Source organism: Bufo gargarizans, chromosome 1 (genome assembly GCF_014858855.1).
Source record: "Bufo gargarizans isolate SCDJY-AF-19 chromosome 1, ASM1485885v1, whole genome shotgun sequence".
Taxonomy (NCBI): domain Eukaryota; kingdom Metazoa; phylum Chordata; class Amphibia; order Anura; family Bufonidae; genus Bufo; species Bufo gargarizans.
The window spans coordinates 76,856,400-76,928,488 of NC_058080.1; positions in this window are offsets into that span (position 1 = coordinate 76,856,400).

The following is a 72,089-nucleotide window of genomic DNA, read 5'->3' on the forward strand; positions in this document are numbered from 1 at the left end:
GCCAGTAGCCATAGGGCCCCTCTATCATGTGCCAGTAGCCATAGGGCCCCCCTATCATGTGCCAGTAGCCATAGGGCCCCTCTATCATGTGCCAGTAGCCATAGGGCCCCCTATCATGTGCCAGTAGCCATAGGGCCCCCCTATCATGTGCCAGTAGCCATAGGGCCCCCCTATCATGTGCCAGTAGCCATAGGCGGCCCCCCCTATCATTTGCCACTAGCCATAGGGCCTCTCCTATCATGTGCCACTAGCCATCAGTATTGTACAGAAAAAAAAAAAAAAAACACTTACCTCTTTGGCAGCGATGCGATGCAGGCCTCTTCTGGCCTGTGTCCCACGCTGTGTACGGCTCAGGGCTTAGGCGGCGTGATGACGTCATCGCGCCGCCTGCGCCGGCCTCTGATAGCAGGGCTCCAGACTCCAAAAAAAAAATACCTAGTAGCCATTGGCTCCTGAACTGAAAAATTTAGGAGCCAAATTACATTTTTAGTCGCCAAATCAAAACCGAATGAAAATTTTGGTATCGTGACAACGCTACGCCGATCAGATCGGCGTAGGGTTGTTTCAATACCAAAATTTTGATTCGCTTTCATCACCATAAAAAAGTATTGCGATACTCAATACCAAGCAAAAAAGCCACGTGCATTTCGCATTTTATGAAATGTTCGGCCCATAGTAGAACAGTCCTATCCTATTTTTTGGGGTGGCAAGGTGACTAAAAAATGGCGAATGCTCACCGCATAGGAGATATTTTTTAATAATTTAATAGTTTGGACTTTTCGGACGCAGCGCTATGTAATATGTTTATTGTATATATTTTTTATATTGGGAAAGGGGGGATTTAAACTTAATATTTTAGAGTACTTTCACACTAGCGTTTTTCTTTTTCGGCATAGAGTTCCGTCACAGGGGCTCTATACCGGAAAAGAACTGATCCGTCATATCCCCATGCATTGTGAATGGAGTAATCCGTCCAGGATGCATCAGTATGTCTTCAGTTCAGTCATTTTGACTGATCAGGCAAAAGATAAAACCGCAGCATGCTACGGTTTTATCTCCGGCGAAAAAAACTGAAGACTTGCCTGAATGCCGGATCTGGCATTTTTTCCCATAGGAACGTATTAGTGCCAGATCCGGAATTCAAAATACCGGAATGCAGGATCCGTCCTTTCGGTCTGCGCATGCCGGTAAAAATGTGTAAAAAGATACAAGACGGATCCGTCTGTCCGCATGACAAGCGGAGAGATGGATTCATTCTTGCAATGCATTTGTGAGATGGATCTGCATCCGGATGCATCTCATAAATGCTTTCAGTCACATCCAGATCGGCGGATCTGGCACGCAGTTCTGACAACGGAACTGCTTGCCGCATCACACTACCGCAAGTGTGAAAGTAGCCTTAGTGTTTGTGTTTTATTTTCACTTACTATTAGCCCCCTTTGGGGCTGGAACCCTTGTCCTATTCACCCTTAGGCCCCTATCACATGGGTGAGATTTCTGCGCGGGTGCAATGCGTGAGGTGAACGCACTGCACCCGCACTGAATCCGGACCCATTCACTTCTATGGGGCTGTGCAGATGAGCGGTGATTTTCACGCATCACTTGTGCGCTGCATGAAAATCGCAACATGCTTTATGTTGTGCGTTTTCATGCAACGCAGACCCCATAGAAGTTAATGGGGCTGCGTGAAAATCGCATTGTATCCGCAAGCAAGTGCGGATGCAGTGCAATTTTCACGCTTGGTTGCTAAGATGAAAGTCTATTCACTGTGTTATTTTCCCTTATAACATGGTTATAAGGGAAAATAATAGCATTCTGAATACAGAATGCTTAGTAGAAGGTCAAAATAATAAACATTGAGTGCCCCCCCAGTATAATAAACATTGAGTGCACCCCCCCAGTATAATAAACATTGAGAGCGCCCCCCCAGTATAATAAACATTGAGTGCACCCCCCCAGTATAATAAACATTGAGAGCGCCCCCCCAGTATAATAAACATTGAGAGCGCCCCCCCAGTATAATAAACATTGAGAGCGCCCCCCCAGTATAATAAACATTGAGAGCGCCCCCCAGTATAATAAACATTGAGAGCGCCCCCCCAGTATAATAAACATTGAGAGCGCCCCCCCAGTATAATAAACATTAAGTGTGCCCCCCCAGTATAATAAACATTAAGTGCGCCCCCCAGTATAATAAACATTGAGAGCGCCCCCCCAGTATAATAAACATTGAGAGCGCCCCCCCCCCAGTATAATAAACATTGAGTGCGCCCCCCCCAGTATAATATACATTGAGAGCGCCTCCCCCCAGTATAATATACATTGAGAGCGCCCCCCCCCCAGTATATCAAACAGTGAGAGCGCCCCCCCCCAGTATAATATACATTGAGAGCGCCCCCCCCCCAACAGTATAATAAACATTGAGTGCGGCCACCCCCCCAGTATAATATACATTGAGAGCGCCCCCCCCCCAGTATATCAAACAGTGAGAGCGCCCCCCCCAACAGTATAATAAACATTGAGTGTGGCCACCCCCCCAGTATAATATACATTGAGAGCGCCCCCCCCCCCAGTATATCAAACATTGAGAGCGCCCCCCCCAACAGTATAATAAACATTGAGTGCGGCCACCCCCCCAGTATAATATACATTGAGAGCGCCCCCCCAGTATATCAAACAGTGAGAGCGCCCGCCCCAACAGTATAATAAACATTGAGTGCAGCCACCCCCCCAGTATAATATACATTGAGAGCGCCCCCCCAGTATATCAAACATTGAGAGCGCCCCCCCCAACAGTATAATAAACATTGAGTGCGGCCACCCCCCCAGTATAATATACATTGAGAGCGCCCCCCCCAGTATATCAAACATTGAGAGCGCCCCCCCCAACAGTATAATAAACATTGAGTGCGGCCACCCCCCCCAGTATAATATACATTGAGTGCGGCCACCCCCCCCAGTATAATATACATTGAGTGCGGCCACCCCCCCCAGTATAATATACATTGAGTGCGGCCCCCTCCCAGTATAATATACATTGAGTGCGGCCCCCTCCCAGTATGATAAACATTGGTGGCGCAGTGGGAAGTGCCAATGAGGGTTAAAAAAATAAATAAAAATTAACTCACCTCCTCCAATTGATCGCGCAGCTGCCGGTCTCCTGTTCTATCTTCAGGACCTGTGAAAGGACCTGTGGTGACATCACTGTGGTCATCACATGGTACATCATATGATCCATCACCATGGTAATGGACCATGTGATTAGCTCAGTGACGTCACCACAGGTCCTGAAGATAGAACAGGAGACCGGCAGCTATGCGATCAACTGGAGGAGGTGAGTTCATTTTTTATTTATTTTTTTAACCCTCATTGGCACTTCCCACTGCGCCACCAATGTTTATTATGGGGGGGGGGGGTGTGCACAAAATGTTAATTATACTGGGGGGGGGGTGCACAAAATGTTTATTATACTGGGGGGGGGGGGCGCGCACTCAATGTTAATACAAATACAGGAGGCGGGTGCCGGAATGAAATAGCCGGCACCCGACCTCTATGATAGGGGGCTGCGATCAGTGACAGTTAACTCTTCAGGTGCCGCTCCCTGTCATAGAGGTCGGGTGCCGGCAATTTGATTCCGGCACCCGCCTCCTGTATTTGTATTACAGGTCAGTTTTCTTCATTGGTGGCGCAGTGGCCACAGCCCCTCCCCTCCTCCTCCAATCCCTCTTCTCATTGGCGGAGGCAGCGGCAGCAGCACAGGGGGAGGGAGAGAGCCCCCCCCCCCCGCCTCTATGGAAGCGCCGGCCCTGCCTAAAGTTAGTTAAGGAGAACTCCGGCGGCCAGCGGGTGACACCCCATCAGACTGGTGTCACCCGGTGCGGCCCGCACCCCCCGCACCCCCCTCGCAACGCCACTGCATCAAGGTTAAATTTTTTCTCATCAGAGAATAAAACTTTCTTCCACCTTTGAATGTCCCATGTTTGGTGCTCTCTTGCAAAGTCCAAACGAGCAGTTCTGTGGCGTTTTTTGTTTTTGAAGTCCTTTAGTCTCAGATGCCGTCTGATGGTTATGGGACTGCAGTCAGCACCAGTAAGGGCCTTAATTTGGGTCGAGGATCGTCCAGTGTCTTGACGGACAGCCAATTGGATCTTCCGGCTCAGTGCTGATGAACTTTTTTGTTCCATAACCCTCTGGATCATTTAAGAAATTCCAAATGACTGTCTTACTGCGTCCCACCTAAGCAGCGATGGCACGCTGTGAGAGACCCTGCTTATGCAGTTCAACAACCCGACCACGTTCAAAAAGGGAGAGTTTTTTTGCCTTTGCCATCACAACGTGTGACTACCAGACAGAAAATGACAATGAATCCACATCCTTGCACAGATTTGGCCTTTTAAAGGCATGTGGTCCTAAAATTTGGGTCAGCTGAAAAACAGCGTGTTTCAGTTTAATCGTTATTAAAATGTTTTGTCTCACTCTCATTTCTTCTTGTTGCATGTTGAAGCTCTACTTGGAACCTTGTTAAGATCCAACAATGTAAAATATGATTTTTTGCCATTTTTCAAGTGGTCTTAAACTTTTGATCAGGACTGTACTAAACGGTTCTCATATGAAGTTTCTAATCTTTGTTTACTTTATTTTTCAAATTATGTTTTTTTTGTACTTTTTGGCCTTCACCTCTATGCACCTTACAGCTTATTGGTACGAATAATGGGTATGACAGTTCTTATACGGAGTGAAGATATTCCACACTTATTTAGCCACCATGGTAGCGCCTATAGCCTCCCTAAATGTTAAAGGGTTTAACAGCCTTTATAAACACAGTATGGTTTGAAAAGAAGCTAGAAACCTTCAGTGTGAGATCCTGTTCGTGCCGGAAACTCACTTTCACAATGATTCTTTTTCTAATCAGACACTGGCACAGGATAGGAGTAGTACAGTGCATTGTAATAAAACCCGGTACACACTGAATAAATTGTTGTATTGGGTTTTTCAGCAGCAGGATCCAACAGGCTGAGGACAAACTGTGACTCTAGCCTGTACAGAGCCCCTTCACCGTGCCCTGAATATGGATTTTCCCTAGCAACAGCCAGCTTTTGTGTAGTTAGATAGCAGTGGAGGTGAGTGACACTAGCCAAAAATGTGGAAAATGTCAGTCCATTCATTAGAGTACCCTGAAAGCATGCTCCCTGGTCAGAATGTATCCTCCGTGGACACCCGAACACCTGTATGAAGTGTTTACAGACAGCTTCAGGGGCCGACTCTGCAGTTTGGTCTCTGGTGGGCACAGCCACCGCATACTTGGTAAAGTGATCTGTCATGACTAGACAGCACGAGTGTCCCGAGGTAGAGTATCCAATCTGTACATAATCGATCATCAGAAGTTCTAGGGGCGCTGAGGTGCAGATGGTCTGCACAGGAGCCCGCAGTTCAGTACTCTTACTCAACCCACAGGATCGGCACTTAAGACATGCCGTGGCCACCATGTATGCCAGATTTGGACAGTATATCAGCTGTTGCAGCCACTTGAAAGTTTTGTCGCTCCCAAAATGAGCTCCCTTTTCATGAGCTTCCCTGGAGGCCTCCTGCAACATGGGAATGACAATCCGTTGCCGATACTGCAGCTCTGACTGTAAGTATATGATCCGGCACAGGAGGCCCTGGGTAATTGTCAGCTTGTCCCACTGCCTTAACAACTTCTGACCCTCTGGGGTAAGACGGGCTCGTTCTTCTGGCCGAGGCCAGATCTTGCTCCAAACCCATTCTTTGACTTTCCACAATTCCCGACAGCTATTCTGGACTCTCTCCCAATCAGTCAACATTTTCCCCAGCACCAGCGTCATTCCAGATGCCACCCCACTTGAATGTGCCACATCCGGGAACAGGGGAAAGCGACCAAGGTCAGGAGTTTCAGTATCCTCTAACTCCTCATCGACTCTCTGAGTAGACTGTCCTACTAGAACTCGAGAGAGTGCATTGGCATTGCCGTTCTCCCTACCGGACTGGAACTTGATGCAATATTGGCACTTAGAAAGGCGGTCCAACCATCTTTGCTCGAGTGCACCGAGCTTGGCATTCTCCAGGTGTGCCAAAGGGTTGTTGTCTGTCATCATGGTCACTTCAGCACCAGTCAGGTATTCTACAAACCTTTTGGTCATGGCCCACACCAGTGCCAGTAGTTCCAGTTTAAAGGAGCTATAGTTATCAGGGTTGCGTTCTGACTCTCTTAGGGACCGGCTCGCATAGGCGATGACTCTCTTCCGTCCATCCTGGACTTGGGACAATACGGCCCCTAGACCATGTAGGCTTCCATCAGTATACAGCAGGAATGGGGTATTAAACCGTTCGTAAGCCAGGATCGGCACATTGGTCAGCGCCTCTTTCGCCGCTTCAAAAGCCTTTTGTTGCCGTGGCCCCCAGTCGATGGGGCATTTCTTCGGGCCCCTAGCCGTGTCTCTTAGCAACTCGTTTAACGAGCCCACCAGATGAGCGAATTTGGGTATAAATCGTAGTAGCTGGCCAGTCCCACGAACGTAGCGTACTTGGCCGGGCCACTTCTGAACGGCCTCCACCTTGCTGGGGGGCGGTTTTACCCCCTCCTGGGTGACCATATGTTCTAAGTACTCTATCTGCTGTCGGAACAACTGGCATTTTTTTGGCTTGATCATGAGCCCATGGTCTCGTAGCCGTCCCAAGACTTGTCGCAGCTTCTGGAGGTGATCTTCAAAGGAAGCCCCGAACACTACTATGTCATCAAGGTATATCAATACTGATTTGAAGTTGAGGTCCCCCAGACAGTGTTCCATCAATCGCTGGAATGTCCCCGGAGCTACTGGGGTAGCCATATTGTTGGGGGCAAGTGGACTTGCGCCTGTGCACCCGCCTGTGCACCACTGGCGCCAGGGGACAGTCTCCCGCCGTGTTCCTGTCCATAACGTTCGCTGTATCCTGCCGACTACGCCAAGTTTTAAGCCGTGTACCGGGGTGGGCTCCCCGGGATACAGCAAAGACAGAGTCAAGGAAAGCGATACTGACACCAGCTTAATATGCAAGAACAGAAACTTTACTTTGGCAAAAGTAATAACACAAGTATAATCGCAACAATACAAACATGCACAGAAAATGCTATACCCCGGGCCCACAGTCACTGTCCCTGCTGACTGGACAGGCCTAGCCGATTGCGGACACAGCAGAGCCTGCAAAGTCAATACTGTGCCGCAGAACAGGAGAAAGCTAGCCGATGATGGACATAGCAGAGCCTGCAAAGTCAATACTGCGCCACAGAGCAGTTCTGTACAACCTGGCAATCACATAACCCTAACTATCTATTTAGTTTCCGGCCTAGGCTTAGTCTCTGTTGCTTCAGGCGCCACTAGTATAGAGCAAGGAGTAAACGGGTGTACTGACCTGTGTCCTTTCTGGGCCCTAGGATACCGCTAAACCGGGATGGCCACCAAGCTCTCAGCAACCGTGCAGCCCTGCTTGACGATGAGGCTTTCTGTCCACACACTGGAACTGGTTTTCCTGGTACAACGTCTTTTTCAAAAGGCTGGATCCAGTAAGGTGACCACAGCTACTCTCTTTCCTTTGAGTGTCCATTCACTGCCGGACATCGGCAAGCCAGGATGGAATCAGATTCAGTCCCTCACAGCACAATCCTTCCACCATGTCAGATTAGCTCAGACTTCCTGGTTTTCAGAAGCAGCTTGCATGAGTCATCATCTGTTTTGCATATGCAGATCCCAGAGTGTGCTGACTGTAGCTGCAAAACAGTGGCCTCTAGTGCCCGGAATGCCAAATGACAGCTCCAATACAATCTAGACATAAACATTATGCAGGCAGAGCTTTTCCACAATCTCACACATCATGGAAGCAACCAAGTCCTGCATAATAGGCCTGTGACCAAGACCAGACAGCCTGCTGAGAGACTGTCTGCAATACTGTGAGTCATGAGTGCTGCAACTGATTGGGACTGTGCAAACTGTGAAGTACTGTGCCATGTGGAGGGATAGCTATGGTGAAAACTGCAGAATGCAACCATTTTCATCGCTGCTATTAAGGAAACCAAAGCCGGCATGTTGACAGCTAGAAATCTGGGTATAATGCAAGAGTGAGTTGTTTCTTCTTAAAGTGAGTTATAGTTGCCTGTTACCACTTAATTAACCTATTGTCTCTAATTAAGAAAGGGTTGTGTCACTTCAGCATTTATTACGTAGCGAAAGTAAGTACAAGCTACTTACTAATGTATTGTGATTGTCCATATTGCTTCCTTCCCTAGGCTGGATACCTCTTTCCATCACATTGTACACTGCTCATTTCCATTGTTATGATTAGTGTTTAGCGCGAATATTCGAATAGCGAATTTTAATCTCGAATATCGGCACTTCGAGAATTCACAAATATTTAGAATATAGTGCTATATATTCATTTTTAGAATATTCGTCATTTTTTTCCATCTGAAGTCATGATTCCTCCCTGCTTAAGTTGCTTGTGGGGCAATAACTCATTGGCCCACAAGCAAGAAGCAGGGAGGAATCATGTGTTCAGATGGAAAAAATGACAAATATTCTAAAAATGAATATATAGCACTATATTCTATAGTGCTATATATTCATTTTTGACCCATGCCTGTATTGAGCGCGTAATATTTGCATATTACGCGATCATTACCTTGCCGATTTTCGCGTAAAAGAATGTAGAATATAACGAATATATGAATTTGCAAATATATGATGAATATTTTACAAAATATTCACGAAATATCACAAATTCGAATATGACCCCTGCCACTCATCACTAGTTATGATCACCCTGCAATCCAGCAGTGGTGGTCATGCTTGTATACTACAGGAAAAAGCGCCAGCCTACGTGTGCTTCCACAGTCTTGGCCACCAGAGAGGTCGGCACTTTTTCCTATAGTATCCAAGCACAGCAACGGCTAATGGATCGCAGAGTAGTCATAACCATGGAAGCGAGCCGTGTATAATGTAATGGGAACATTAATCCAGACAAGGAAGGAAACTTTCTCTACATTATAAATGCCACTTGCTGAAGTGACACAGCTGTCAAAAGACCACTGTAACCATGAGCTTATTACCCCATGTAAGTCAAGTAAAGTCCACTTGGGTTTGGGTTACAACTGTGTCCACCTTAATCCTTTGGGAATCGTAGAGTAAGGAGCCATGTATACCAGGGCCAAAAAGATTCTGTCTGTAAGGGTCTGACCATCTTACAAATACAGTATATGTACTTGGTGGGTCTTTTTCATATAGCAGTGCAATGCAATATGCTATATAATGCTCACTGCTTGCATGAACTCTTCTTATGGACACTAGATAAATGTATGGTAACCGGTGTGCCACTCCATCCTCTCCTAGGGCTGCAGCCAGTGGCATATTGTTGTAGATGCATCAATGATGTTCCACTGTGTATGGCACGTGGCCTCTCAAGCCAGCGATTGGCTATAGTGGTGTATGTGATGTACTGTATTGGAGGGGCCTGGGAAGGTGAACATGTTTTTTTTTTTTTTTTTTTTTTTTATGCAGTTATGCAGTCCCATGTTTTGAAAACAAAAAACATAAAATGGGCAATCCTTTTAACCTTTGGGGGAATTTGGAAGCAATTGCTAGATTTCCATAGAACTTGGTCGCAGTTTACAATGTTTTCAAGTTAAAATTATTGTCAATGAGAATATTAATAATGTACAGGAGTGTCCACCATTATCTTTTTTCAAGTTTGGTTAAAGGGGTTGTGCCACAAAAATATCCTACTAGCACCTAGATCTGTATATGTAATTACAAATTTTGTATAGCGATTGAAATATTCAATAAAATGTATCTGCATAGCGCCACCTGCTGCTTGTTCTTCTTATTTTTCTGTCAACCTCACTAAGGTGGCCAAATGCGCTCAGTTTAAAACTAAACTTGTCACTAGCCTTCTGTTAGAAGTTGTGGCATTGACAGGGAAAGATCTACAGTACATACGGTATGACATATCCCCTGAGCTTTAATAGGTGAGAGAGCTACAACCTAAAAGGACATGGGCTCTGAGCTGTGGTAGAGAGCTGCAGCAGAAAGAACACACCACCTGAGCTGTGATTGGTAGAGAGCTGCAGCAGAAAAAACACACCCCTGAGCTGTGATTGATAGAGAGCTGCAGCAGAAAGAACACACCCCTGAGCTGTGATTGGTAGAGAGCTGCAGCAGAAAGAACACACCCCTGAGCTGCTAGCTTAAAATCTAGCAGAACATTTAGAGCAGTGAATGTGGAGATCTCTGGATCCATGTGAGGTACAGGGCTGGTTCTAGCTTCATTGTGTCTGATTTTCAATTTTTACATCAATCACGGCATAACACCTTTAAAGGGGTTATCCAAACCTATAACACCCCACTCCCAATGCCCATACCCCTCATAAAAAAAATACTTACCTGGTTCCCGACGCCTGTGTCCTTCTGGATCCCTTCACGGCCGTCACTCTATCTCACCGTTGGGCAGATCACAACATTCAGCGAAAGGGGGGGGATACAACCAATAGCAGGTCGTGACGTGACCTGCCCCCTTGTGTAATGAGACGTAAGGGGAGCAGGCAAGCGTTGCCAGATGTGATCTGCACAACGAAGAGATGCAGCGATGGCCATGGAGCGATTTGGAAGCACACAGGCGTCGGGGACCAGGTAAGTATTCTCCGTATGAGGGGCCCGGGCATTGTAGGTTTACAGGTTTGGATAACCCTTTTAAGGAACACAATTTCTTACAGAATAAATACAATACAATATTGGAACATGCTAGAAAACCCTAAACTGACTGCGATTTCCAATACATCCACTGGGAGGCCATCCATAGACACATATAGGCATCTTGTAATTGAGTATCCCAAAGGCATTTTTTTTTTACTCTGGTGATCTTACCCAACATTTTTTGTGATATGCTGAGACAAGAGGAAAAGTAAGATAGGACAAATCTGTAACTTGAAGACCACTGTACCGTGCAATAATTTCAGAATGCAATTACAACTCTGCTCACTCACAGCACTGCAGTTCTGTTATGTGGCTCTGAGGCTATTTGCCCCATCAGACCCCATGGTGAAAAAGAGAATTAGAACCTTAACGGCCCCTATAGTTATTCACAAAGGCAGATTTAACACTTCCGGGGGGGGTCCCAAGCAAAGTTATGTCTGGGGTCGCCATAGCACAGATAAGCTACTCCCTATTTTCCTGCTAAGCCCTGCCCCTGTCTGCCTACCAAGCGCTGCTCTCAGCTTAGCAGTGCAGCCTGGGCACCTTTTCTACTGCTCTACAACTGGGAAGGGCTCCACTGCCTGTAACCAGCAGAGGGCCCCCTTACCTCTGTGGTCCCAACAACAATTTGTTTGGTTTGGATGGGGGTAAAGTCCACCACAGTTATGCCATGCCATGGAATGGGTCAGTTTTACCCCAAAACAAAAGAGCCCCATTTTGCAGGTTTCCATAGACAGCAGAATGGATGTACATTGTCAATCAGAGGTTTTGCCCCCAAACTCCCCTAAAATGTTATAATCTCCCTTGTTTTATGGAATAACAGCAGCATCAAAATGACTTTCTCAAGTGTAATCCAGAATAGCAATAGTAAAATTCCTTAATAAATATCTTTAGTACAACACTAAAATACCTTTAACAGCCCCCTCAGCTGAGCAGTAAAATGACAAGCTGCATTCGGCAAGATATTAAGATTTAATCATATATTGATTGCCCAATATTTGGGGCTCTGTAAAAACCTATTCTCCATTGTTGTATTCATAAACAAACTTTTGCTGTTTTCTGAATGTAGCTCTTTTTTAATGATGAACCTTTTCCCCGACTTTTACGAGGCTGCTGATTAAAGTACTTCAAAACTCATTGCAGATTAAATGTCGCAACAAATTCCATCGTTCTGCCCATGAATATGTATAGGAAAGGAATAAAAGAGATATGCCTTAAATCTCCTGTGCCACGCGCAGCGGTTTTTATCTGACTCTTATTAGACTGTCCAGTGACATATTTACACTAGTGAGATAAATACTATATACAGCCACAAAGGGAATATCACCTACTGCGAACTATTCCGGGCTGCGATAAAGCATAAAAACTACTTTTCAAACAGATCTACTTCTTTACCCGCTATTCACTTAAAGCATTTCATTGTTTTATTGCTTCTCAGTAGAATATCTAATCTAGTTAATTAATTTTATTTGACAGCTATTACTATATCCTGATGTGTTAAGTGGGACTCTATGGAATTACTATTGTGCCGCTTACAGACACAATACAAGACTCATTCTGAATTTTGTACGTTTAGGGTGTCATAAAACCATTCTTGCAACAAGTTTATTATTGCACTGCCAGAACAGGCTTTTCTCTTATTTATATTCTAGGAATGGCTATAATGGCAAACCACAGGGACGTATGAATTTTGCCTTTCATTTCCAGTCTATCCGTACGAAGAAGCATCGGCCATAGTTACCATTATTTGACTGGTCTGAGGCTGTGTACTGTAAGTAGTGCACATAGTGGACACTAATTTAATACTTTACAGGTATTTTGTAGAGGTTACACATTTAAAGTCAATCTGTTGTTTAATTTTATTGATAATTTTATGCCATTATTAGCCCAAAAGCCTATACTAAAAAGAAACTGATACATGTCATGATATAGAAAAGCATGTTATAGAGCAGGAGGAGCTGAGCAGATTAATATATAGCTTATACTGCACGGTATCATACCGTGCAGGATGTTTTTATCTTAGTTTTTTCTGTGGTTTTTTTTGTCTATGTAGTATTTGCTTGAGGGAGTGGCACCTTCAAGTGTGAATGCGCACCTATTTTATCTTGGGAGTAGCATTCCTCTGCACTTTTGCCCTTCCTATCTCATAGAGCGCCTTGATTAGGTGGTACATATGGCTGTGCTTGCTCCTCCTCCCATTGGTTGCTTGATGCACATGGAGGTGACTAGGAGCAGCACACCATATGTGCGGCGTCTGCGCTCCTGAACATAGAAGCCCAATGGCTTAGGTAGGTTTTGCATAGGACCCGCCTGACCTGAGACCACTTTGGCGCTTGGTAGGTGGGCTCAGATGTGTTTTGATCAAAATATATTGGCTAAGTGTCTCAGATATTATCATATCAGATGAGGACTTTGTCCATATATAATGCTTGCATCTACTTTACTAAGTGCATTATTATCTTATTTCTGTGATTTTCTTCAGATTAATATATAGCTTTATAGGAACGTAAAATATTAATCTACTTTTAATCTATTTTTCTTTTTCTAAGATGTTTTATAAGATTAACTTTTTCACCACCAAAAGAGGGGTAAAAATGGCAGTGCGTCTTATAAAGCGAATATTGATGAGCTCTTCCATTATGGTCCTGTGCTGTGTCCTGAGAGCATGCAGCAAAGGACATAGTGTGCTTAAGCGTACACTATGCAAAATCAGGTCACAGTGAAGCAAAGTAGGAAGAGTGCACTGGATCTTACGAGTGGCAGCCCCGTCCCAAGCAGAAAAGGTAGGTTGTTTTATTTATTTTTTTGTCTGATATGAGGTCTGATGAAGATTGGAGGTTTGATTTGGTGGTCTGATGAAGATTGGGGGTATGATCTGAGATTGGATGAAGTTTGTGGGTCTGATCTGAGGTCTGATGAAGATTGGAGGTCTGATCTGAGGTCCTCTTCTAAAACCTATGTGCGTCTTATGGTCAGGTGCGTCTTATAGATCCAAAAATAAGGTAAACCCCTGCTCATTCTGAGCTAAGTCATGTGTGGGGTCCTATTAAGTGCAATGACAGATAACTCTGCATGACTCTGCATGCAAAAAAAGCTTTTCAATCCCTGTTTAGGACCACCCACATGAATGCTAAACTCAGAAGGAGCAGAGATTTTAATTGAATATGTTACAAGTTAGACTAAATCTTTGGCCATAAAAAATATCAATCTGTTCATTTTTTCCTGCTCCTTAACATAGTGCTTGAAAATTGAGCTGTATTTACAGATGTAGGTAAACTGACCGGTAATAACAGTTGTCACAATGTTATCTCGTGACGAAAAATATTGGAAAAGTCGATTAAAACTGTCTTGCCCCATTGTTTACTACCTTGCCAGCATGCCACTTATAAATTTAAGAGGAAAAGGTTTGTTAAAGAGGATATTGTATTGACAGATATTTGCATGTAAAATAAGGCAGCATGGTAGCTCAGGTTAGCATGAGTTTGAATCCAATCATATGGATCTGCATGGATTTTCTATGTTTTAGACACTGTCTTAAGAGACACCTAACAAAGAGGCCCAAGTAGCCTCGAAAGCTTGCAATTTTGTCATATTTTCAGTTATCCATTAAAAGGTATCAACCACTGAGGAATCTTTTGTTTCCTGTACCCGGCTGGACTGACAGGAACTTAGTGTGCACTTCCTTTCAGTCCAGCCTGGTACAGGAAACAAATGCTCCTGTACCGCGGACCGAACAGAGCTCAGCTACGCTACATTAGAGGTGGGGCCAGGGGGGAATGAGAGTGACAAGGGAGAGGTGGGAAATGAGAGTGACAAGGGAGGGGGGAGGAGATGAGAGTGACAAGGGAGGGGGGAGGAGGAAATGAGAGGGGGGAAATGAGAGTGACAAGGGAGGGGGGGAAGAAATGAGAGTGACAAGGGGGGTGAGAGTGACAAGGGAGGGGGAATGAGAGTGACAAGGGGCGGGGTGAGAAAGAGAGTGACAAAGGAGGGGGGATAAGAGTGACAAGGGAGGGAGGGGGAGAAGAGAGTGACAAGGGAGGGGGGAGAGAGTGACAAAGCAGGGGGGAGAAGAGAGTGACAAGGGAGGGGGGAGAAGAGAGTAACAAGGGAGGGAGAGGGGAGAAGAGAGTGACAAGGGAGGGAGGGGGAGAAGAGAGTGACAAGGGAGGGAGGGGGGAGAAGAGAGTGACAAGGGGGGAGAAGAGAGTGACAAGGGGGGGAGAAGAGAGTGACAAGGGGGGGAGAAGAGAGTGACAAGGGGGGGAGAAGAGAGTGAAAAGGGGGGGGAGAGAGTGACAAGGGGGGGAGAAGAGAGTGACAAGGGGGGAGAGGAGAAGAGAGTGACAAAGGGGGGGAGAAGAGAGTGACAAGGGAGGGAGGTGGGGGCGGAGAAGAGAGTGACAAGGGAGGGAGGGGGGAGAAGAGAGTGACAAAGGGGGGGAGAAGAGAGTGACAAGGGAGTCCCCAGAGCCAGACTGCAGCCAGAGACCAGATCATCTTATTGTCCTAGTGGTAAGTAGACAATGCTATATGTTTATTATTTAATTCTTTAGTTATTAATACTACATTGGGAACTAATTTACCTCACATTAAGACTCCATTCACACGTCCGCAACGTGTTTTGCGGATACACAGAGCCGCAAATCACGGAAAGCGGCAATGTGCGTTCCGCATTTTCCGGACCGCACATTGCCGGCACAAATAGAATATGCCTGTTTTTGTCCGCAATTGCGGACAAGAATAGGACATGTTCTATTTTTTTGCGGAATGGAAGTGCAGACCCGGAAGTGCGGGTCCGCAACTCCGTGTCCGGGCAGCACATCGTGCTGCCCCATAGGAGTGAATGGGTCCACAATTCCGTTCCGCAAAATGCAGAACTAAATTGCGGACGTGTGAATGGAGCCTAAAAGGACACTATAGTCCCAGAACCAGTACAGTTTAATGTAGTGGTACTGGTTTCTATAGCCTGTTCCTGCAGAGAAAAGACACTGTGCAGTACTGGTGTTAAAGGAGCACTATAGTGCCAGGAAAACAAACTCATTTTCCTGGCACTATATAGTTGTTAGGAGTGGGGCACCCTCGTGTCCCCCTCCCACTGGGCTGAAGGGGTTAAAACCCCTTCAGCCACTTACCTTTCTCCAGCGCCGACACTGTGAACTCTTCTCCCTGATCCTCCTCTCAGCTGCGCATGTGCACGGAAAACTATGTTCCGCGTCTTCCCACTGTAATTTTCACAGTGAGAATCGCGGAAGCACCTCTAGCGGCTGTCAGGGAGACAGTTACAAGAAGCTTGATTAACCCTAAGGGAAACATAGCAGTTCTTTTAATTTAAATGCTGAGAAAGGGGTGGAACATATGTGATGTCATAATATGGGCAGATCATCTGATAAGGGGGGGGGCGGCAATTTTTATCTTGCCTAGGGCGGCAAAAATCCTTGCACCGGCCCTGGCTCCTCTTTGTGCGTTTTCCACTCAAGGCAGGCCCCATAGAAATGAATAGGGCTGTGTGAAAATCGCAAGCATCCGCAAGCAAGTGCGGATGCGGTGCGATTTTCACACACGGTTGCTAGGAGACGATCGGGATGGGGACCCAATCATTATTATTTTCCCTTATAACATTGTTATAAGGGAAAATAATATCATTCTTAATACAGAATGCATAGTAGAATAGGGCTGGAGGGGTTTAAATAAAAAAAAAAAATAATTTAACCTGTTGTGACGTCGCTGCGCTCATCCCATGGTCCGTCACATGATCCATCACCATGGTAAAATATCATGTGATGGACCATGTAAGGAGCACAGTGGATGTCATCAAAGGTCCTATTCCTCAAAGAAGACAGAAGAGATGCCGTCTGCACGAACAAGTGGATTAAGGTGAGTTAAATTATTTATTTATTTTTAACCCCTCCAGTCCTATTGTACTATACATTCTGTATTAAGAATGCTATTATTTTCCCTTATAACCATGTTATAAGGGAAAATTATAAAATCTACACAACACCTAACCCAAACCCGAACTTCTGTGAAGATTTTTGTCATGCGCGTGCAAAACGCATTACAATGTTTTGCACTCGCGCAGAAAAATTGCGCATTTTCCCGCAACGCACCCGCATCTTATCCGGGCCAAAAACATGACACCCGTGTGAAAGAGGCCTAAGGCTATGTTCACACACCATTTTTGGGGGCAAGTTTCAGCACTGATTCAGTGCCGAAAACCATGTAAAATCAGTGCTGTAGCCGCCTTCCATTGTTTTCAGTGCTAGGCTGTGCTTCAGTTCATGCGGCTGAGGATTTTTGCCGCTCTGTTTTCCAAACTTTGCCAAGAACATACAGGTCAATTCCTAACCCCACACAAAGTGGAATTCTGCTTATGCTTTTGGAGCTAAATAAAAAGCAGGTCTGCTCAATTCAAAATGAAAAGCCACTGCAGAAACTGCAGTGTTTTTCTCTTCGTGGAACACATTTACGATTTTTTTTTTTGCGGGCAAAATCCATTGTGTGAACCTACCGTAAAATGACGCGGATGTGTTTGAGAATAGGGAAATTAATTTGTAAGCAACATTGTGAACAAGGACTGATGCCTTTCTACAGTGCTGCTGAATATGTTGATCCCATCTAAGCAGCAGGAACTAAATAATAAATGGCGCACCTAGCTCTTTTTGGATTTGGTTTTAAATTGGTATTACTGCTCTTTTTGACCCTTTTCTTCCCTCGTCTGAAATGCAAGGGGGTGATCTGTGTGACACATTGAAGGCGCACTTGGGCAGGCCAAATCTATTTGTTACACCACCTCTTCTCCATATATCTTCTGATCTGGGAGGGAAACAAAGGAAAATGTTATGCCATGCAAGTCATCCTCTTGCTTCCAGGAATTATGGTTACTTAAAGCAATGATACCACTACGGTTGAGGAAGTGCAAAAACTGGGGTCATTGGGGTACCCCAATACCTATGTACTGTAGTACAGTATAAATAGTCAAAGTGCACTGCTATGTCAATGGATTCTGAAAACACAATCTAATGCTTAAAGCTGTATAAACTAACACTGTCTCATTACTCATTGTAATAAAGGGAAGACACAGATTTCTGGATACATGCAGCAGCTGTAAGTGATCGGATAGAGTTTTGCCAATTAATAACATTTTGCAGATGATGGAAAGCATTTTCTTTCTCCAAATTTTGTCACAGAATTCAATATAGAAACCACAGTCTCTAAATTTAAATGTAGATGAGTCTAGAATTTCAAAAGCAGTTACTTTATGCTAGCGCGTTGTCACCTTCATTCTCAGGATCGGTAGGGAAACGCCAACCATCATAATGTAATGGCATTGGATGGGATTAACTATTTAATTTTTTTATTTTTTTTTATATTGACAATTTTTATTGTTTTTCATATTACATATATAAATGTATAACAATGGTCAATTAGATTGTACAGATAGTCAATAGTGATCTACATTGCTAGACCAGGTATCTAGACAGCACAATCTTCATAGAAATAGAAGCAGAACAACAAAATACACAAAGGAAAATAAAAATAAACATAAACTAAGAAGGGGACCAAATTGGTCTCAATAGGATAGGTAAAGCAACACTCAAGATACATATCTATGTATGTGTCACGATTTTATCTGAAGCATACCTGTTGGCGTGTGCCTCAGTGAAGTAGGGTATTGACCTGCACACCATTTTAAGCCAGACCACCTTAAATATATAGGTGTGTAATATTCTTACTTATTTGGAGTTTATAGAGCAGAGGTTAACTCAAGGTATCTAAGAGAATTTTCTATATTCCCTCCACGGGGTCCAAATCTGGAGAAAGATATGTCTGGTCCGTTGTTCCCAGTGGGAGATTTCTTCTAACCAATATATTTGGTCGAGCCTATTAATCCAGTGTTCCTGACTAGGGATAACCATTTCATTTGTTTAGTGGACTGATTGTCTGAGATGAAATGACATCAGTAGAGCACTCCCATAGGCAGTATAAGTGCAGAGGGAGCTGTCCCACCAGATTCCTGGTGTCTCAGGGGGTCCAATAGTTCCACTGCCATATGTGAGATCACCAATAATAAGTAGCAAATTGTGGTACCATAACCTACCGTATTTTTCGCCGTATAAGACGCACCGGCGTATAAGACGCACCTAGGTTTTTGGGGAGGAAAATAAGAAAAAAAATATTTTGAACTAATTGTGGTCTGTGGGTGATGCACTGTTATGGGGATCTGTGGATGACGCACTGTTATGGGGGATCTGTGGGTGACACTTATAGGGGATCCTCTCTGGATGGCGCTGTTATGAGGATCTGTGTATGACAGTTATGGTGGGGATCTGTGGATGACACATATATAGCATCTTATGCTATGTGTCATCCACAGATTCCCTCCATAAGTGTGGGGGTCGCATTTGCTTTTATAATGGGGGTGGGGGTCGCATCTGCATTTATAATGACAGCGGGGCCCGTGCAGTGACTGTATTCTACTACACGGGCCCCGCTTACTGTACAATCATATCCCTAATACCGTAGTTAATTGTTGTGTGCACTGCATGTAAAAGCATAATGAGCGATGATGAGCGCTATTACTTACAATTAGAAGCGCTTGCCGTTCGGAGCAGAGAGGAGGCAGGAGGCAGGAGGCAGGCCGGGAGGACGGGCGCTGGCAGTGTGAGTCATCCGTCATGCGCCCACGCCGCCTGCTTCATTCATGAAGCAGGCGGCGCAGGCGCGTGACGTATGACTCACACTGCCAGCGCCCGTCCTCCCGGCCTGCCTCCTGCCTCCTCCCTCCTCCCTGCTCCGAACGGCGAGCGCTTCTAATTGTAAGTAATAGCGCTCATCATCGCTCATTATGCTTTTACATGCAGTGCACACAACAATTAACTACGGTATTAGGGATATGATTGTACAGTAAGCGGGGCCCGTGTAGTAGAATACAGTCACTGCACGGGCCCCGCTGTCATTATAAATGCAGACGCCGGCCCCCAGCCCCTCCTCCCTCACAGCTGATATACCCGCCGCACGGCATCGCGGCGGGTGTATCATTGAAAACTAAGCAAAATCGGCTACATTCGCCGTATAAGACGCACTGCTATTTCCCCCCCACTTTTGGGGGGGAAAAAGTGCGTCTTATACGGCGAAAAATACGGTAATTTATAAGGCTGAAAATTAAACTGTTTATCCAGTTCAGCCTGTTATCTTATAAGTTGATCCAGATAGGAAAAAAAAAATGATATGAGGTAAAAGCCTATTTTTCTCATTTTAGGGGAAAAAATATATTCCTTCCCAACTCCAATCAAGCAATCAGAATAATGACCCTTCTACAGAAATCTAGTAACTTTATCCTGTAATATTATTACACTCCAGAAATACATCCAGGCCCCTCCTAAACTCTTTTAGTGAACTTAGCATCACCACCTCCGCAGTCAGAGAGTTCCATAGTCTGACTGCTCTTACCCTAAAGAATCGTCTTCTATGTTGGTGTAGAAACCGTCTTTCCTCTCGTTGTAGTGGATGTCCCCTTATTATAGTTACAGTTCTGAATACAAGTAGATCTATCCTTGTATTTGATTTCTACCTAGTTATTAGGTCACCCCTCCACCATCTGCCTTCTAAGCTAAAGAACCCTAATTTTAATAATCTTTCTGGGCACGGTAGTCCACCCATTCCATTTACTACTTTAGTTGCCTGCCTTTGAGCCTGCCAAAGCTTTACCATGTCTTTCTTGTGCACAGGAGCCCAGAATTGTAAATAATACTCCAAATGTGGTGTAATGATTCGTAAAGTGGCGGGACTATGGGGCTTATTTATTATTAGATATATGCCAATTTTTGGTTTTGTCTGTCACATATCTGGTCGCAAAGGGGATTTACGGCCGAATTGGCGACTTTTCCCCGCTCACGCTAGTTCTATAAAAAGGGGCAGGCCGGCCCTCTTATTTACCATTATCTATGCCTGTTTTAGGCGTAGAAAATTATCAAAATCTACTCCAGCAAGGTCTTAATAAATGACCCCATAAGTTCACATCACGTACAGCTATATTTCATATTAACTTTTCCGTGTCAGTTTTACCGAGTGTTTTACCATTTAGTATGTACGGGTGACTTGTTAAACCTCTTCTGCCACTTCATTGCCAATACTTTCAGTTTTAACCTTTTTACCATTTATATAATTGAAGAATATTTCAGGGTTAGTTTTACTCTCTTTGGCAGTGAGCCTCTCTGTCTTTGGATTCACTGCAGTTTTTTAGCGCTTCTTCACTGCCTACCTGTTTTAGTAACTTAAATGCTTTTTTTTTGTTGGTGTTTATTGCCCCCTTTACTTTTTGATTTAGGCTACTTTCACACTAGCGTTTTCAATTCCACTATTGAGATTCATCATAGGATCTCAATAGAGGATGAAAACGCTTCAGTTTTGTCCCCATTTAATGGGGACAAAACTGAACTGAACTAAACGGAATGCACCAAAATGCATTCCGTTCCATTTGGTTGCGCTCCCATCACAAACAGATTAACGCTGCAAGCAGTGTTTTTCTGTCTGTGATGTGGTGTGGAGCAAGACGGATACATCCTGACAAACAATGTAAGTCAATGGGGTCAGATTTGTTTTCTCTGACACACTAGAAAACGGATCCTTCTCCTATTGAATTTCAATGGTGTTCACGACGAATCCGTCATGGCTATATAAGACATAATACAACCGGATCCGATCCATGATGGATCCGCAAAAAACGCTAGTGTGAAAGTAGACTTATCCACATTTTTTATTTCCCGTTCTAAACCTTTTTTCCCAGATTATCACCAATGAGTTACAAATACTACAAATGGCTTGTGATAACTGGGGCTCACGCTACAGATTTTCCACCTGTAGTGTCACCTTATGGGGGTTATTTACAAACTGATATACACTACTTTTATATATATTTGGACAATGACACAAATTTAGTTTTTATTACCTGCTTACTAAAACGTATTCAAGTTATAGTTATATAATGGACATGGACATAAAGTCCAGACTTTTAGCTTTCATTTGAGGGTATCCACATTAAAATTAGATGAAGGGTTTAGGAGTTTCAGCAACGTTACATGTGGCACGCTGTTTTTAAAGGGACCAAAAGTAATTGGACAATTGACTCAAAGGCTGTTTCATAGGCAGGTGTGGGCAATTCCTTCATTATTTCATTCTCAATTAAGCACATAAAAGGCCTGGAGTTGATTTGAGATGTGGTGCTTGCGTTTTGAATATTTTGCTGAGAAGTAAACATGCGGTCAAAGGAGCGCTCCATGCAGGTGAAACAAGCGAAAGCAAAAATAACCGATCCGAGAAATGGCTACACTATTAGGAGTGGCAAAATCTACAGTTTGGTACATCCTGAGAAAGAAAGCACTGGTGACCTCAACAATGCAAAAAGACCTGGACGCCCACAGAAGACAACAGTGGTGGATGATCGCAGAATAATTACCATGGTGAAGAGAAACCCCTTCACAACAGCCAACCAAGTGAACAACACTCTCCAGGATATAGGCATATCAATATCCAAATCTACCATAAAGAGAAGACTGCATGAAAGTAAATACAGAGGGTTCACTGCACGGTGCAAGACACTCATAAGCCTCAAGAATAAGAAGGCTAGATTGGACTTTGCTAAAAAAAAAAAAAAACATCTTAAAAAACCAGCACACTTCTGTAGGAACATTCTTTGGACAAATGAAACCAAGATCAACTTCTATCAGAATGATGGAAAGAAAAAAGTATGGTGAAGGCATGGTATAGCTCATGATCCAAAGCATACCACATCATCTGTAAAACACGGCGGAGGCAGTGTGATGGCTTGGGCATGCATGGCTGCCAGGGGCACTGGGTGCCTGGTGTTTATTGATGATGTGACACAGGACAGAAACAGCCGGATGAATTCTGGGGTTGTCAGAGACATACTGTGTGCTGAAATCCAGCTAAATGTAGCCAAAATGATTGGTCAGTGTTTCTTAATACAGATGGACAATGACCCAAAACATAAAGCCAAAGCAACCCAGGAGTTTATTAAAGCAAAGAAGTGGAATATTCTTGAATGGCCGAGTCAGTCACCGGATCTGAACCCAATAGAGCATTTCACTTGTTCAAGACTAAAATTCCGACAGAAAGGCCCACAAGCAAATAGCAACTTAAAACCGCTGCAGTAAAGGCCTGGCCGAGCATTAAAAAGGAGGAAACGCAGCTTCTGGTGATGTCCATGAGCTTAAGACTTCAGGCAGTCATTGCCAACAAAGGGTTTTAGCAAATAACATTTTATTTACAAATATTTAATTTGTCCAATTACTTTTGAGCCCCTGAAATGAAGGGATTGAGTTTAAAAAATGCTTTAGTTCCTCACATTTTTATGCAATCATTTTGTTCCACCCACTGAATTGAAGCTGAAAGTCTGAATATCAACTGCATCTGAATTGTTTTGTTCACAATCCGTTGTGTTAATATACAGAACATTAAAAAAATGTTGTCTATGTCCAAATATATATGGACCTAACTGTATCTGTCATAGATTCTGTCAAACTCCATGTTGCGGCAGAATTTGCAACTTCTTCTCGCAGGTCTAAAAAAGAGGGTGTGGTGTGGGAGGCGAAGGGGAGGAGTCTTCAGGCCTGTCTCATTCACCATTCTGTATGCCTGCTTTAGGTTTTGAAAATGGTCTATATGTAAGCCAGTCATAATAAATGTGCCTCTATTTGGTTCAATTATCAAACTGGTGTAAAGTAGAACTGGCTTAGTTGCTCATAGCAACCAATAAGATTCTACCTTTCATTTTCCAAAGGAGCGGTCCAAAATGAAAGGTGGAATCTGACTGGTTGCTATGGGCAACTAAGCCAGTTCTACTTTACACCAATTTGTTAAATGACCCATATGTGTCTATCTTTAGGCCTCAGGTCATTTAGGTTACCTTTAATCTGATGGGGGTTGTGGCCTGACAATCCTTGATGCAAGTGATATCACAGTGGTACAGGTCAATTCTCAATAACCTAGATACTGCATCCCTTAAATCTATATAAACCTGATACAACTAGATGGCAGCTCCAAGTCATAGAAAAAAAGTTCAAAAGTTTGGCACAGAATGGAAAGAGGGATATTTGGCTTTTTCAGGAATTTCAGCGAGACAAGCTGACTCATCAGGAAATATTGCATTGCAGGTATCAAAATCCATAAGCAATATTTCAGATATAAAAAGTGTGGTTTATTGCCAGCTCCGTGAAAGTTTTGGGCGTCTGAGATGAATGATATTTTCTTGTACAGGTGATCTGTTTGAAGTGTTAAAGACCAAGGTTGCAATATTACCAGCATTAAGGCTAAACTGGGCATATATCTTATGGCAGTCAGAATATAGCATTGTAGGCAAAGAATGAAAAGTCAAAGGAAAGAGTGCAAGCTTTTGCTACTATTCAGGAGGTTCATATATCTTACTTCTTACACTGCTGACATAGCAGTTCACGTGTTTTAGTTAAAGGGGAAAATAAAAATAAATACTTACAACGTCTGAATAGTATTTAATATCAACATATAATTTTATACTACACTGCGTGCAGAATTATTAGGCAAATGAGTATTTTGACCACATCATCCTCTTTATGCATGTTGTCTTACTCCAAGCTGTATAGGCTTGAAAGCCTACTACCAATTAAGCATATTAGGTGATGTGCATCTCTGTAATGAGAAGGGGTGTGGTCTAATGACATCAACACCCTATATCAGGTGTGCATAATTATTAGGCAACTTCCTTTTCTTTGGCAAAATGGGTCAAAAGAAGGACTTGACAGGCTCAGAAAAGTCAAAAATAGTGAGATATCTTGCAGAGGGATGCAGCACTCTTAAAATTGCAAAGCTTCTGAAGCGTGATCATCGAACAATCAAGCGTTTCATTCAAAATAGTCAACAGGGTCGCAAGAAGCGTGTGGAAAAACCAAGGCGCAAAATAACTGCCCATGAACTGAGAAAAGTCAAGCGTGCAGCTGCCAAGATGTCACTTGCCACCAGTTTGGCCATATTTCAGAGCTGCAACATCACTGGAGTGCCCAAAAGCACAAGGTGTGCAATACTCAGAGACATGGCCAAGGTAAGAAAGGCTGAAAGACGACCACCACTGAACAAGACACACAAGCTGAACGTCAAGACTGGGCCAAGAAATATCTCAAGACTGATTTTTCTAAGGTTTTATGGACTGATGAAATGAGAGTGAGTCTTGATGTGCCCGTGACTGGATTGGTAAAGGGCAGAGAGCTCCAGTCCGACTCAGACGCCAGAAAGGTGGAGGTGGAGTACTGGTTTGGGCTGGTATCATCAAAGATGAGCTTGTGGGGCCTTTTCGGGTTGAGGATGGAGTCAAGCTCAACTCCCAGTCCTACTGACAGTTTCTGGAAGACACCTTCTTCAAACAGTGGTACAGGAAGAAGTCTGCATCCTTCAAGAAAAACATGATTTTCATGCAGGACAATGCTCCATCACACGCGTCCAAGTACTCCACAGCGTGGCTGGCAAGAAAAGGGTATAAAAGAAGAAAATCTAATGACATGGCCTCCTTGTTCACCTGATTTGAACCCCATTGAGAACCTGTGGTCCATCATCAAATGTGAGATTTACAAGGAGGGAAAACAGTACACCTCTCTGAACAGTGTCTGGGAGGCTGTGGTTGCTGCTGCACGCAATGTTGATGGTGAACAGATCAAAACACTGACAGAATCCATGGATGGCAGGCTTTTGAGTGTCCTTGCAAAGAAAGGTGGCTATATTGGTCACTGATTTGTTTTTGTTTTGTTTTTGAATGTCAGAAATGTATATTTGTGAATGTTGAGATGTTTTATTGGTTTCACTGGTAAAAATAAATAATTGAAATGGGTATATATTTGTTTTTTGTTAAGTTGCCTAATAATTATGCACAGTAATAGTCACCTGCACACAGATATCCCCCTAAAATAGCTAAAACTAAAAACAAACTAAAAACTACTTCCAAAAATATTCAGCTTTGATATTAATGAGTTTTTTGGGTTCATTGAGAACATGGTTGTTGTTCAATAATAAAATTAATCCTCAAAAATACAACTTGCCTAATAATTCTGCACTCCCTGTATATACTATCTAATGTGCATGTTAATGTGTATGAGATGGCTGTATGCAATCTAATATATAATGACAGATATTAACAATATACCATATTTTTCACTGTATAAGACGCACCTAGATTTTAGAGGAGGAAAATAAGAAATAATATTGTTCATTAGACCTCAGATCAGACCCCCAATCTTTGTCAGAACTCATATTAGACCTCCAATATTTGTCAGACCTCATATCAGACTGCCCATCCTGATCAGATCCTTAGTCTTTATCAGACAAAAAATAAATAAAACAACTTACCTCTCCAACTCCAATGGGGCCTCCACTTGGGAGATCCAGCGGACTCTCCCTACTGCTCTGTGATCTGACATCATGCATCAGCAGGTCATAGTCCAAGTTTACGTACAGTATGTCCTGACGTTGTATGCAGTCAGAACACAGAGCATCGCCGGAAGACTCATTAGTATTTGCTTCATAAGAAACACTGCTATCTTTCCCAACTTTTTGGGAAAAAAGTTGTGTCTTATGGAGCAAAAAATATTGTAAAACCTATGAGGACTGCTCTTTAGTATATAATGTGTATGAGGTTGGCTGGATACATTGTAATGTGTATGAGACCTACTGTATGGTATATAATGTATACAAGTATGGTTGTATACAATATAATTTGTATCAGGACTGCTATAGAATATATAATGTATGTGAGGATGGTTGTATACAATATAATGTGTATAAGGACTGCTGTACAGAATGTAATGTGTATAAGAACTGGTGAATGCAATCTAATGAGGGGGATACCATATACAGTATGATAAATGTTAAATGAGACCTATTGTACAACATATAATGTGTTTATAATATAGTGTGTACTTGGACTGCTGTTTCATATACAATATAGTTAGGGTGGCCAGAGGTCTGGTTTTAGGCCGGACAGTCCGGCTTTCAGACTCCCTGTCCTCCGTCTGGCGCAGAGCCTGGACGGACGCAGGGAATCAGGGATGTCCGTTTGAACAGCTCACTCTCAGACAGCAGCACTTTGCTGTCTGAGCGTGAGTAGCAGGTAGAAAGTCACCCTTCCTCCTGCTGATCAGCCATTGATTTTACCTTAATTTTTTAAATCCCAGATGGCTGTGGGGTGGGCATGGCTTAGCAGAGCCAGAGATGCTCTGAATGACAGCTTCTGGTTGGATGCTGCCGTTGACGCTCAGAGCAGGCGAGTACTTCACAAAGAAGCCCCATCCTGGGCACTTGAGAGAGCAGAATGAGGCAGAATAAAAATTTTAATATTTGCCATTCTTGATGAGAAAAACTTCACAAAAGGAATGTTTGTAATTCTAACCCCAGTCCCTACCTAGTGCTGTCAGCAGTTAAGCATTGTCACAACTGCTGAAAGACTCCCTTTAACCAAATTGAAAAAAGGTAATGGTGGACACATCTGTAAATCTCAGAAATTAATCAATTTTGAAAATAATAGTAGAGAATTTTAGCAAACTGAATGAAGAAGTGCAGGGGGACAGAATGTAGAGGAATTAAATTGTATGCATAAAACCCTTCTTGGAGGGAATATTCACATGGATTTCCCAATTAAGTGTTAAAGCATCTAAAGCTGTGTTCATAGAACTTAATAAGGAGACATTTTGGGATCGGTATAATGTCCCCCGCAGTTCTACTGCCGTGATCACCACGGTTCTGTGGTGATCTCAGATCATCTTGGTAGAACCACAAGAGCTTTCAGCGTGGTGGTCATAATACTGACAATGAACTAGGGCATAAATATAGACCATATATTGTATGTAAAATTGTCTGGAAGGTGAATTCTCAGCATCACGCGCTGAACTTTAAATTAGAATAAAACTCTAATGTGACAGTGCTTGGCTTTGTAACATGTTGGTTTGATATGTCACTAGGCATTTGACCAATTAAAGTATATTTGATTGCTTATGCAAATTCACACCCTAAAGCGTAATTAGGAAATGCACAGGAGCAAATTCTAAAGCACTTATTGATTTCTTCATGCTAAATGCTCCAATACAACTTTGTGGCAGAGTTTTGGGTTAACTTTTAATGAGAGAATTAATAAAACGGAGGCTTAAGCCGCAACTGGTTCTTCCATATTTTATCGGTGCAACATGCTATTTAAAGGGGTATTTTCCAAGAGGGCAACCCCTTTTATTATCTATGCGGCCCATCACACAGATCATAAATGTATCATAGGAAACGGTCCTTCAAGTGTGAACCTTAGTGCCGAAAGGAATGAGAACAAGATGTGTCTCAGGCTGGGTTCACACATATATTAGTTTGTCTGGTCAGTTTTTTATACCTAAGTTGGAAATCTGCTGATCTCTCCAGTGCACGATAGACCCAAATGAACACAGCATAGTACCTAGCCGAACCTGTCACCACACCGAATCGACAAAAGCTGCAGTCAACATTTTTTATCCTGTGGAACCATGCCAGCGGAAAACTCCCCCAGATTGCCAAACATACCGCATGCGAATAACACCTTATATTATAAAAAATGCTCTACCTTGTTTCACTAATGGACCCCAAAAACTGCTAAATGACCAAACTTAGGTAATCAGTATCTGATCGGGGAAGGGGGGGTCCGACACCCTAGACCCAGGCCGATCAACTGTTTGAGGAGGCCTTATAGCTCACCAAGCCCAGCAGAACATTGTATAGTGGCTGTGCTTGGTATCACAGCTCAGCTGTTTTCATTTGAATGGGACTGAGCTGTGCCTAGGCCATGTGACCGATGAATATGACTGGCCTAGGGTAAGCTGCGAGAAGGTTGCGGCACTCCTGTGAGTGCCACGGTCTCTTCAAACAGCTGATCGGCAGGGATCCCAGGTGTCGAACCCCCACTGATCAGATACCAATGACCTATCCAGAGGTTGGACGATCGGTATAAATAAACCCAGAAAATCTGCTGTATGGCATACAACAGAATTATCTACAGGATACATACCGTGTTGATGAATCTTATTTTCCAACATGTTTTTAAGTAGAAAAGTGGAGGAAGTTTTAATTAAAAAAAATTTGCTCTCTGCCTTGCCCACAATATCAACTTGTATATCAGAAAAAGTGGAGCAAGAACTTTCTAAATACCATTATATCAGACAACTGGTGTAAATCCACTATTCGGAATTCCATTAAACATTACATCTTATAACGGACTGCCTGCAGCCACTGCTAGAGAGAGCTCGTGGATTTTTACAGCTACCATTGAACTCAACAGAGGCTGTAAAAAAACAAAACACACTGAGTTTCTCCTAGAGATGGCTGAAGGAAAATGCAGTGGCTTTATTTGAGAATTATAAAAATTTCAGTACCTGGCACCCTCTCACCAAAAGCTCCATAGCAGTGGTGTGGTCTTCTTCCATGGAAGTTGTACCACTGTCCAGCAGTCTCATAAAGAATTGATTGAGCATGATTGACTTGCTGCACTATTCATATGGGGTTACAGGTCCCCTGTTTGTGTTTCTGGATCCCCACCAATTGGATAATTACACTATATTCCCAATCCACAAGAAGGGGGCACATTTCTATCTTGGCACAACCTCTTTAGTTAAAACTAAAGGCATGTCAGATAGTTGTGGGTCCACTGCGCATGCGTGGCATCCTTTACATTCACTGCTATGGGACTTTTGAAAATAACCAAGCATGTGAGTCCCATAGCAGTGAAAGGAGATCAAGCCACTCAAGTGTTGGATACCTGTCCATTCACCATTATGGGACTTCCAAAAATAACTGAGCCAGGATATTTTTTAAAGTCTCATAGTGGGGAAAGGAAGATGGCCAAGCATGTAAGGCTTGTGCAGTACCCTAGATCTGTGTGTTTTATTACATTTTGACCCTGTTCTGGTAAAGGATATGGTTGGCAAATGATTGGCAGAAACAGGGCTAACCACCTAGTTCCTCCCCTCTTGGTAGGAGTGGTCTGTTTCTACTTCCAGCCAGTTGGAGGAGTTCTTGCTCAGAGAGGAGATGAAGCACACTGAGGAGCTCCTGCTCCTGGAAGAGATTCTCCAGAGAGAACTAAAGTCAGCCTCAAGCAAACACTTGAGACAAGACAACAGAGTGAACAGCTGAAAACTACATTCCAGACACTGCTGTATGGTGAGGGACTTCGGCTCAGACACCCATCACCTAAGACTACTACTAGGCCAGTTACAATTCAAGTCTAGACTTGATAATGGTTCTTTACACCCAGTAATGTTAAGTTGCATGCATCCAACCTGCCTCCACACTTCTTTACTGGTGCAAGAAATTGCACTTGAAATCTGCTGCCTTTGATTGTACTAAAAGTTATACTTTGCACTTAGTAAAGAGAGACTGTTATAGATATACTTCTGTCCTCATTCTTCAAACTTCATTTCAACTGCACAAGTTCCCATGGAGCTACTGCCTGAGGGAGTACACTGTGACACAACACTTTATTAGGGCCACTACCACTCCTATCCTATACACCAGCTCCTCAGGGGCTCACCGCACTTGCTCTCCTTTGACTTTGGGGACTGGTTCTGGTGATAAGAGGACCAGCATCTATCAGACATTTATGGCATATCCTACTTCTTTAAAAATGAGCTTTGCAAGTCCTCGAACGTTTTAGGTCTGTGGTAAGCTTGGAAGAAACTGCAGAAATCCGCCTTGATTTAAATGCATATTGGCAGCTTCAGTGCATTATGGTGTGATCAATGAGGTCAGGACTCCTTGTTCAATTATGAATTTACTGAGATCATTATTCACAAAAAAAAAAAATCTGGAATTTGTTAAGTGCCAGAGACTTACAAAAGGAGGCATATTACCAAATCTTTAAAGCTCAATTAAAATCCTTCATAATACCATTTTCTAAGGTCTTGTGTAATAATTAAATGTGCAATGATATTTAAGGCTGCACCTTCACCGGTACAAGCAGTGTTACAGTGACAAGGGAGCCATGGGTGCCCTTAAAGAGGCAGCAGCTCATTTCTTTGGATCAATTCCCTTTTGTGTTGGGTTTTGTTATTAGTATTGGTAGCTCTTTATAGCACTTTATATGTCAGCATTCAGAGCCATTTCCACTTATAGATTAGGACTGGTATGACATAGCAAGGGCTACTTATAAATGGAATGAACAAAGATTTAGAGTGATAATCTTGGCGATTTATAATTATAATTGACTATGTGTCACTGAGAGAAGTAGCTATCCTGCATGTATAATAGATCATTATGGGTATGCTACTATTATACATGTACTATGGCGACAGTAATTCCTATAACATTCATATTACATTACACTGATGTCAGAATGTGCATAGGATATTACTAGAAAATAATGCTATATTTAAAGAAATTATCTATCCTGACATGTCTGATTGGGTAAGCACATGTATTTCCTCAAAAAACAACAATTCTGAAGCATCTATTTTTATAAATCTGCATTGTGCCATTAGTAGACCTTGGAGTACTACAATGATTATACATATATATATTATATATACACTCACCTAAAGAATTATTAGGAACACCTGTTCTATTTCTCATTAATGTGATTATCTAGTCAACCAATCACATGGCAGTTGCTTCAATGCATGTAGGGTTGTGGTCCTGGTCAAGACAATCTCCTGAACTCCAAACTGAATGTCAGAATGGGAAAGAAAGGTGATTTAAGCAATCAATTTTGAGCGTGGCATGGTTGTTGGTGCCAGACGAGCCGGTCTGAGTATTTCACAATCTGCTCAGTTACTGAGATTTTCACGCACAACAATTTCTAGGGTTTACAAAGAATGGTGTGAAAAGGGAAAAACATCCAGTATGCAGCAGTCCTGTGGGCGAAAATGCCTTGTTGATGCTAGAGGTCAGAGGAGAATGGGCCGACTGATTCAAGCTGATAGAAGAGCAACGTTGACTGAAATAACCACTCGTTACAACCGAGGTATGCAGCAAAGCATTTGTGAAGCCACAACACGCACAACCTTGAGGCAGATGGGCTACAACAGCAGAAGACCCCACCGGGTACCACTCATCTCCACTACAAATAGGAAAAAGAGGCTACAATTTGCACGAGCTCACCAAAATTGGACTGTTGAAGACTGGAAAAATGTTGCCTGGTCTGATGAGTCTCGATTTCTGTTGAGACATTCAAATGGTAGAGTCCGAATTTGGCGTAAACAGAATGAGAACATGTATCCATCATGCCTTGTTACCACTGTGAAGGCTGGTGGTGGTGGTGTGATGGTGTGGGAGATGTTTTCTGGGCACACTTTAGGCCCCTTAGTGCCAATTGGCCATCGTTTAAATGCCACGGGCTACCTGAGCATTGTTTCTGACCATGTCCACCCCTTCATGACCACCATGTACCCATCCTCTGATGGCTACTTCCAGCAGGATAATGCACCATGTCACAAAGCTCGAATCATTTCAAATTGGTTTCTTGAACATGACAATGAGTTGACTGTACTAAAATGGCCCCCACAGTCACCAGATCTAAACCCAATAGAGCATCTTTGGGATGTGGTGGAACGGGAGCTTCGTGCCCTGGATGTGCATCCCTCAAATCTCCATCAACTGCAAGATGCTATCCTATCAATATGGGCCAAGATTTCTAAAGAATGCTATCAGCACCTTGTTGAATCAATGCCACGTAGAATTAAGGCAGTTCTAAAGGCAAAAGGGGGTCCAACACCGTATTAGTATGGTGTTCCTAATAATTCTTTAGGTGAGTGTATATATATATATTGTTGCAGTATGTTATTTAAAGGAGTATAAGGGGTATTCCCATCTCAGACAATGGGGGCATATCGCTAGGACCTACACCAAGAACGGAGTGGAGAAGGTGGTGGCGAGAGGACCCCAGGTTCACTGGGGTCTGGCAACTGCCTAGTGCTCTTCCCATAGAAGTTAATGGGAGCACACTGTGCTTGCGTAGCCACCGCTCCTATTCATTTCTATGGGGCCAACAGAAATAGCCAAGGCAGCGCTCGGCTATTTTTGGAGGCCCCATAGAAATGAATGGAGGGCAGCTGCGCATGCGCAGTGCACCCTCCACAATTTTCAAGGATCCGTTCTCGATGAAAGGGCAGGTCCCAGAGGTGCACCTATCAGACAATGAGGGCATATCCTAGTGATATGTCCTCACTGTCTGTGATAGGAATACGCCTTAAATGTTCAGCTCGGCGCTCAAGGCAGACCTAGGAGCAGGGAGCCTCCCAGCTAGCAAAGCCGCCCTGGGAACAAGGCAAAACACAGATCCTCGTTCCCGAAGCTAAACAGCAGGTCTGCGGCTGATGGGAGACCGAGTGCGCCTTTGGCTGCCCGTGACACTGTGCTTTGGCGCCCTCCTCCACTTGATTCACAGGGCCAGCGAGTGCTCGCCTCCTCTCACTGGCCCTCTCTGCCCATAAAATCCTGTGCCTGCGTCGTACCGGTCCTCATTCGGTGCAGGCGCTCTGAGAGAAGGACACTCGCTTGCCCGCTCCTTCCTCAGTGCGCCTGTGCCGATGATATCAGACTACACCCGATGCTTCTTTTCCGGGTGTAGGCTGACGTCATCGGCGTACACCATGACAAAGCTTAGCCCCGCCCAGGCAAGTGATACTAGTTGTGACGTCACTGGGCCTGCGGTAAACAGTAAGAAGGCTGCGGCACTGCTGGAGCGCCGCTGCCTTCTCAAACAGCTAATCGGCGGGGGGCCCGGGTGTCAGACTCCCGCCGATCAAAAGCTGATCATCTATCCAGAGGATAGATCATCACTTTAAACAAAGTGCAGAACCCCTTTAAAACACTCAAGTGTAGTTTTAGCAGTGTGTTTGGGGTCATTGTCCTAGCCTCAAATCACGCACAGAGTGGTACAGGTTTTGCTCAAGAATATCCCTGTATTTAGCATCATTCATCTGTCCCTCAACTCTGACCAGTTTCCCAGTCCTGGCTTCTGAAAAACATCCCCACAGCATGATGCTGCCACCCCCATGTTTCACTGTGGGGATGGTGTTCTTTGGGTGATGTGTTGGGTTAGCGCCAGACATAGCGTTTTCTTTGTTGGCCAAAAAGTAAAATTTTAGTATCAGACCAGAGCACCTTCCTACAAACATTTTGGGAGTCTCCCACATGCGTTTTTGCAAACTCACAACGTGCCTTTTTGTTTATAGCTGAAAGTAATGGCTTTCTTCTGGCCACTCTGCCATAAAGCCCAACTCTATGGAGAGTACAGCTTATTGTCGTCCTATGTACAGATACTACAGTCTTTGCTGTGGAACTCTGCAGCTCCTCCATGGTTACCTTAGGTCTCTATGCTGCCTCTCTGATTAATGCCCTCCTTGCCCGGTCCGTGAGTTTTGGTGAGCGGACGTCTCTTGGCAGGTTTGCTGTTGTGCCATGTTCTTTCCATTTGGTTATGATAGATTTGATAGTGCTTCTGAGGATCATCAAAGATTTGGATATTTTTTTATAACCTAACCCTGATTTCTACTTCTTAACGACATTGCATCTTACTTGTTTGGAGTGTTCCTTGGTCTTCACGGCAGTGTTTGGTTAGTGATGCCTATTGCTTAGGTGTTGCAGCCTCTGGGGCCTTTCAAAAAAGGTGTGTATATGTAATGGCAGAAGATGTGACACTCAGATTGCACACAGGTGGACATAATTTCACTAATTATGTGACTTCTGAAGGTAATTGGTTGCACCTGAGCTTTTTATGGCCTTCCTAACAAAAGGGGTTAATACATATGCACATGCCATGTTTTCTATTTCTAAACAATAGTTTTAGTTATATAGGTTTCTCATTTCCCTTCACCAACTTAGACTATTGTGCTCCGATCCATCACATAAAATTCAGATTAACAAAACATTGAACTTAAGGCTGTATTGTAACAAAACACTAAAACAGTCAACAGGGGGGGAATACTTTTGCAAGGCACTGTAGGTATCAGTTTCCTACAACTTTGATTTTGTCACCTGAGGAGACACCTATAGAAATACATGGAAGGTAAGGGGTCCTGTTACAGATTTTGCATTGGGGCCCTGAAACTCTAATTTACACCTCTGTATCTAGAGACTCTCATGGGCGAATTGGGAACTTAAAGTGGCCCTGGAAAAATACTTAAAACTGGCCTTATGTTGCAGGAGGGTCTAAATTGACAGGAGGCGGGACCACAAAAGTGCAGGGGTCAGCAGTACGATAACGCAAAATACCATATACCACAGTACCGCACAATATACTGCCCCAAATACTGTACCTCTGAGTTGGCCATCAATAGTCATTGTGTCACCACCAGACATCTGAGAAGCTCTGACAGACGTCTAGAACCTCCTCCTTGAGGTTCCTTTGTTTTGCTTTCATTTTCTCATCTCGTTAGCCTCTCTCAGCTGTCATGTAGTTGCACTGATTGGATCCCTTTAAAACCTTTCCCATAGTGCATCACTTTGCGGTTTATATTCCTTCCTGGAGTGTGTGCATGCTGTTCCTACTTCTGAGTCTTCTACAAGATAAGTTTTGTTCATTAATTTGTGTTTTTCTGTTTGCTGGATCCCAGGTGACCCTGACTCCCTCCGTATCTAGTGTAGGGAGCAGGTGGTCGTGTCCCCTCACTATTATAGGGTGTTCAGGTGTTATACAGTCGAGGTACGAGGATATGCGATCATCTACCATTGGGATTTTCGCATAGGCTGAGCAGTAAGGGAGAGAGCCAGGTCTGATGCAGGTCTTTGTTCCTTAGTTTTGGATCCAGTCAGTCGTATATTCATTCTGTGTTTTCTTGTTTCCTGCACACCTTCCGTGACATTATAAACCGCCAAAACCGTCTCAAGCATGGATCCGGTTTCACTTTTGACTGCACGCATGCAGGGTCTTTCATTGGAGGTAGCAGATCTCCGTAAGACTTTCTCAGTTTCAAGTGACCGGTTCAGCTTGCGTTCATGGAGTTTGTTCTGAGCCTAAGATCTCGCTCCCGGATACGTTCTCCGGGGGTAGTGAGAATTTTGTGCGTTTTAGAGAGGCTTGCAAACTCCATTTTCGCCTACTTCCCCATTCCTCTGGTGATAAGGAGCGGAGGGTGGGGATCATCATATTGCTGCTCAGGGATAACGCTCAGTCCTGGGCCTCTTCGCTGCCGGTGGGGGCACGGCCCCTCCGTTCAGTGGATGAATTCTTTTTAGCCCTGGGTCAGATATATGATGATCCGGATCGTATTGCTCTGGCTGAGTCTAGACTACGTGTTTTATGTCAGGGTAAACAATCCGCAGAGATATACTGTTCAGAATTTCGGAGATGGGCAGCTGATACTGGTTGGAATGATGCTGCACTCCAAAGTCAATTTTGCCATGGTCTTTCAGAGGGATTGAAAGATGCATTTGCCTTTCATGAGAGACCTACCTCCTTGGACTCTGCCATGTCTCGGGCCATTTGTATTGACAGGCGTCTTAGAGAGAGAGGAGAGATCACTCCTTCCTGTCATACTCAATCCCAGGACAGTGCGGCGGTCTCATTCAGTGCACAGGGGTCTCAGTCGCTGTCAATCCCTTCTGAGCAGGAGCCCATGCAGCTCGTTTTGATTGCCTCTGACAATAGAAGATTCAGCCCTCATGGGAAGGTTTGTTTCTGTTGTGGAGGTATAAATCATTTGGCAAGTGTTTGTCCCTCTAGGAGATTCAGGCAGTTTTTTGAGAGTAATAAAGAAACAAAAAGAGAAAAATCCTTTAAAAATGTTCCATCTGTTACCATTGGCAGGGTTGATGCGGAAATTGAAGGTTTTCCGTTTGCTTGTAGTTCCCGTTTTGTCCTACCTGCCAGGGTGGCGGTAGAGAGCAAGAACATTTTTTGTGAGATTTTTGTAGATAGTGGAGCAGCTGTCAATCTCATTGATAATCAATTTGCTATAACTCATGGTTTCCAGGTATGCACTTTGGGAAAGGATATACCTGTTTTTGCTATTGATTCCGCTCCACTTTCTCAGAAATCATTAAAGGGCATAGTTCACAATATCCGTTTGATTGTGAGTGATGCTCATGTTGAGGATGTGTCATGTTTCGTCCTTAGCGGGTTGCCTACTCCTCTAGTGTTGGGGCTACCCTGGCTCACTAAACATAACCCCACCATTGATTGGCAAGCGAGGCAAATAAATGGTTGGACTTTTGCAGAGAGAATTGCCTCACGACATCTGTTTCTGAGGTTTCTACTAAGACTGTACCATCTTTTCTCTCTGAATTTTCGGATGTCTTCTCTGAGAGTGGTGTTCAGGACTTGCCCCCGCACAGGGAGTACGATTGCCCTATTAATCTCACCCCAGGCGCCAAGCTGCCTAAATCTCGTTTATACAATCTCTCCCAACCTGAAAGGGTTGCGTGCTTATATCTCTGAGAGTCTGAGAAAGGGACACATACGACCCTCGAAGTCACCTGTTGCCGCTGGTTTTTTCTTTGTTAAGAAAAAAGATGGTTCTTTAAGACCATGTCTGGATTTCAGGGAGCTGAACAGTATCACAATTCGTGACCCTTATCCGCTTCCTTTGATCCTGGACCTGTTTAACCAGATTGTTGGGGCTAAAGTTTTTTCCAAGTTGGATCTAAGAGGGGCATACAACCTGGTCAGGGTCAGAGAAGGAGACGAATGGAAGACGGCCTTCAATACCCCTGAGGGCCATTTTGAGAATTTGGTTATGCCTTTTGGTTTGATGAATGCTCCAGCCGTCTTTCAGCATCTTGTGAACAGCATTTTTTATCATTTAATGGGGAAATTTGTATTAGTGTATCTAGATGACATCTTGATTTTTTCTCCTGATTTCAAAACTCATAGGGAACACTTACGTCAGGTCTTGCTCATCCTGTGGGAGAATAAATTGTACACTAAACTGGAGAAATGTGTGTTTGCGGTTCCAGAAATTCAATTTCTGGGGTTTCTTCTCTCCGCTTCTGGTTTTCGCATGGACCCCGAGAAGGTCCGTGCTGTGCTTGAGTGGGAGCTTCCTGAGAATCAGAAGGCGCTGATGCGTTTTTTGGGCTTTGCCAATTATTACAGGAAGTTTATTTTGAATTATTCCTCTGTTGTTAAACCACTCACTGATATGACTAGAAAGGGGGTAGATTTTTCCTCCTGGTCGGTAGAGGCGCGTAAGGCCTTTTCTAATATCAAGGAGAGTTTTGCTTCCGCTCCTATCTTGGTACAACCTAATATTTCTCTACCCTTCATAGTTGAGGTTGATGCTTCTGAGGTGGGTGTGGGTGCGGTCTTGTCTCAGGGTCCCTCTCCTGCCAAATGGCGACCGTGTGCCTTTTTCTCGAAGAAACTCTCCTCCGCAGAGAGAAATTACGATGTGGGAGATAGGGAGTTGTTGGCCATCAAATTGGCTTTTCAGGAATGGCGCCATTGGCTAGAGGGAGCCAGACACCCTATTACCGTGTTTACTGACCATAAGAATCTGGCCTACTTGGAGTCAGCCAAGCGTCTGAACCCGAGACAGGCCAGATGGTCTTTGTTCTTTTATAGGTTTAATTTTGTTGTCACGTTCCGCCCTGGGGTTAAGAATGTGAAGGCGGATGCCCTGTCACATTGTTTTCCGGGAGGTGGGAATTTTGAAGACCCGGGTCCCATTTTGGCTGAAGGTGTGGTGGTCTCTGCTCTTTATCCTGAATTAGAGGCAGAGGTTCAGGTAGCCCAGTCAGAGGCTCCTGATCTTTGTCCTCCTGGGAGGTTGTTTGTGCCTCTCGCTTTAAGACACAATATTTTTAAGGAACACCACGATACTGTCCTTGCTGGGCACCCGGGGGCAAGAGCCACAGTGGATCTCATCGCTCAGAGATTCTGATGGCCGGTGCGTCACAAGTCGGTTGAGGGTTTTGTGGCAGCCTGCGAGACCTGTGCTCGTGCCAAAGCCCCTCATTCACGGCCATCAGGTCCTCTCCTTCCCTTACCCATTCCTTCCCGTCCTTGGACACATCTGTCCATGGACTTCATTGCGGACCTGCCTCGTTCCTCGGGGAAGACTGTGATTCTGGTTGTGGTGGACCGTTTTAGCAAAATGGTGCATTTCATCCCTTTTCCTGGCTTGCCCAATGCTAAGACGCTGGCGCCGGCATTTATTGATCACATTGTCAAATTGCATGGTATTCCTTCAGACATAGTCTCTGATAGGGGCACGCAGTTTGTTTCCAGATTCTGGAAGGCTTTCTGTTCTCGCTTGGGGGTTCGCTTGTCATTCTCTTCTGCTTTCCACCCGCAGTCGAATGGCCAGACAGAGCGCGTCAATCAGAATCTGGAGACATATCTGCGCTGTTTTGTGGCGGAGAATCAGGGGGATTGGTTTTCTTTTTTGTCCCTTGCTGAGTTTGCTTTAAATAACCGTCGTCAGGAGTCCTCTGATAAGTCACCATTTTTTGGTGCATATGGGTTTCATCCGCAGTTTGGGACATTCTCGGGTGAGGGGTCTTCTGGTTTACCTGATGAGGACAGATTCTCCTCGTCTTTGTCATCTATTTGGCAAAAGATTCAGGATAATCTAAAGAACATGAGTGAGAGATATAAGCGTGTGGCGGATAAGAAACGTGTGCCTGGTCCGGACCTGAATATTGGTGATATGGTGTGGTTGTCTACTAAGAATATCAAATTGAAGGTTCCCTCCTGGAAGTTGGGTCCTAAGTTTATTGGGCCTTACAAAATCTTGTCCGTCATCAATCCTGTTGCCTACCGTCTTGATCTTCCTCAGACTTGGAAGATCCATAATGTTTTTCATAAGACCTTATTAAAACCTTATGTCCAACCCATTGTACCCTCGTCTTTGCCTCCTCCTCCGATTGTGGTTGATGGTAATCTTGAATTTCAGGTCTCTAGGATTGTGGATTCTCGTGTTGTCCGCGGTTCTCTCCAGTACCTCGTTCATTGGGAGGGTTATGGTCCTGAGGAGAGGATGTGGGTCCCAGTTACGGACATTAAGGCCACTCGTCTCATCAGGGCTTTCCATAGGTCCCATCCTGAGAAGGTGGGCTCTGAGTGTCCGGAGTCCACTCGTAGAAGGAGGGGTACTGTCACCACCAGACATCTGAGAAGCTCTGACAGACGTCTAGAACCTCCTCCTTGAGGTTCCTTTGTTTTGCTTTTATTTTCTCATCTCGTTAGCCTCTCTCAGCTGTCATGTAGTTGCACTGATTGCATCCCTTTAAATCCTTTCCCATAGTGCATCACTTTGCGGTTTATATTCCTTCCTGGAGTGTATGCATGCTGTTCCTACTTCTGAGTCTTTGTTCATTAATTTGTGTTTTTCTGTTTGCTGGATCCCAGGTGACCCTGACTCCCTCCGTATCTAGTGTAGGGAGTCGGTGGTCGTGTCCCCTCACTATTATAGGGTGTTCAGGTGTTATACAGTCGAGGTACGAGGATATGCGATCATCTACCATTGGGATTTTCGCATAGGCTGAGCAGTAAGGGAGAGAGCCAGGTCTGATGCACGGCTCTCTCTTTTTGTTCCTTAGTTTTGGATCCAGTCAGTTGTATATTCATTTTGTGTTTTCTTGTTTCCTGCACACCTTCCGTGACACAGTGGCTATATTCTCTCCTCCTCCTCCAGTTGTCGCTGAAAAAAGATATGGAGCAGGGGGCTTAGGAGGTACAATGTGGGACATTAAAATTTAGGAGGGCATGTCGCTGGCCGGGTACATGAGTAGCTATTCTCAAAGCATTAATTACCACTGAGCACTTATTGTGTACCCAGCCAGCAGCAGTGATAGGGGCTTGGGCGGCCCCCCGGGCAATTTCCTTGTTAGGTCTATAGCCAATCCTCCCCTAGAGACAGTCAAGCGCCCACATGAATTTCATTAAGAGTAATTTGTGACAAATTTCAGCACAAACTGCACCAAAAATTGTCTAAAAACTAATGTGTGTGTGCCAGAATTTAACTTTCTATTTCAATAGCGGGGCGTGGTTACTATGAAGTAGGTGTGGCTGCTAAGTTAAAAAAAATAGCACTTTTTTGGTTGATTATACTGGATGAAGATGTCCTTTTCTGACTCTGAGCATATATGATTTTAGGAATTGTGTGTGTTTTAATAAACTTCAATGACCTTCCCTTTAAGACTGGTGTTTGAAGCCTTTGTTGTTGCTCCTTTAATGATAAACGTTTTAATATTTCCATATTAACAAAATAAAAATCAAATGCTACATTCTCTTTTAGTTGATTCCAGTCGTAATAAACTGCCTTTTACAAAATCTTTTGCTTTAGCAAAAACTTATCACATTCTTCACACTACATGGAGAAATGCAGATGAGCTGGAGGCTCCGAGCCATGCAGCATCAACAATCCAACAAAAGCAAATGTGAGTGTTTTACAGTACGGTATTCAGCAATGCAATCAACTCAGTACATAAGAAGACCTGATGTATTCCTAAAAGGCAAGAAATAAGTACGTGTCCCACACATTTTATAGTATAATACAAATACGGCGCTCTCCCTCCACAATGAATAATTCCTACATTTAAAAGGGCCTGAAGCTGACAATTACATGCAGTGCTTTCCATTGCTTTCCATCTGAAAGCTTTAGGGTCTCAGAAACTTGGACGACAAAAGCATTGATCAAAAACTTTAGTTTTTGGTCCAGAAAGCGCAAAAAATGCATTTTACCTGGGTTAACATCGCTGAAGGTTATATATCTTGAAGAAATGATAAGTCAACTAAAACACTGCACATTATGATACTGAATGTACAGTATTTCATAGCAAGGTGCAGTATTGTTCTATGCCCCACTATTAAGCTATCAGTTCTAGAGCAGGCTGGTTGCATTACTGAAAGCTAATATGCAAGGAGGAATTTTGTTCAAAACACGTTAGCTTCTTTGCACATTTAGTTTTTTAATTGAAGTAGGTATTTTCTATAAGGGCTAATATGGTATTTCATGATACACTATGGTATGTGATTTTTCATGAAAATGCAGCCCTGTGTTCCACCCGCATGACTATCCCTACCTAATTTCACGATCTGTGAAGACAATTAGGCCCATGCTAGAAAGGTTCCATGAGCACCTCAATTCCATCAAAACAAGGAAAGGCTGCCCCCGTCTTATAGACCATGTATGGCAAAAACACAGGGGAAACAAAAAATGCCTGGGTTTTGCTGGAAATGAGGTTATTCCACCTATTACACAAGGAGGTGATAGGCATCATCTCCTGTTACAAAAAGAAGCGCAATGGATAATTCGCACGGATGCCATGGGACCCCTAGGTCTAAATGTTCGGAACGATCTTAGTGTATTCATTTGAGATGTTATTGATTGCTTTGAATGATTTTCAATTGAATACGCACACAGGTAATGGCAATTTTGCGATTGAGAATTGTATACCCCTTATTGGGTTAATCTCACGCTCCTCCTTAAATAGGCTGGCGCACCTGTCTGTTTCACACAGGTAGCTGGAAGAAGCACAAGCGTGCGAAAAGGCCGTCGCTGCCGTACACTGCTCAGGCGGTTGTTGTTTCAAGTGAATGGTTGTCCGTCTCAGCCCTATGTTGTGCACGTATCTTAAATCGCAATAAAGAATGAAATTATATTCTGCAATTGGTGAGTGCCGCTGATTTTCTCACTTCTTCGTATGTGCATTAGATTACTGTTACTTGGCTAAGCAGGCACCACCGTTAGTTTGCATATTATATACCCGGTACACACAGAGGACGATACTTGAATTGTTTTGATCAGCGACCTATGGGGGTGTGATGCCGCCTGAATTTTCTTCAGTATTGGTGAATCAATATATATACAGTTCAAGAAGTCTAACATAACGAAATCAACCATGAACAACATGCAAACAGACATCCCCCCCCCCCCACTCCATAATGAATGAATAGAGTGTATCATAGGGTGATCTACTCATCTAGGAGTCGGCTGCTCCTAGAGTCAGCTATCTTAATCCCATCACTAACACAATCAGTGGGAGTCTCAGTGCAGAGTTAACCCCTTTTTGTGTTGCTGAATTCACACCCTGCACCTTTAATGGACAATTGGAAATATGTGCCATATAAATTCCACACATAAATCAGGGTTAATAGTTCCTTGTAACCCCAAAAGGTCTGAGGGTGTCTCCATAGTTCTGGGTCCATAGTCCGTAGGAAGGAGGCTGGCCCTCAGGCTTCTCCAGCAGACCCAGTGACGATTTAGTCTGTCACACTAGTGTTGGAAGCAAACTGGTCAAGATGTAGCAGTGAGGGAAAGGTTCCACCTCCTGCAGCAGGAGTCTCTCCAGAGGGAAGCAGCTCATAGAGCACCTTGACTCCTTACAGACTAAGAGACAGAGTATTATGAGGGGGTCAACAGTCAAAGGCACCCCACTCCAAAGGTACCAGAACTGCTAAAGAGTCCAGTAATCAGAATGAAGCCTGAGTTTAGCACAGCAAAGAGAAAAAAGCAGCATATTCAAGTTTGCCTCCCAGTTTACCCCAAAACCTGCTGGAACCAAGAGAAAGACCGAATATTGTCTGGTTGCAAGTTTATTCAAGTAAAGCTGTTGAACTTTCTGGACTCTACTTATTCTCCACCTCCTACAACACCCCCCTTTATTGCTCTGGAGTCTAACAATAGGGATCAACGGTATCCAGGTAGGAGCACCGTGACTCACACAGAAAAATATTAGGGCCGTACCACACCACTTGACATTCCTAAAAACTTGGGTCACGATCAGCCCTGGGATGCAGGACTTTGCAGTTTCCATAGGTCACTAGCAGTTTGGACCTGAATTTACCAAATGTTCATGAAGTGCAGGTGTCAGTGCCTTATTTTGATACAGTAAAGCAAGCAGAAAAAAGGAGTCACATAAAATTTGAAAAGTATATTCGTGGTGCCTATTACTGATGGCATTATAACTCTAAAATATATATTTTCTAGGAATAGTCAGGATGCCAGTATGGTATGAAACATAATCAGAGTTTTCATATTTTGAAAATTCTAATATATCTCATCATAGCGAGATTTTGGCGGAGATTTATGCAACTGGTGTTAAATAGAACTGGCTTAGTTGCCCATAGCAACTAATCAGTTTCCACCTTTCATTTTCCAAAGGAGCTGTGAAAAATGAAAGGTTGAATCTGATTGTTTACTATGGGCATTTAAGCCAGTTCGACTTTACACCAGTTTGATAAATATCCCCATTGTGTTCTGATTTCTCCCTGTCCACCCAGAGGAGGGAATTTATAATTCCATCTGTGCTAGAATTCTGGCAATAAAAAGTCACAAATGTTGGTTCAGACAATTTTTGCACAAAAATGTTGACTTTTTGCTTTTTTGGGCAAGTCAAGCAAGACTCACTGAATTTCTCACAGGATTCATGGGATGAGTCCTGGATGTATTTTTTTTTTACATGAAAATATAAAATTAAAGCATAGAAAACTATACAGTGATCCCTCAAATTACATACAGCATAGATAATGCTTTGCTATTGTATGTATGATTTGCTGGAAGATCCAACAAATAAGTGTGGTCATCTGACTGTTACTGAAGTACAGGCGCTGATTGGTTGTCTAGTAGCGGTTCTCTACAGTACAGTGCGGTACAACATGTCCTATATCTCTCTGGACACTAGGTGATGGTGGCCCCATTTTATATTTTGGTAAACTGTACTGTACAGGAAGAAGAACCTCCTGTCCTCTACGTACAAAGAGGTTTCCAGCTTCGGGGTGTTTTGAGGAATTGATTTACTTATACTATATTGTTATCTATTAGCTATGTTTTCTTCTATAATTAGTTTTTTTATTATTTTAGGCTGACATTTTAAAGGCCTGGGAACCAATTACTAGCTTTTATAGTGTTATGGGAAAATATGGCAGGAACTGATGGTGACAGTGGCAAAGGTTATGAGTGCACGTGAGGGTCTAAGCTTTTATAGGAACCCAGCTGCTAGCAAAAAGGGGACAACGTTTAAGATGTGGGGGAGCATTGTTGCTGTCTATATTATAATGGTAGAATAGGTGTCCCTTTTATGATATTCTGACTTGATTTTTTATGAGTGATCTATGGAAGCACTAAAAAAGGGGTAGGGGTAAATCTAATGCTGTAATGAGTGAATATATGTATAGTTGTATGTAGTGCCCTGGAGAAGGGGTACTTTGAAATTTTGACATTAGTGGACATTTGTCCATTTCCCCTATGCAAAATCATCAACTCCTTACTTTATTTCACTTTAAAGGGTTAACTTGCACTGACTGTTTAATACTGTTTATCTGCATTTTATATACTGTATATGTTGTCATTAGTGATGAGCGATTCGAAGTCCACAAAGTGGACATAAATCCGAAGTTTAGGATAAATTGAATTTGCTGCAAAGCCGAATTTGCTCATGCTTCATGATAGCGATTTAACCTGAAATAGTGTAAAACAACTAGAGAAACATAGTTAACTAAAAAAACATAGTTACCTGATCCATTTGCTCGGGAAGGCCGGCCACCACTATCTTGATTGAAGATCTTGCACATAATCCCATGTGCGGTGACATATGATGTCACCACGACAGCCGGCGTGATGGTGTCATCTCAGGCTGCGTGTGATTTTGCTCTAGATATTTAAGCAAGACGGCCCATCTTGAGCAAATAGATCAGGCAAGTATGATTTATTTATTTATTTTTTACACTATTTCAGGATAAATTGATTTGCTACCAGTTGCCGCTATGTATGCATGAATGCGGCATCTGAGGGGTACGATGATGGGGAGCAGTGCAATCATCATTGCACCCACTACTTACAAAGAAATGCGCTTTGTGACAGTGATTTGTCACAAAGCAAATTTTTTTGTAAAATACTGCAAAGCAACCAAATAAAATTTTTCAATACTTCGCTTATATCTAGTTGTCCTATATATCCTGTTTATTCGCACTGTATTTGCACAGCACTGTGGAAAGGATCAATAGATATTGAGAGACTTTTGGGACTTTCTAGCTAATAATGAGTAACTGGTAATTTTCCACAGTTGAAAAGTTCAAAAGCTGCACCAATGCGTCAAGGGTCACAATGTTGTGCTCACAGTCAAATAGAGTCACCCCTTCTACACAAGTTAAAATATAAAAGTAAAAACTGGGCACACACTGACAATGGAGAAAGGTTAAGAGCAATTTAGTTATTTAACACTGAACAAATAGGTAAAATATAAATAAAACAGGGTACAATAGATAGCAGCAGTCCTGTATAATACTCCAGAAGAGGGTCTCTAATGTGCAAAAAAATCGATAGCAGCATGTAATACTCCCAAAAATCGATAAATCGATAGATATAGATTAAAATCGATTACTACTTGAGGCAGTTCGAAAGTATGTGCAAAGTATGTGAATCAACAGAAAATAAACAGGAACCAAAGGTTAATTGTATCATAAACATGTAACTGGGTACATAAGAATATTCAGAATATTTGAATCCTTTCGAAAGTACTTTAAAGAATATCTTCAACGTTCAAGTATACTTGTATGAGGAATGGGTCAGCAGCATGGGAGACAAATTACAAACCAAGAGAAGGACAGGACATACAAGAAGAGCTGACCCAGAACTAAAATCAGCCTTATATATAGATTATGTGAGTGCAGCAGAGAGGCCACACCCATGGAGCAGACAGAGAGGATTAACTCCTAATAGGCACACAGGGGAGTTAACCCATAAAGAACCACAAACAACACAGGAACGGAGCTGCAGCGAGAGCAAAGACAGAAGGTCACAGCCAGAGGTAACGACTGTGACAGTCGGTAGGTCTATATTAAGGAAAGTAGGGAAGCTCCTTTCCAATGGTTTAAAAAAAAAATTTGCAAACAGTTATTAATGAATAAAACCAGCAATGCTTGAAGAATGGGTCTTCTTAATCTTTCATGGGGGATGTACCAAACGCATTTTGGGACCACGATCCCTTCCTCAGTGGTAATTTCCTACCCAGGATGCCTCTTTATTTATAGTGAATTCGGTGATCCTCAAATCATGGTATGGATTCCATTTGTCAATAATAGCCCCTCAAAAAATATTATAGCAATCTTCAAATCAATCTGGAGGACATACAATTGTATAATACAAGATGTAGTTTCCAAATCTACAAAAAATGCACCAAACCTCACATGCGGTTTTAGTGCGTTTTTGATGCGTTTCTTGTAAAAACTCATGTATAAAGTTCCTTGGACCCTTTCTTGCACTAATAAATGGATTCTTCATGATAAAAATATATACATATCAAAAATATATAAAACATATTATAAATATACATTGCCAGATCTTTGATTAACAGTAATAATCATATTCTCAAAGGTATAAAAATAGCAATTAAATATGGGGATAACTCATTAAAAACATAGAGTATGAAATCTTCTCTCTTGTTTTCTCTTTTTCCATATACGATAATACTATTGTGATTGAATGAGGAAATCGTGGGTGGGGGTCCAATGTCAAGAGCGGATCTGCCATAAAAATGATACGATTTGCTGTCGGCAAAAGGCACCCACCCACCATCTATAGGAAACCAAAAAGTTTGAATTCCGCATTCAATCCAACAGGTAGGAGAGTCCCAAATTCGAATATTCTCTTTGTTTCCAACCTTGACATTCTTCCCTATATGGTCTCCTCCCTTCCAATCCCTATCTATTTTATCAATCGCTGCGAATTTCAGTCCAGATGGATCCTGACCATGTGCCAATTTAAAATGGTTGGATAGGGAATGATTCTCAAAACTATTCTTTATATTTGACATGTGTTTTTTCAGGGATCTATTTGTCCTACCCACATACTGACGTTTACAAGGTCATTCTATGACATATATCACATCCACCGAACTACAGGTAAGGAATTCGTTTATAACATGTTTATGTTTGTTTGCTGTAGAAACTATTTCCCTAGTTTTTTATTAGGGAAAGAGGTTGATTTACAATTTTTACAAACCACCTTCCCTAAAAAAAAAATATTTCTACAGCAAACAAACAGAGAGAGAATAAAAAAATAAAAAAAGTTTCACTAGAAAAAATTGTCAGAGAACCAAAAGTCCTTTTAAGGACTATTGTTGTGTGTGGCAGCAGCAATATATATTTTTAGCGCAACCTGCGCTAAATTGCTAAAACTTTACAGACCCAAAAGTCCTTTTAAGGACTAATGTGTGTGGCAGCAATATCTATTTTTAGTGCATCCTGCGCTAAATAGCATGCAATAATTAGGCCGCTGCAGACAGCGACATTATCTGCGGTATTTCTTCTGTGTAACGTGTGCGCATCCCAAAAATATCTGTGAAGTCCAGTGTACTTTTTCTGTAGACAGTGTCCGCTGCGGACAGTGACATTACCTGGGGTACATCTCCTGTGTAACGTTTCCACATCCCAAATACCTGTGACATTCCCTGTAATTTTTTATTAACCGCTGTTGACATCAGCGACATTATCTGCGGTATTTTCTCCTGTGTAACGTGTGCACATCCCAAATACCTGTGACATTTCCTTTAATTTATTATAAGCCGCTGCTGACATCAGCGACATTATCTCCGGTATTTCTCCTGTGTAACGTATGCACATCCCAAAAACCTGTGACATTTACTGTAATTTTCTATTAGCCGCTGCTGACATCAGCAACATTATTATGCTGTATTTCTCCTGTGTAACGTGTGCCCATCACAAATACCTATGACATTCCCTATAATTTATTATTAACCTCTGCTGACATCAGCGACATTATCTGCGGTATTTCTCCTGTGTAATGTGTGCGCATCCCAAACATCTGTGACATTCCCTAAATAATTTATTATTAGCTGCTGCTGACATCAGCGACATTATCTGCAGTATTTCTTCTGTGTAATGTGTATGCATCCCAAATACCTGAGACATTCCCTGCTATTTTTTTTTTTTTTATTAGCCGCTGCTGACATCAATGACATTATCTGTGGTATTTCTCCTGTGTAATGTGTGTGCATCCAAAAATCCTGTGGCATTCCCTGTAATTTTTTATTAGCCGCTGCTGACATCACCGACATTATCTGCGGTATTTCTCCTGTGTAACGTGTGCGCATCCCAAATACCTATGACATTCCCTATAATTTATTATTAGCCGCAGCCGCTGCTGACATTAGCAACATTATCTGCAGCATTTCTCCTGTGCAACGAGTGCGCATCCCAAATATTTGTCACATTCACTGAAATTTTTTATTAGCCGCTGCTGACATCAGCGACATTATCTGCGGTATTTCTCCTGTGTAACTTGTGCACATCCCAAACACCTGTGACATTCCCTCAAATTTTTTATTAGCCGCTGTTGACACCAGCGACATAATCTGTGCTATTTCTCCTGTGTAATGTGTGCACATCCCAAATACTTGTGACATTCCCTGCAATTTTTTATAAGCCGCTGCTTACATCAGCGACATTATCTGCGGTATTTCTCCTATGTAACGTGTGCGCATCCCAAATTCCTGTGAGATTCCCTATAATTTATTATTAGCTGCTGCTGACATCAACGACATTATCTGCGGTATTTCTCCTGTGTAACGTGTGGGCATCCCAAATACCTGTGACATTCGCTGTAATGTTTTATTAGCCGCTGCTGACATCAGCGACATTATCTGCAGTATTTCTCCTGTGTAACGTGTACGCATCCCAAACACCTGAGACATTCCCTAAAAATTTTTATTAGCCTCTGCTGACATCAGCAACATTTTCTGTGGTATTTCTCCTGTGTAATGTGCGCGCATCCCAAATACCTGTGACATTCCTTGTAATTTATTGTTAGCCGCTGCTGACATCAGCGATATCATCTGCGGTATTTCTCCAGTTTAACTTTTTTTAATTTTTTTGCGCATACACTAACAAATCCTACGCTACTGTACGTGTGACATACTTTCAAGCATATATAACATTTAATATGAAGAAGGCGAACAGTAAGGGACAGGGAAGTGGCCAGCATGCTAATGGTGCATGCAGAGGCCGTGGCCCTGGGCACATTGAAACTGTGCCTGCTGCAAGAGCACAAGAAAAGCAATCATCCACGATACCTAGCTTTATGTCCCAGTTTGCAGGGTGGCGCAGGACAACGCTCTCGAAGTCAGACCAGTGCGACCAGGTGGTCGGTTGGATTGCAGTAGATATTTCTTCAAGTCAGTAAAGCACCACACTGTCTTCCACCAAGTCCAGTCTCAGTAGCGAAGAGTCTGGTCTAGGGATGAGCGAACTCGAACTGTATAGTTCGGGTTCGTACCGAATTTTGGGGTGTCCGTGACACGGACCCGAACCCGGACATTTTCGTAAAAGTCCGGGTTCGGTGTTCGTCGCTTTCTTGGCGCTTTTGTGACGCTTTCTTGGCGCTTTTTGAAAGGCTGCAAAGCAGCCAATCAACAAGCGTCATACTACTTGCCCCAAGAGGCCGTCACAGCCATGCCTACTATTGGCATGGCTGTGATTGGCCAGAGCACCATGTGACCCAGCCTCTATTTAAGCTGGAGTCACATAGCGCCGCCCGTCACTCTGCTCTGATTAGCGTAGGGAGAGGTTGCGGATGCGACAGTAGGGCGAGATTAGGCAGAATAACTCCTCCAAAGGACTTCACTTGATTAATCGATCGATCTGCAGCTGTGCATCATTGAGCTGCTGAAATTCAAATGCTCACTCACTGTTTTTAGGCTGCCCAGACCGTTTGTCAGTCACTTTTTTCTGGGGTGATCGGCGGCCATTTTGTGTCTTGTGCGGTGCTGCGACCAAGTGCATCCAAGCTGCGACCAAGTGCATTTAACCCTCAATGGTGTGGTTGTTTTTTGGCTAAAGCCTACATCAGGGTGAAGCTGTCACACCAAGTGCATTTAACCAGCAATAGTCTGTTCATTTTTTTGGCCATATACTAAATCAGGGGCAAGCTGCGCCTGTCACCAAGTGCATTTAACCCTCAATGGTGTGGTTGTTTTTTGGCTAAAGCCTACATCAGGGTGAAGCTGTCACACCAAGTGCATTTAACCAGCAATAGTCTGTTCATTTTTTGGCCATATACTACATCAGGGGCAAGCTGCGCCCGTCACCAAGTGCATTTAACCCTCAGTAGTGTGGTGCGTCAAGCTGTGACACCAAGTGCATTTAACCAGCAATAGTCTGTTCATTTTTTGGCCATATACTAAATCAGGGGCAAGCTGCGCCCGTCACCAAGTGCATTTAACCAGCAATAGTGTGGTTATTTTTTGGCCATATCCCAGTCTAATTCTGTCACTAAATCCATACCGGTCACCCAGCGCCTAAATACTAGGCCTCAAATTTATATCCCGCTAAATCTCTCGTTACCGCTGTCCTGTTGTGGCTGGGAAAGTTATTTAGTGTCCGTCAAAGCACATTTTTTGTTCTGGGTTGAAGTACAATTCCCAATTTAGCAATTTCATAATTTAGTGGTTCCTGCTATATCAGAGCTATTTGAAATCTATCCCTAAAAGGGTATATAATATTCAAGGTGCACATTGGGTCATTCAGAATAACTTCACACACACCCGCTACTGTGTATTTCCAAGTCTAATTCTGTCACTAAACCCATACCTGTCACCCAGCGCCTAAATACTAGGCCTCAAATTTATATTCTGCTAAATCTCTCGTTACCGCTGTCCTGTTGTGGCTGGGAAAGTTATTTAGTGTCCGTCAAAGCACATTTTTTGTTCTGGGTTGAAATACAATTCCCAATTTAGCAATTTCATAATTTAGTGGTTTCTGCTATATCAGAGCTATTTGAAATCTATCCCTAAAAGGGTATATAATATTCAAGGTGCACATTGGGTCATTCAGAATAACTTCACACACACCCGCTACTGTGTATTTCTAAGTCTAATTCTGTCACTAAACCCATACCTGTCACCCAGCGCCTAAATACTAGGCCTCAAATTTATATCCTGCTAAATCTCTCGTTAACGCTGTCCTGTTGTGGCTGGGAAAGTTATTTAGTGTCCGTCAAAGCACATTTTTTGTTCTGGGTTTAAATACAATTCCCAATTTAACAATTTCATAATTTAGTGGTTTCTGCTATATCAGAGCTATTTGAAATCTATCCCTAAAAGGGTATATAATATTCAAGGTGCACATTGGGTCATTCAGAATAACTTCACACACACCCGCTACTGTGTATTTCCAAGTCTAATTCTGTCACTAAACCCATACCTGTCACCCAGCGCCTAAATACTAGGCCTCAAATTTATATCCTGCTAAATCTCTCGTTAACGCTGTCCTGTTGTGGCTGGGAAAGTTATTTAGTGTCCGTCAAAGCACATTTTTTGTTCTGGGTTGAAATACAATTCCCAATTTAGCAATTTCATAATTTAGTGGTTTCTGCTATATCAGAGCTATTTGAAATCTATCCCTAAAAGGGTATATAATATTCAAGGTGCACATTGGGTCATTCAGAATAACTTCACACACACCCGCTACTGTGTATTTCCAAGTCTAATTCTGTCACTAAACCCATACCTGTCACCCAGCGCCTAAATACTAGGCCTCAAATTTATATCCTGCTAAATCTCTCGTTAACGCTGTCCTGTTGTGGCTGGGAAAGTTATTTAGTGTCCGTCAAAGCACATTTTTTGTTCTGGGTTTAAATACAATTCCCAATTTAACAATTTCATAATTTAGTGGTTTCTGCTATATCAGAGCTATTTGAAATCTATCCCTAAAAGGGTATATAATATTCAAGGTGCACATTGGGTCATTCAGAATAACTTCACACACACCCGCTACTGTGTATTTCCAAGTCTAATTCTGTCACTAAACCCATACCTGTCACCCAGCGCCTAAATACTAGGCCTCAAATTTATATCCTGCTAAATCTCTCGTTACCGCTGTCCTGTTGTGGCTGGGAAAGTTATTTAGTGTCCGTCAAAGCACATTTTTTGTTCTGGGTTTAAATACAATTCCCAATTTAACAATTTCATAATTTAGTGGTTTCTGCTATATCAGAGCTATTTGAAATCTATCCCTAAAAGGGTATATAATATTCAAGGTGCACATTGGGTCATTCAGAATAACTTCACACACACCCGCTACTGTGTATTTCCAAGTCTAATTCTGTCACTAAACCCATACCTGTCACCCAGCGCCTAAATACTAGGCCTCAAATTTATATCCTGCTAAATCTCTCGTTAACGCTGTCCTGTTGTGGCTGGGAAAGTTATTTAGTGTCCGTCAAAGCACATTTTTTGTTCTGGGTTGAAATACAATTCCCAATTTAGCAATTTCATAATTTAGTGGTTTCTGCTATATCAGAGCTATTTGAAATCTATCCCTAAAAGGGTATATAATATTCAAGGTGCACATTGGGTCATTCAGAATAACTTCACACACACCCGCTACTGTGTATTTCTAAGTCTAATTCTGTCACTAAACCCATACCTGTCACCCAGCGCCTAAATACTAGGCCTCAAATTTATATCCTGCTAAATCTCTCGTTAACGCTGTCCTGTTGTGGCTGGGAAAGTTATTTAGTGTCCGTCAAAGCACATTTTTTGTTCTGGGTTGAAATACAATTCCCAATTTAACAATTTCATAATTTAGTGGTTTCTGCTATATCAGAGCTATTTGAAATCTATCCCTAAAAGGGTATATAATATTCAAGGTGCACATTGGGTCATTCAGAATAACTTCACACACACCCGCTACTGTGTATTTCCAAGTCTAATTCTGTCACTAAACCCATACCTGTCACCCAGCGCCTAAATACTAGGCCTCAAATTTATATCCTGCTAAATCTCTCGTTACCGCTGTCCTGTTGTGGCTGGGAAAGTTATTTAGTGTCCGTCAAAGCACATTTTTTGTTCTGGGTTGAAATACAATTCCCAATTTAGCAATTTCATAATTTAGTGGTTTCTGCTATATCAGAGCTATTTGAAATCTATCCCTAAAAGGGTATATAATATTCAAGGTGCACATTGGGTCATTCAGAATAACTTCACACACACCCGCTACTGTGTATTTCCAAGTCTAATTCTGTCACTAAACCCATACCTGTCACCCAGCGCCTAAATACTAGGCCTCAAATTTATATCCTGCTAAATCTCTCGTTAACGCTGTCCTGTTGTGGCTGGGAAAGTTATTTAGTGTCCGTCAAAGCACATTTTTTGTTCTGGGTTGAAATACAATTCCCAATTTAACAATTTCATAATTTAGTGGTTTCTGCTATATCAGAGCTATTTGAAATCTATCCCTAAAAGGGTATATAATATTCAAGGTGCACATTGGGTCATTCAGAATAACTTCACACACACCCGCTACTGTGTATTTCCAAGTCTAATTCTGTCACTAAACCCATACCTGTCACCCAGCGCCTAAATACTAGGCCTCAAATTTATATCCTGCTAAATCTCTCGTTAACGCTGTCCTGTTGTGGCTGGGAAAGTTATTTAGTGTCCGTCAAAGCACATTTTTTGTTCTGGGTTTAAATACAATTCCCAATTTAACAATTTCATAATTTAGTGGTTTCTGCTATATCAGAGCTATTTGAAATCTATCCCTAAAAGGGTATATAATATTCAAGGTGCACATTGGGTCATTCAGAATAACTTCACACACACACGCTTCTGTGCATTTCCAAGTCTAATTCTGTCACTAAATCCATACCGGTCACCCAGCGCCTAAATACTAGGCCTCAAATTTATATCCCGCTGAATATGAATACAATACATTGGGCCAAATAATATATTTGTTGTTGTGGTGAACCATAACAATGAGAAAAACATCTAGTAAGGGACGCGGACGTGGACATGGTCGTGGTGGTGTTAGTGGACCCTCTGGTGCTGGGAGAGGACGTGGCCGTTCTGCCACATCCACACGTCCTAGTGTACCAACTACCTCAGGTCCCAGTAGCCGCCAGAATTTACAGCGATATATGGTGGGGCCCAATGCCGTTCTAAGGATGGTAAGGCCTGAGCAGGTACAGGCATTAGTCAATTGGGTGGCCGACAGTGGATCCAGCACGTTCACATTATCTCCCACCCAGTCTTCTGCAGAAAGCGCACAGATGGCGCCTGAAAACCAACCCCATCAGTCTGTCACATCACCCCCATGCATACCAGGGAAACTGTCTCAGCCTCAAGTTATGCAGCAGTCTCTTATGCTGTTTGAAGACTCCGCTGGCAGGGTTTCCCAAGGGCATCCACCTAGCCCTTCCCCAGCGGTGAAAGACATAGAATGCACTGACGCACAACCACTTATGTTTCCTGATGATGAGGACATGGGAATACCACCTCAGCATGTCTCTGATGATGACGAAACACAGGTGCCAACTGCTGCGTCTTTCTGCAGTGTGCAGACTGAACAGGAGGTCAGGGATCAAGACTGGGTGGAAGACGATGCAGGGGACGATGAGGTCCTAGACCCCACATGGAATGAAGGTCGTGCCACTGACTTTCACAGTTCGGAGGAAGAGGCAGTGGTGAGACCGAGCCAACAGCGTAGCAAAAGAGGGAGCAGTGGGCAAAAGCAGAACACCCGCCGCCAAGAGACTCCGCCTGCTACTGACCGCCGCCATCTGGGACCGAGCACCCCAAAGGCAGCTTCAAGGAGTTCCCTGGCATGGCACTTCTTCAAACAATGTGCTGACGACAAGACCCGAGTGGTTTGCACGCTGTGCCATCAGAGCCTGAAGCGAGGCATTAACGTTCTGAACCTGAGCACAACCTGCATGACCAGGCACCTGCATGCAAAGCATGAACTGCAGTGGAGTAAACACCTTAAAACCAAGGAAGTCACTCAGGCTCCCCCTGCTACCTCTTCTGCTGCTGCCGCCTCGGCCTATTCTGCTGCTGCCGCCTCGGCCTCTTCCTCCGCCTCTGGAGGAACGTTGGCACCTGCCGCCCAGCAAACAGGGGATGTACCACCAACACCACCACCACCTCCGTCACCAAGCGTCTCAACCATGTCACACGCCAGCGTTCAGCTCTCCATCTCACAAACATTTGATAGAAAGCGTAAATTCCCACCTAGCCACCCTCGATCCCTGGCCCTGAATGCCAGCATTTCTAAACTACTGGCCTATGAAATGCTGTCATTTAGGCTGGTGGACACAGACAGCTTCAAACAGCTCATGTCGCTTGCTGTCCCACAGTATGTTGTTCCCAGCCGGCACTACTTCTCCAAGAGAGCCGTGCCTTCCCTGCACAACCAAGTATCCGATAAAATCAAGTGTGCACTGCGCAACGCCATCTGTAGCAAGGTCCACCTAACCACAGATACGTGGACCAGTAAGCACGACCAGGGACGCTATATCTCCCTAACTGCACACTGGGTAAATGTAGTGGCAGCTGGGCCCCAGGCGGAGAGCTGTTTGGCGCACGTCCTTCCGCCGCCAAGGATCGCAGGGCAACATTCTTTGCCTCCTGTTGCCACCTCCTCCTTCTCGGCTTCCTCCTCCTCTTCTTCCACCTGCTCATCCAGTCAGCCACACACCTTCACCACCAACTTCAGCACAGCCCGGGGTAAACGTCAGCAGGCCATTCTGAAACTCATATGTTTGGGGGACAGGCCCCACACCGCACAGGAGTTGTGGCGGGGTATTGAACAACAGACCGACGAGTGGTTGCTGCCGGTGAGCCTCAAGCCCGGCCTGGTGGTGTGTGATAATGGGCGAAATCTCGTTGCAGCTCTGGGACTAGCCAATTTGACGCACATCCCTTGCTTGGCGCATGTGCTGAATTTGGTGGTGCAGAAGTTCATTCACAACTACCCCGACATGTCAGAGCTGCTGCATAAAGTGCGGGCCGTCTGTTCGCGCTTCCGGCGTTCACATCCTGCTGCTGCTCGCCTGTCTGCGCTACAGCGTAACTTCGGCCTTCCCGCTCACCGCCTCATATGCGACGTGCCCACCAGGTGGAACTCCACCTTGCACATGCTGGACAGACTGTGCGAGCAGCAGCAGGCCATAGTGGAGTTTCAGCTGCAGCACGCACGGGTCAGTCGCACTACAGAACAGCACCACTTCACCACCAATGACTGGGCCTCCATGCGAGACCTGTGTGCCCTGTTGCGCTGTTTCGAGTACTCCACCAACATGGCCAGTGGCGATGACACCGTTATCAGCGTTACAATACCACTTCTATGTCTCCTTGAGAAAACACTTAGGGCGATGATGGAAGAGGAGGTGGCCCAGGAGGAGGAGGAAGAGGGGTCATTTTTAGCACTTTCAGGCCAGTCTCTTCGAAGTGACTCAGAGGGAGGTTTTTGGCAACAGCAGAGGCCAGGTACAAATGTGGCCAGCCAGGGCCCACTACTGGAGGACGAGGAGGACGAGGATGAGGAGGAGGTGGAGGAGGATGAGGATGAAGCATGGTCACAGCGGGGTGGCACCCAACGCAGCTCGGGTCCATCACTGGTGCGTGGCTGGGGGGAAAGGCAGGACGATGACGATACGCCTCCCACAGAGGACAGCTTGTCCTTACCCCTGGGCAGCCTGGCACACATGAGCGACTACATGCTGCAGTGCCTGCGCAACGACAGCAGAGTTGCCCACATTTTAACCTGTGCGGACTACTGGGTTGCCACCCTGCTGGATCCATGCTACAAAGACAATGTGCCCACCTTACTTCCTGCACTGGAGCGTGATAGGAAGATGCGCGAGTACAAGCGCACGTTGGTAGACGCGCTACTGAGAGCATTCCCAAATGTCACAGGGGAACAAGTGGAAGCCCAAGGCCAAGGCAGAGGAGGAGCAAGAGGTCGCCAAGGCAGCTGTGTCACGGCCAGCTCCTCTGAGGGCAGGGTTAGCATGGCAGAGATGTGGAAAACTTTTGTCAACACGCCACAGCTAACTGCACCACCACCTGATACGCAACGTGTTAGCAGGAGGCAACATTTCACTAACATGGTGGAACAGTACGTGTGCACACCCCTCCACGTACTGACTGATGGTTCGGCCCCATTCAACTTCTGGGTCTCTAAATTGTCCACGTGGCCAGAGCTAGCCTTTTATGCCTTGGAGGTGCTGGCCTGCCCGGCAGCCAGCGTTTTGTCTGAACGTGTATTCAGCACGGCAGGGGGCGTCATTACAGACAAACGCAGCCGCCTGTCTACAGCCAATGTGGACAAGCTGACGTTCATAAAAATGAACCAGGCATGGATCCCACAGGACCTGTCCGTCCCTTGTCCAGATTAGACATTAACTACCTCCCCATAACCATATATTATTGGACTCCAGGGCACTTCCTCATTCAATCCTATTTTTATTTTCATTTTACCATTATATTGCGAGGCTACCCAAAGTTGAATGAACCTCTCCTCTGCCTGTGTGCTAGGCCTAAATATATGCCAATGGACTGTTGCAGTGGTGGCTGACATGAAGCCTGATTCTCTGCTATGACATGCAGACTAATTCTCTGCTGACATGAAGCCAGATTGTCTGTTACGGGACCTCTCTCCTCTGCCTGGGTGCTGGGCCTAAATTTATGACAATGGACTGTTGCAGTGGTGGCTGACGTGAAGCCTGATTCTCTGCTATGACATGCAGACTGATTCTCTGCTGTCATGAAGCCAGATTGTCTGTTACGGGACCTCTCTGCTCTGCCTGTGTGCTAGGCCTAAATATATGCCAATGGACTGTTGCAGTGGTGGGTGACGTGAAGCCTCATTCTCTGCTATGACATGCAGACTGATTCTCTGCTGACATGAAGCCAGATTGTCTGTTACGGGACCTCTCTGCTCTGCCTGTGTGCTAGGCCTAAATATATGCCAATGGACTGTTGCAGTGGTGGGTGACGTGAAGCCTCATTCTCTGCTATGACATGCAGACTGATTCTCTGCTGACATGAAGCCAGATTGTCTGTTACGGGACCTCTCTGCTCTGCCTGTGTGCTAGGCCTAAATATATGCCAATGGACTGTTGCAGTGGTGGGTGACGTGAAGCCTCATTCTCTGCTATGACATGCAGACTGATTCTCTGCTGTCATGAAGCCAGATTGTCTGTTACGGGACCTCTCTGCTCTGCCTGTGTGCTAGGCCTAAATATATGCCAATGGACTGTTGCAGTGGTGGGTGACGTGAAGCCTCATTCTCTGCTATGACATGCAGACTGATTCTCTGCTGACATGAAGCCAGATTGTCTGTTACGGGACCTCTCTCCTCTGCCTGTGTGCTAGGCCTAAATATATGCCAATGGACTGTTGCAGTGGTGGCTGACGTGAAGCCTCATTCTCTGCTATGACATGCAGACTAATTCTCTGCTGACATGAAGCCAGATTGTCTGTTACGGGACCTCTCTCCTCTGCCTGGGTGCTGGGCCTAAATTTATGACAATGGACTGTTGCAGTGGTGGCTGACGTGAAGCCTGATTCTCTGCTATGGCATGCAGACTGATTCTCTGCTGACATGAAGCCAGATCCTCTGTTACGGGACCTCTCTCCTCTGCCTGGGTGCTGGGCCTAAATTTATGACAATGGACTGTTGCAGTGGTGGCTGACGTGAAGCCTGATTCTCTGCTATGACATGCAGACTGATTCTCTGCTGACATGAAGCCAGATCCTCTGTTACGGGACCTCTCTCCTCTGCCTGGGTGCTGGGCCTAAATTTATGAAAATGGACTCTTACAGTGGTGGGTGACGTGAAGCCTGATTCTCTGCTATGACATGAAGACTGATTCTCTGCTGACATGAAGCCAGATTGTCTTTTACGGGACCTCTCTCCTCTGCCTGGGTGCCGGGGCCTAAATATCTGAGAATGGACTGTTCCAGTGGTGGGTGACGGGAAGCCAGATTCTCTGCTATGGAACCTCTCTCCAATTGATTTTGGTTAATTTTTATTTATTTAATTTTTATTTTAATTAATTTCCCTATCCACATTTGTTTGCAGGGGATTTACCTACATGTTGCTGCCTTTTGCAGCCCTCTAGCCCTTTCCTGGGCTGTTTTACAGCCGTTTTAGTGCCGAAAAGTTCGGGTCCCCATTGACTTCAATGGGGTTCGGGTTCGGGACGAAGTTCGGATCGGGTTCGGATCCCGAACCCGAACATTTCCGGGATGTTCGGCCGAACTTCTCGAACCCGAACATCCAGGTGTTCGCTCAACTCTAGTCTGGTCAACACAATCCTCACCCTGATCCTCCTTCCTCCCACCATAAGGAGTCTTGCCAAACAAGTGATCCCACACTTGGATATTCCGAGGAGCTCTTTTCAGTGTCATTCCTTCATTTGGGCCTCTCGACAAGCCCGTTTGAAGAGGGACATGAGATATTGTGCTCTGATTCCCAAACTCTTGAGCAGCCACAGTCACAAGAAGATGACAGTGGGGAATGGCAGTTAGTGTTTTAAGAGGTGGATGATGATGATGAGACACAGTTGCCAATAAGTCAATGGCAATTAGTGTCTCAAGAGATTAATGATGAGGATGAGACACAGTTGTCAATAACTGAGGTTGTTGTTAGGTCAACAAGTCAGGAGGATGAGCAAAGTGAGGAAGTGGTGGACGATGAAGTTACTGACCCAACATGGAAAGGTGGCAAGGTGAGCGAGGAAAGAAGTACAGAGGGGGAGGGATCTACAGCACCGCAACAGGCTGGAAGAGGCAGTGGGGTGGCAAAAGGGAGAACACTGGCCACACCAAACACGCCCGCAACTGTTCCTCGGAGCACACCCTTGCGGAAATCTCCCTTGCCAAGAGGTAGGTGTTCCACAGGCTGACGCTTTTTTGAGGAAAGTGCGGACGACAAAAGAATTGTAATTTGCAACCTGTGCCATACAAAAATGAGCAGGGCGCAAACACTAGCAACCTCGCCACCACCAACATGATCCGCCACATGGCATCAAAGCACCCTAATAGGTGGGCCAAACGCCTGGGTCCACAATCTGTGTCTGTGGGTCATACCACTGCCTCTTCTTCCCCTGTGTTACGTTCTGCCCAATCCACTGTCGAAGGCGCAGGCCCTGATGCCTCCCACCCTGCACCTGAACATTCGCAAGCACCATCAGCGACCACATCCACTTCCGTGTCCAAGCACAGCGTACAAATGTGCTTACCCCAGGCATTTGAACGCAAGCACAAATACCCAGCCACCCACGCACATTTTGGCGATAGCACTAATTGTGCAACTTTCCAAATTACTGGCCCTGGAAATGTTGCCATTTAGGCTTGTGGACACTGAGGCCTTTCACGGCCTGATGTCGGCAGCCAGTCCCTTGTCACGGTGTGCCATGCCCGCCTTACACCAGCATGTGTCCCGTAAAATCATCCGTGCTCTGACCAACGCAGTTACTGGGAAGGTCCACTTAACCACTGACACATTGACAAGTGCTTTCGTCCAGGGACGCTACATTTCCCTGACAGCACATTGGGCGAATGTTGTGGAGGCCGGAAGCAAGTCGTACTCTGTGATGGCACAGGTGCTACCAACGCCAAGGATTGCGGGCCCTAATTCCATCAGGGTTTCTGCCACCACCTACGTTAGTGGCTCCAACACCTACTTCCCCTCCTCAGCCTCCTCCTCCTTCTTCCACCTCAGAATTATCCTCTTGCAGCACCAGTTAGCCATCAGTCGGTAGCTGGCAGCAGTGTAGCACTGCAGTGAGGAAGGCCCCAACAGGCCGTGCGTAAGCTGATCTGCTTAGGTGACAAACAGTACACTGCCACAGAGCTGTGGTAGGGGATAAGAGACCAGACTGAGCTGTGGTTCTCATCACTCAACCTAGAACCAGGCATGGTTGTGTTTGATAATGGCGGTAACTTGGTGGCAGCTTTGGAGTTCAGGAAGCTCAGACACATTCCATGCCTAGCCCACCTGCAGGCCCTCGCATATAATGATTTAGAGGGTCAGCTCACCAACAGGCCCTTACCTGCAATCTTTTAGAGGGTCAGCTCACCTGCAGGCCCTCACATATAATGTTTTAAATGTTCAGCTCACCAGCAGGCCCTCACCTGCAATCTTTTAGAGGGTCAGCTCACCTGTGGGCCCTTGCATGTAATGTTTTAGAGGGTCAGCTCACCAGCAGGCCCTCACCTATAATCTATTAGAGGGTCATCTCACCTGCAAGCCCTCACATATAATGTTTTAGAGGGTCAGCTCACCAGCAGGCACTCACCTACAATATTTTAGAGGGTCAGCTCACCTGCAGTCCCTCGCATATAATGTTTTAGGGGGTCAGCTCAACAGCAGGCCCTCACCTACAATCTTTTAGAGGGTCAGCTCACCTGTAGGCCCTGGCATCTAATGTTTTAGATGGTCAGTTTACCAGCAGGCCCTCACCTTAATATTAATTTCCTACAATCTTTTAGAGGATCAGCTCACCCGCAGGCCATTGCATATAATGTTTTAAAGGGTCAGCTCACCAGCAGGCCCTCATCTACAATATTTTAGAGGGTCAGCTCACCTGCAGGCCCTCGCATATAATGTTTTAGAGGGTCAGCTCACCAGCAGGCCCTCAACCATAATATTTTACAGGGTCAGCTCACCAGCAAGCCCTCGCCCATAATTTTTTCAATGGTCAGCTCAGCAGCAGGCACTCGCCCATCATTTTTTTAATGGTCAGCTCAGCAGCAGGCACTCGCCCCTAATGTTAGAGAGTCAGCTCTGCAGCAGACCCTCACCCGTAATGTTTTAGAGGGTCACCAGCAGGCCCTTGCTCTTAATGTTTTTGAGGGTCACCAGCAGGTCATCAATCATACATTTTCAAGGGTGTATGATACCCTCCTTTATGTGTAATAAAGGGTGTATTGGAGTGCCGATTCCTTGTAATTTTTAGAATCCCTTTCACTTAGTGCATAGGCTTTATGAGTGTAGGAGTCCCACTACCTGAACAATTGTACTGCAATGTGAATGAGGCCCTCTATTATGTGATAAACAGGTTGTATCGGAGTGCCTCTTCCTTGTAATTTTTTGCAGCACTTGCACTTTATATACAGGTAAATATACAGGAAATAATGTTTCCTAACAATTTTTCCTCTAAAGTCTATTTTATCTTTGGTTTTGTGTGTATTAGTGTCAGTCTGTAAAAGTGGCGTACTACTCGGACAACATCGTTCCCAGCAGCGACCTGGGAGTCCAAGATGCATCCAGACATCCTCCCCATGCTGCTCCCGAACCATTTTGGTGGCGTTTCCATCAATTTCTGAAATAAAGAAGGCTATCTGAGGCCATATTCATATAAATATATTCTTATATAGTGTGAGATTATGTGAAATCAGGGCAGTTTTTTTAAGAATGCAAAAGCAAAAGAAGAAATGGAAGTAAACTGCACCATCGCTGTCTGAATACTCCCCAGTGTTATCCCTGAAGGCCATTGACATTGTTTAGTCCACAATATATAGAGTAAAATATTTCTACCGTTTTCAGTTCATGGGTTTTTCTCTCTCCGCTGATCTTACAATGCCCTTTCAAAAGCAAGAATTCCCAATCTGCAGTGGAGTGACCGGCTTAGAAGAATGATGTCCCACAAGGGTGCAGTCATTTTCGACGTGGTGATGTGTTATACTGTCTGTGTAGGTTTATTCTGCCTGGGATTTGTATGGATGCCAAGAGAGACAAAAAAACAATTACACTCATAGCACGGACAGCTGGGGGAGGGAAATGATCTAGAATAGAAGCCATGCAGGATGCTCAGGATGAAGCCATGGAAATGAATATTAAGCCTCCAATGACAATAATATATCCACCACAATTAGATCTTTTTGATGCAAAATTCCACTATTCAGAAATATTGGATAATTCTGAGCAATGCATTACCTCTAATATCTATCTATATATATATATATATATATATATATATATATGTATAAAAAAAATGAGGCAGCACTCCAAAATGGTGAAAAATGGTGACCTAATTTATTCCCAAGGCAACTTTTCAGCCCACACAATGAGGCATTTGTCAAGCAAAGTAATGGTGACACAAGTGAATATAAATATCCTTACAAACTAATCACATGACGCTCTTGATGGTGGGTGCCTTCCTATAAGTGATCCTGGGTGTCTTTGCATAAAATGGATCATGAAGTAGTATGCGCCAGTGTTTTTTAAGGGTCGTCTGGATATATTTGTTTGAAGTGCTGTATTCAGTGATAAAGTCTATATGATCCAATCCTTCTTGTTTTTTTGTGCTTAAATGTTCTATCTGTGTTTTTGACATACATCTATCTGCCGCATTTTTTTATTATTTGCTTTTGGTATCCTTTTTATGCAAACCTCTTTTTGAGTATCTTAGCCTGTATTACAAAGTCCTCATTGTTAGTGCAGTTACGCCGGATTCTTTTATATTGGCTGTACGGAATGTTTTTTAGCCACTTTTTATTATAAAAGCTGGTGAAGTGAATGTAGCTGTTTGAAATAAGTTCTAGTGGATAAAGAATTGTTGGTGTTAGTAACAATGATGTCTAAAAACTAAATTTCCGTTTTTTTGAAAATAGGGGTAAATGTAATCTATGTATCTTTTGAAGTAAATTATTTGGTCCCTATATATTGGATGGTCCTCAATATGTGTTTTTTAAAATTCACCCATAAACAGTTTAGCGACAGACGGCGCTACCCGCGTCCCCATCGCGGTACCCTTGCATTGATGATATGTGGTACCCCTTTAATAGGTTTGATAATCTTCAAAAAAGAGAGGTCTTCTGGATCTATCAGTTGGACACATTAGCCCCATTTGGGCTAAACGAATTAAATGAAACTATACTATAAAGTCATCTCAAACAGACCCAGATAAAGGCATCCTACCAGAGCCAGGCAGTATGCACTACCATTGACGTTTTTTATCGTAAATTTTTATCATCGTTTATTACCTATTATTTTATAAATATGTTGTAGTTCTACACCATTATTACATTGCCCCGACAATTTTTTATTTATTTTTTATATATACATTTTTTATATATATACTTATTTATTATTATTTCTATTTTATTCCCGCCATCTTTTACTTAAGATCCTATGTATTGTTCGTCCCACCCTAATAAACCTAATACTTATTAAAGCATTTTTATATACGCAAACTAATCATAACCTATAATTTAAAAAGTTTTATTTACACCAACTCATAATATATTATATTATAATATATAGTTTATATGTATCAATAGTATATATGTATATAAAAAAACATAAATAAAAATATTTATAAGGTAGAAATCAGGTAACTACCTGATTAGCCTATATAATGTATACTAAAAAGATCAAAATCCCTAAAGTATTATGTATATATACATAGCCACAGACTAGTGATCACTATATACCCCCACTATTTACTATTATACTTATTCAAGTGCAGAGATATAAAAATCACCACACAATAATGCCTAAACACATATATGTAAAGTTGAGCGGCCACCTGGATGTTGACCCGAACTTGACTCCGAACCTGAACCCCATTGAATTCTTTTGAGCACTAAAATGGCTGTAAAAATGTCATGGAAAGGGCTAGAGGGCTGCAAATGGCATCAAAATGTGGTTAAGAGCATGGCAAGTGCGCTGCAAACAAATGTGGATAGGGAAATGACTTTAAATAACATAAATTACATTAAAAAAAATAATAATAATCTTGATCTAGGAGAACGAGGTCCATATGGAGTAGGAGGTTGAGGAGGTGGTGGATGTGGCGGTGTAGGTGGAAGCGACGGTGGAGGAGGAGGTAGCCTACACTGTTTTGTTTTAAAATGTATTTTAATTATTTTAAATTAGGGTACATCCCAAAACGTTGGGAAATATAACCCTCCAGTCATGCTAAACACATGTTCTGACAATACATTGGCTGCAGGGCAGGCCAGCACCTCCAAGGGGTAAAGGGCAAGCTCAGGCCAAGTGCCCAATTTTGAGACCCAGAAGTTGCAGGGGCTGACCCCTGTCAGTCAGTTCGTGTAGGCGTGTGCAAACTTACTGCCCCACCATGTCGCACGTCCCCGTGATGTTCAAGATCCAATTTGATATCTTCTCTATCAACTTTCGATGTTCTTTTCTGCGCCTACCATGGTGATCACGGGTGGCGGGGTATCAGGGTTTCACGCCGGAGAGGGAGCTGTGAGAAAGAGAGACCACATCCAAGGGAGGATTAATTTTTTCAAATTTAAAATTATAGAAGTTGAATTATGGGAGAAATTATTAAAGCATAAAAGTGTGACAACTTTTTAAAGTTTAAGCATTGAATGAAAGGTCGCGCATTGAATGTGTTGTGCATTAATTAATGAAGAATGTCTTAAATTGTATTCCCTGTCAACTATGCAGAGCAGGGGTTTCTCTCCGGCAAAATTTAAAAATGTCACCTGACAATGTAATTGACGATTTTTTTAAATTTATGTTCCTGTCACCTATGTAGAAGTGCCACAGTGACATCCACCATCCATTTGGATATCTTCTCTATCAACTTTCGATGTTCTTTTCTGAGCCTACCATGTTGATCATGGTTATCAGCGAATCAGGGTTCCATGCCAGGAGAGGGAGCATGAGAAAAGAGACCAAATTTAAGGGAGATACATTTATTTTAAAAAATTGGGATCGAGCAGAAATGTGGGAAAAGCAATTGAGGCGCAAATGTGGGACAAATTACAGAAGCCCAAATGTGGGCCAAAAGAGTCAAGCGGAAATGTGGGAAAAGCTATTGAGGAGCAAATGTTGGCCAAAAGAGTTTAGCGGAAATGTGGGACAAATTATTGAAGTGCAAATGTGGTACAACTTGTTTAAGTTTAAGCATTGAATCGAAAGAGGTGGCACGCATCAATTAAAGAAGCATTTCAGAAATGTTATTCCCTGTCACCTTTGCACAGCAGGGGTTTATTCATGTCTAAAATTGTATAATGTCAACCCAAGAATGTAACAGAAAAATTACAGAAATTTATTAACCTCTCTACTTGGTAGAGCAGGGGTCTATGACAGAAAAAAAATTGTTTATTGTCACCCAAATATGTAAACTAGTTAAAGGAGGGGTATATTACACACAAAAATTTGTGAATTTGACCCTAAAATGTAACTGACAAATGTTATGTTTTTTTTACCGGTCTACTAGGTATAGCAGTGGTACATCACACCCAAAAATTGCTGAATTTCACCAGAAAATGTAACTGCCAATTATTATTTTTTTACTGGTGTACTAGGTATAGCAGTGGTACTTCACACCCAAAAATTGTTGAATTTCAACTGAAAATGTAACAGACAAATTATTATTTTTTTTTTTTTACCTGTCTACTAGGTATAGCAGTGGTACATCACTCCCCAAAATTAGTGAATTTCACCAGAAACTGTGACAGACAATTTTTTTTATTGCTTAACCTGTCTACTAGGTATAGTTGTGGTAATATACACCCAATTTTTTTTTTAAATTCAACAGAAAATGTAAATTACTATTTTTTTTATTTATTTTTTACCGGTCTACTAGGTATAGCAATGGTACTATACACAAAAAATTGTGAATTTCACCAGAAAATGTAACTGATAATTATTATTTTTTTTAAAGGTCTAATAGGTATAGCAGTGGTACATCAATGCCAAAAATTGGTGAATTTCACCCGAAAATGTAACTGACAAAGTAGTGAAATGACATAAAATTAAATACGTACAAATATTTTTTTTTAAATTTGATTTATGAGGTGTTCCATATGGAGTAGGAATTTGAGGAGGAGGTGGACATAGCAGTGTAGGTGGAAGCGGCAGTGTAGGAGTACAAAGTAGCCAACACAGGTTTTTGGTTTTAATTTTATTTTTATAATTAGAGTACACTCCAAAAGAGTGTGAAATATCCAAAATACAAGAATGAGCAATTGCGCTGCAGTATAACAAAGGCTGGTTAAGGCCGATATACAGTACATGTCTATTCTGCACAAGGTACGGACAAGTCCTGTGGGATCCATGCCTGGTTCATTTTAATGAATGTGAGCTTGTCCACATTGGCTGTAGACAGGCGGCTGCGCTTGTCTGTGATGACGCCCCCTGCCGTGCTAAACACACATTCAGATAATACACTGGCTGCAGGGCAGGCCAGCACCTCCAAAGCGTAACGGGCAAGCTCAGGCCATGTGCCCAATTTGAAGACCCAGAAGTTGAAGGGGGTAGACCTGTCATTCAGTACGTGTAGGCGTGTGCACACATACTGCTCCACCATGCTGGTGAAATGCTGCCTCCTGCTAAGACGTTTCATATCAGCTGGTGGTGCTTGTTGTGGTGGCGTGCTGACAAAGCTTTTCCACATTTCGGCCATGCTAACCCTGCCCTCTGAGGTGCTGGCAGTGCCCCAGCTGTGTTGGCGATCTCTTCCTCGTCCTCTGCTTTCGCCTTGTGCTTCCACTGTGCCCCCGCTGTCAGGTGGGAATGCCACCAGCAGCGCGTCTACCAGTGTGCGCTTGTACTCGCGAATCTTACGATCACGCTCCAGTGAGGGAATTAGGGACGGTACGTTGTCCTTGTAACGGGGATCCAGCAGCGTGGCCACCCAGTAATCAGCACAAGTTAGAATGTGGGCAACTCGGAGGTCATTGCGGAGATACTGCAGCATGTAATCGCTTATATGTGCCAGGCTGCCCAGAGGCAACGAAAAGGTGTATTTTCTGTGTCCTCTGTATCCCCCAGCCACGCATCAGTGATGGCCATGAGCTGGTCTGGGTGCCACCCTGCTGTAAACAAGATTCCTCCTCCTCCATCTACTCCTCCTCATCCTCCACCTCGTCATCCTCCAGAACTGTGCCCTGGCTGGACAATTGTGTACCTGGCGTTTGTGGGTGAAGGAACCCACCCTCGGAGCCACTTGGGAATGACTGGCCGGAAACCCTACGAAATGATCCCTCTTCCTCCTCCTCTTCATCCTGTGCCACATCCTTTTCATCATCGCCAGGAGCATTTTTTCAAGGAGGCATAGAAGTGGGATAGTAACTGCTGAGAACGGCGTTATTGGCACTGGCCATGTTGGTGAAGTACTCGAAACAGCGCAACAAGGAACACAGGTCTCGCATGGAAGTGGTGCCATTCCGCTGAGCGACTTACCTGTGCGTGCTGCAGCTGAAACTCCACTATCGCCTGCTGCTGCTCGTACAGTATGACCAGCATGTGCAAGGTGGAGTTCCACCTTGTGGGCACATCGCATATGAGGCGGTGATCGGGAAGGCCGAAGTTACGCTGCAGCGCTGACAGGCGAGTAGCAGCAGAATGAGAACGCCGAAAGCGCACACAGACAGCCCGCATTATATGCAGCAGTTCTGACATATCAGGGTAATTTTTAAAGAATCTCTGCAACACCAAATTCAGCACATGCACCAGGGAAGGGATGTGCGTCAAACCAGATAGTCCCAGAGCTGCTACGAGATTTCGCCCATTATCGCACACCACCAGGCCGGGCTTGAGGCTGCCTGGCACAACCCACTCATCGGTCTGTTGTTCAAGGTCCATCCACAGCTCCTGCAGTGTGTGGGGTTTGTCCCCCAAACAGATACGTTTTAAAACTGCCTGCTGTCGTTTACCCCTGGCTGTGCTGAAGTTGGTGGTGAAGGTGTTACGCTGACCGGATGAGGAGCTGGTAGAGGATGAGAAAGCAGAGAAGGAGGAGGAAGCAACAGGAGGCAAACTGAAGCGCCCTGCAATCCTCAGTGGTGGAAGGACATGCGCTAAACTGCTATCCGCATCAGGCCCAGCCGCCACTGCATTTACCCAGTGTGCTGTTATGGAGATATAATGTCCCTGACCGTGCTTACTGGTCCATGTATCCGTAGTGAGGTGTACCTTGCCACAGATGGCGTTGGGCAGTGCACACCTGATTTTGTCCCCCACTTGGTAGTGCAGGAAAGGGATGGCACGCCTGGAAAAGTAGTGGCGGCTGGGCACGACGTACTGTGGGACAGCCACCGCCATAAGGCCTTTAAAACTATCCGTCTCCACCAGACGGAATGACATTTCAAAGGCCAGTAATTTAGAAATGCTGGCATTCAGGGCTAGGGATCGCGGGTGGGTAGGGGGGTACTTCCTCTTCCTCTCCAGCGTTTGGGAGATGGAGAGCTGAACGCTTCCGTGGGACATTGTGGAGATGCTTGGTGACCCAAGTGTTGGTGTTGCTGGCAAATCCTCTGTTTGCGGGGTGGCAGGTGGCACTGTCATTTCAGAGGTGGATAAAGAGGCCGAGACTGCAGCAGAAGAGGAAGCAGGAGGAGCCAGAGACCTTTCTTGGTTTTTGAGGCGTCTACTCCACTGCAGCTAGTGCTTTGCACTTAAATGCCTGGTCATGCAGGTTGTGCTCAGGTTGAGAACGTTTATGCCTCTCTTCAGGCTCTGATTGCACTGCGTGCAATCCACTCGTTTCTTGTCGTCAGCACATTGTCTAAAGAACTGCCACGCCAGGGAACTCGTTGGAGCTGGCTTTGGTGTGCTCGGTCCCTTGCTGCAGTGGGCAGTAGCAGGCGTACTGTCTAGAGGATGGCTGCTTCGCTATTGAACCCTGCTCCCTCTTCTGCTGTGCTGGTGGCTCTGTGCGACCACCGCCTCTTCCTCCAAACTACATAGGTCACTCGCAGGACCTCATTGTTTTCCACATCATCTTCCACCCAGTCTTCACCCCTGACTTCCTTGTCGGTCTGCACACTTTCGAAAGCTCCAACAGTTGGCACCTTTGTTTCGTCATCATCCGAGACGTGCTGCGATGGTCCTCCCATGTACTCATCTTGAAAGATAAGTGGTTGGGCATCGGTGCATTTAATCTCTTCCACTTCTGGGCCAGGCTAGGTGGAGGGCCCTGGGAAACCCTGCTAACAGAGTCATCAAAAAAGCAGAAGAGACTGCTGCATGACTTGGGGCTCAGACTGCTTGGCTGATTTGAAAGGGGATGAGATGAAAGACTGATGGACATCAGCTGCAGGTGCCAACTGTGGTCTTTCAGCAGGAGACTGGGTGGGAGACAATGTGAAGGAACTGGATCCACTGTCAGCAACCCAATCTACTATCGCCTGTACTTGTTCAGGCCTCACCATTCGTAGAGCCGCATTAGGCCTGACCAAATACCGCTGCAGGTTCTGTCGCCTACTCGCACCTGAGGAAGGGTTTTTACCTGTGCGTGTAGCTGGCACAGATCGACCACGTCCTCTCCCTGCAACAGGAGCTCCACCAGCAGCACCACGACCTGGGCCACGTCCCTTATTTGACACGCTCATCATATTTCTCGAATTTAGGATCTTGCCCTAAATAGGTGTTTAATTAATAGTAGAATAGAACTGCAGTATGTAAAGGGTGTATCTCACACGGCCTGAACCAGACTAGGCCTGAATTAAAGATTTATTTGCCCAAAATGGCTGTATTTTAAATACCTGTATCAAACTCCTGTATTTAAAGTGTGTATCTCACACGGCCTGAACCAAACTAGGCCTCAATTAAATATTTGTGCACCAAATGGCGGTATTTCAAATATAGGAATATAACCCAAATGTATAAAGGGTGCATCTCACAATGACATATGCAGCAAAGGCTGCCAAATAAACTTTTTTTTGCCCAAACGGGTGTTTGTTTAATACCTGAATATGGCAGCAGTATATAACCCTGGAATTTCAAACGTTAAGGTGCTGCAAAGTCTTAAATATTGTGTATTTTGCCCCAAAAAGGGTGACTTCAAAGCGGCAAAAGCCTCTTCCGCTCAATCATCCCAGAGAACCATCACTGATTTTCGTCCCTTCAAGAGCCCTGTCAAGAGCGTGGCTAAAATAGCAAAATGGGGAACAAACCTTATGTAATAGCCCACCATTCCCCGGAATGACTTTATTTGCCTAGTGGTGACAGGTCGGGGCCAATTCCGTATCGCCTTTATTTTGTTCACTTGGGGTTTGAGGGCTCCGTGCCCAATGGCATACCCCAGGTACTTAGTCACTTCTAACCCTATCGCATATTTTTGGGGGTTAGAGTTTAGGCCAGCTTTCCGAAGGGAGTCCACTACAGGCTGCACTTTGGGTAGGTGACTTTCTAAGTCGGTACTGTGGATGACAATATCGTCCAGGTAAGCCGAAGCGTACCAACGATGTGGACGAAGCACAATGTCCATTAGTCACTGAAACGTGGCGGGGGCGCATGCAAATCAAAGTGTAAGATTTTATATTTATACAGCCCCTCAGGTGTTATTAAGGCAGTTTTCTCTTTGGCAGCCTCCGTTAAGGGCACCTGCCAGTACTCTTTCGTGAGGTCCAAAACAGAAAAATACCGGGCATGTCTTAACCTCTCGATGAGTTAATCCACCCGGGGCATGGGATACGCATCGAATTTGGAAACCTTGTTAAGTTTTCAAAAAGTCGTTACAAAACTGCCACGTCCCGTCCGGCTTGGGTATCAATACTATAGGACTGACCCACTCACTTTTTGACTCTTCAATGACGTCAAGCTGCAACATTAGCTGCACCTCCTCCGATATGGCTTGTCGATGAGCCTAGGGTACCTGGAATGGTTTTAATCAGACTTTTCCCTGAAGCTCA